The sequence below is a fragment of the Lithobates pipiens genome, unplaced genomic scaffold (assembly GCF_037356315.1).
Source record: "Lithobates pipiens isolate NorthernLeopardFrog02 unplaced genomic scaffold, aLitPip1_a1.2 Scaffold_16, whole genome shotgun sequence".
Taxonomy (NCBI): Eukaryota; Metazoa; Chordata; class Amphibia; order Anura; family Ranidae; genus Lithobates; species Lithobates pipiens.
In genome coordinates this window covers 2,307,884-2,379,618 of record NW_027507748.1, presented here as the reverse complement: position 1 = coordinate 2,379,618, position 71,735 = coordinate 2,307,884, and the positions used below count along the sequence as shown (strand labels likewise).

Genomic DNA, 71,735 nt, shown 5'->3' with positions numbered 1-71,735 from the left:
CTGGCCCAAGGCGACGCAACTGAAGGGACAGGCCCGAGCGAATTTCGGGGCCTACTGATCCAGGGATGGTCCGGTGCTGTCTCATCAGAAGAGAGAGGCCCAGAAACTAAAGAACCCCAGTGGAGGACTCTTTCAGGAGAAGACCGTGTACAAGACTGGTCTCTCTGAAGGAGCCTGGAGGCTTAGTTGAAGGACGCAACCTGGATCAACACTCATACGGTATCGCCGGATCGGCTGAGAGAACCTGGTACCGTATGTCAGTTCTTTAAATTTATCCACATCCCTCAGTAATGCCCAAGTGTATCTCACAAGTCTGTGGCAAAGACTTTACCGACCATCCCACCGGCTGCTAGGCCTAGTGAGAGAGGTCTATCTGGGGGTTGTTGAATCCAGTTGGGAAACAGTTTTATTCTCTGGATTCTCTCAATACTTTCACCTTGCAATCTAAGTGCCTGAACTCCCCCCTAATCCTCTACCTTTCATTGACAGACTTTGTGTTTTTTTCTGAATAAATAACCCAAAAGAGGATTCAGTGTCAGTTTCCACATTCTTTGGGCCATTTACCACGGGAACCCCAAGACGGAGAAGCAAGCAGGTGAGGTAACGGTAAGCCCAAATCAAACCAGCAGCTCCTTCGGGGGTCAGTGCTACATAATATAACCTGAAGTACATTGGGTGTTCCTTGGTTTTGGGTTCATTTACAGCAAATTTTGGTCTCAGTACCAGTCTAGCTGGGTTGCATTGTGTTCTTGTGTTCTGCTTGACCATAGGTGGCGCTGTCATCGCTGGCAAGTGTTGGAACGCAGTTCAACTGGGCGCATTGAGTGCCAATTCTCTCTTGGGAACCAGCCCAGTGGGAGTGTCATTCTTGCTGAGCATTCTGGGAGAGGGTACTTAAGGTGCTGACATCACGTTCTTCGGGGGGTTCCGGTCCAGAAGTGCTTTCTGTCTGTTTGGTCCTGGTCCTCCTGGCCAGCCCCCGGGGCTCTCATGGCCTGGGGTGAGGATCCACCTAATTCCGGGTCTCGGGGCTGGCTGGCCCGAGGCAAAGTAACTGGAAGGAGGATTCGGAGGTGGTCCGGTGCCGCCTCGGTTTGTGGAGAGGCCCAGCAACTGTAGAGACTCTTTGGGAGAAGGCCATGCAAAAGGTTGGCTTCTCAGAAGGAGCCTGGAGGCTTAGTTGAAGGACACCAAGCGGATCTGATCTCGTATGGTATTTCCGGACCGGCTGCGAGATACTGGTACCGTACGAGGCTTCTCTAAGTTGTCTACATCCTTCAGTTTCAAGAGTTCTACAACAAGCTTTGCTTGAGCACACTATGGGCTGCTAGGCCTGCTGAGAGAAGGACTATCAGATGGGGGTGAGAGGAGGACTATCCGATGGGGGTGAGGGGAGGACTATCCGATGGGGGTGAGAGGAGGACTATCCGATGGGGGTGAGAGGAGGACTATCCGATGGGGGTGAGAGAAGGACTATCCGATGGGGGTGAGGGGAGGACTATCCGATGGGGGTGAGGGGAGGACTATCCGATGGGGGTGAGAGGAGGACTATCCGATGGGGGTGAGAGGAGGACTATCCGATGGGGGTGAGGGGAGGACTATCCGATGGGGGTGAGAGGAGGACTATCCGATGGGGGTGAGAGGAGGACTATCCGATGGGGGTGAGAGGAGGACTATCTGGTGGGGGTGAGAGGAGGACTATCCGATGGGGGTGAGAGGAGGACTATCCGGTGGGGGTGAGAGGAGGACTATCCGATGGGGGTGAGAGGAGGACTATCCGATGGGGGTGAAGGGAGGACTATCCGATGGGGGTGAGAGGAGGACTATCCGATGGGGGTGAGAGGAGGACTATCCGATGGGGGTGAGAGGAGGACTATCCGATGGGGGTGAGAGGAGGACTATCCGATGGAGGTGAGAGGAGGACTATCCGATGGGGGTGAGAGGAGGACTATCCGATGGGGGTGAGAGGAGGACTATCCGATGGAGGTGAGAGGAGGACTATCCGATGGAGGTGAGAGGAGGACTATCCGATGGAGGTGAGAGGAGGACGATCCGATGGGGGTGAGAGAAGGACTATCCGATGGGGGTGAGAGAAGGACGATCCGATGGGGGTGAGGGGAGGACTATCCGATGGGGGTGAGAGGAGGACTATCCGATGGGGGTGAGAGAAGGACTATCCGATGGGGGTGAGAGAAGGACTATCCGATGGGGGTGAGAGAAGGACTATCCGATGGGGGTGAGAGGAGGACTATCCGATGGAGGTGAGAGGAGGACTATCCGATGGGGGTGAGAGGAGGACGATCCGATGGGGGTGAGAGGAGGACGATCCGATGGGGGTGAGAGGAGGACGATCCGATGGGGGTGAGAGGAGGACGATCCGATGGGGGTGAGAGAAGGACCAGGGGCGTAACTATAGGGGGTGCAGCAGTTGCGACCGCAACTGGGCCCTGTAATGCAGGGGGCCCATGCAGCCCCCTCTACATATGGCAGGCAGCAGCATAGACAGCTAGCACACACTATTACATACCCCCTCCATATCCCCCTGGGGACAGGGACCCCTTCTCACGTGAGGACAGGGACCCCCACCTCCCCTGGGGACAGGGACCCCTTCTCACCTGGGGGCAGTAACTTCATCTGCCCTGGAGAAAAGGACCTCATCTCTTCTGGGGACGGGGACCCAATTCTGCCTAGGCACAGTCCCCCAATGGGGCACCTAAAAATGTAAAAAAATAAATAAATAAAAACTGCTGATACCAGTGGTGGAACTACAAGGCTCATAAAGGTCATACCTGTGACCACGCCCTGGAGTTCCACCGCCGGACTCGGAGGGAAGGGCCCTGGCTGGGGTTCAGGGGGCCCTTCATGGTTTCTTGCATCGGGGCCCTGAAGGTTCTAGTTACGCCACTGAGAAGGACTATCCGATGGGGGTGAGAGGAGGACTATCGGATGGAGGTGAGAGGAGGACTATCCGATGGGGGTGAGAGGAGGACTATCGGATGGAGGTGAGAGGAGGACTATCCGATGGGGGTGAGAGGAGGACTATCCGATGGGGGTGAGAGGAGGACTATCCGATGGGGGTGAGAGGAGGACTATCCGATGGGGGTGAGAGGAGGACTATCCGATGGGGGTGAGAGGAGGACTATCCGATGGGGGCGAGAGGAGGACTATCCGATGGGGGCGAGAGGAGGACTATCCGATGGGGGCGAGAGGAGGACGATCCGATGGGGGCGAGAGGAGGACTATCCGATGGGGGCGAGAGGAGGACTATCCGATGGGGGCGAGAGGAGGACTATCCGATGGGGGCGAGAGGAGGACTATCCGGTGGGGGTGAGAGGAGGACTATCCGGTGGGGGTGAGAGGAGGACTATCCGATGGGGGCGAGAGGAGGACTATCCGATGGGGGCGAGAGGAGGACTATCCGATGGGGGCGAGAGGAGGACTATCCGATGGGGGTGAGAGAAGGACTATCCGATGGGGGTGAGAGAAGGACTATCCGATGGGGGTGGGAGGAGGACTATCCGATGGGGGTGAGAGAAGGACTATCCGATGGGGGTGAGAGAAGGACGATCCGATGGGGGTGAGAGGAGGACTATCCGATGGGGGTGAGAGGAGGACTATCCGATGGGGGTGAGAGGAGGACTATCCGATGGGGGTGAGAGGAGGACTATCCGATGGGGGTGAGAGGAGGACTATCCGATGGGGGTGAGAGGAGGACTATCCGATGGGGGTGAGAGGAGGACTATCCGATGGGGGTGAGAGGAGGACTATCCGATGGGGGTGAGAGGAGGACGATCCGATGGGGGTGAGAGGGGGGGCAGGGCACCTCCACATGGAGAACGTTGGATCTAGGGGGGGGTTCGGGGCCAGCTTCCAGTCCACCAGACTATTACTATTAGAAGTAGATGGACTTGTGTCTTCCAGTGACCAGACGATGTAACAAGTCAAACTGGAAAAACATTTTTTTTCCTTTTAATTTACATTAAAAAAAATAAATGAATTTTGCAAAACACAGAGAAATGAAAGCTTTGTCTTTTCTCTAAAACATCCCTCGAAAAAGTGGGGGGGGGGGGGGTGCGGGAGATGAAGGGGTTAAAGGTGATCCAGTGACAACCGATGGAGACTGAACATGCAAATTTCGGGGGATTGCCTGGATGGTGTGAGAAGATCTCCGGGAACGGGTCACAAGCCCCTCGGTGCCGGTATTGGGGTTCCTCTAATTCCAGCACCAAAATATTCGGGAACAGAGCTGTCTGCTAAATGTTCACCATCCCCCCCTCCCCCCAACTCAGTATGTGGGACCCCCTGTCAATACGGTGCCACCCCCCCCCCCCCCCGAGACCCCCCTGTCAATACGGTGACCCCCCCCCCCCCGAGACCCCCCTGTCAATACGGTGCCACCCCCCCCCCCCCCCGAGACCCCCCTGTCAATACGGTGCCACCCCCCCCCCCCCCCAGAGACCCTCCTGCTAGGTCTGAGTCACCAGGTTCCTCATTTCTGCCCCCGGCGGAGGGGTTACTATAGGTCACAGAAGATCTCCAGGTTCCGGGTCGGTGATGTAGAAGTGTGGGGGGGGTGACTCAGCGCAGAAATGCCGCCCTCTGGGGGGGTCATCCTCCTCATGTAATTCTTATAATTATATATATTATATAAATCATCACAACCGGAGATTCCTCCACATCAGAGAATTTCCAGCATGCGGGATGATGATCTCCTTTATATTCCGGCTCTATACAGGAAGTTTGTCATTTCTACTATTTCAATCAATGAAATGGAATGTAATTGGTTGGTTTGTGGCGTCTTCTTTTCTCTCTTCTTTCCACTTCCTTATTTTTCAAATTTTTTGCTCATTATTAAGGCGCAACCACATCATACAGGGGAGACCCCGGATTATTTACCCCTTCAAATGGTTCACCCTTCTTTTCTTTTTACTTCTGATATCAGGGCACTTCCTGTGCCTAGGCACTCCTCATATCAGTGCACTTCCTGTGCCTAGGCACTCCTCATATCAGTGCACTTCCTGTGCCTAGGCACTCCTCATATCAGTGCACTTCCTGTGCCTAGGCACTCCTCATATCAGTGCACTTCCTGTGCCTAGGCACTCCTCATATCAGTGCGCTTCCTGTACCTAGGCACTCCTCATATCAGTGCGCTTCCTGTACCTAGGCACTCCTGATATCACTGCGCTTCCTGTACCTAGGCACTCCTCATATCACTGCGCTTCCTGTACCTAGGCACTCCTCATATCAGTGCACTTCCTGTGCCTAGGCGCTCCTGTTCTGTAGCCTCATAGCTGTATATCTGCAGTAAGAGATCATCTAAAACACTGCTACCCTTGACTGCCAGGTTCAACCCCCACCATCCAAGTGGGCATAGAGTTAGAATAAAAATACTCAGAGGGAAGAGAGGCCGTGCCCCGAAGCGCGGTGAGCGAAGCGAGGGGCCCTGTTACAAAGTGCTGTTTTACATCATCTATGTCCACTTGCATGGTGGGACTTGATCCTGGACTGGGCAGAAGGTACTATTAAGTGCACAGACGCCGTTCATCTTCGGAGACTTTCGGCATCTCCTTTGTTTTGTTGAGATTTGTTGATGTCACTGCCGTGCTGATCACAGTTCTCTTTGCTGGAAGGGAAGTCGTACCTGAGGACCTGTAATGCATGGATCTCCCTGCTTCCAAGGCTGGTAATATCCAGAGATGTGAAGTGAGATGTGGTGGTGTCACTGCTGTGCTGATCACCGTTCTCTTTGCTGGAGGGGAAGCCGTACCTGAGGACCTGTAATGTATGGATCTCCCTGCTTCCAAGGCTGGTAATATCCAGAGATGTGAAGTGAGATGTGGTGGTGTCACTGCTGTGCTGATCACCGTTCTCTTTGCTGGAGGGGAAGCCGTACCTGAGGACCTGTAATGCATGGATCTCCCTGCTTCCAAGGCTGGTAATATCCAGAGATGTGGAGTGAGATGTGGTGATGTCACTGCTGTGCTGATCACCGTTCTCTTTGCTGGAAGGGAAGCCATACCTGAGGACTTGTAATGCATGGATCTCCCTGCTTCCAAGGCTGGTAATATCCAGAGATGTGAAGTGAGATGTGGTGGTGTCACTGCTGTGCTGATTAGGGATGAGCCGAACACCCCCCGGTTCGGTTCGCACCAGAACTTGCGAACGACCCCCGCGTTCGGTACGAACGTTAGAACCCCATTGAAGTCTATGGGACTCGAACGTTTGAATTGGAAAGTGCTAATTTTAACGGCTAATATGTAAGATAGTGTCCTAAAAAGGGTTTGGGGACCTGCCTCCTGCCTCAGGGGACATGGGTCACTGCAAAAAAAAGTTTTAAAAACTACCGTTTTGGCGGGAGCACTGATTTTAATGACGATTAAAGTGAAAAAAAAAAAGTGAAATATTCCTTTAAATATGGTGCCTGGGGGGTGTCTGTAGTATGCCTGTGAAGTGCCACGTGTTTCCCGTGTTTAGAACAGTCCCTGCACAAAATGACATTAAACGGAAATAACGTCATTTAAAACTGCTTGCGGTTTTAATGTTATATCTGGTTCCTGCAATATGGATGAAAATCATTGAGAAACATGGCATGGGTAGCCCTCCCTGCCCATTACCAGCCTATTTGGGTCTTGTACAGATATTAAGGGGAACCCTGTACCCATATTAAAAAAAGGAAATGCGTGTGGCCCCCAGGCCCTATATACTCAGAACAGCAGTATACAGGCGGTGCAAACAAGACAGGGACTGTGTAGGTTTGTTGTGTTAAGTAGAATCTGTTTGTAATTTTCAACTGGTACATTTTTAAAGTGTAGCTCCAGTCAAAAAAACTATTTTTAAGCTTTTTGGAAAACATAGGGAAGGGTTATCACCCCTGTATAATTTGTTTTGTCGTCCATCTTTTTTCATCTCACTTGCTGTTGTCTCCTTGCGTTTGCAAGTAGGAGACGTTTGTAAGTTGGATGTTTGAAAGTAGGGGCCTGCCCTATATGCTCTGCAGAAATGGCGGAACAAGGTGTTGCTGTTGCCACAACATTGTAAGCCCTGAAAGTGACTCTTGGTGGGCGCTGGAGCGCCCTGCTGTGAACGATTATATCAAGAATTGTAATTACATGCCATTGTTGAACAGTGGTAGAAAAATTTACCTTTGGTGGTTGTGGTGCTGGTGCCACAACACTATAAGTCATCACAGTTACTCTGGGTGGGCGCAGGAACGGGCCCTGCTGTGAAATATTATATCAAGAATTGTAATTACATGTCCCTGTTAAACAGGGGCAGAAAAATTGGGCCTTAGGCACTGGTGCTGGTGCCACCACACTGCAACCTCTGCCATACACTCTTGTTTTTTTGCAGGAATTAGCCCTGCTGCAAAGCATTGCATCAAAAATTGTACTTAAACGCCCCTGTTAAACAGGGGCAGAAAAATTGGGCTGATGGCATCACCCAGAACCAAAAATGTTCTTCCAACATATCAGCAGAGGAGGAAGAGGATAGACAATCAACATAACAGGACAGTCACTCAGAATCAGCATAGGCAGTCTTGAAGGGATGTGGTATTTCAAAAAAAATTATTCGGTTACATCAGCTTCAGGTGCTTGGTAGCTGTGGGTGATCCAAGACTGATTCATCTTGATAAAGGTCAGTCGATCAACTGATTCGGTGGACAGGCGCACCCTGTGATCGGTAACGAAGCCACCAGCAGCACTGAAGGTGCGTTCCGAAAGAACGCTGGATGCAGGACAGGCCAGTAGCTCAATTGCATACTGTGCAAGCTCTGGCCAGTGATCCATCCTCAAGACCCAGTAAGCCAGAGGATTTTCAGTGGGAAAGGTGTCCAAGTCTGACCTTGCCCCTAGGTATTCCTGCACCATGTAAATCAGACGCTGGCGATGGGTGCTGGAACCGATCATACCTTGGGGCTGCGGACTAAAAAATTGTCTGAAAGCATCAGTCAGACGGCCACCTTCTCCACCGCTCCTTCTGACTGATGCCTCAGCAACACCTTGTCCAGGACCAGGAGTTTGTAACCTCCCAGTCTCTGGGAACGCGTTGCACAGGCCTTTCTGCAAGGCCTCCCGGAGATGTCTCATCCTCTGCTCCCTCTGCGATGGCAAGATAAGGTCGGCAACCTTACCCTTGTACCGTGGATCAAGGAGAGTGGCCAGCCAGTAATGGTCCCTCTCCTTGATCCGAAGAATACGAGGATCCTTCCGCAGGCTTTGCAGGATCAGGGAGGCCATGCAGCGTAGGTTAGCTGAGGCATTCGGTCCGGAGTCCTCTGAGTCACTAAGGACAACATGATCCGCAGCTACCTCCTCCCAGCCACGTACAAGTCCACGTGTTTCTTGGGACTGTAAATCATCCCTATAAGACTGCTGCTGCTGCTGCTGCTGCTGATGCTGAGTGCCAGCCTCCACCTCCATGCTGACACAATCATCCTCCTCCTCCTCTTCCTCCTCCTCACCCTCTTCCTGTGTGATGGGTGGCACAGCAGGAACACTGTCTGGATAAAGGGGGCCTTGAGAGGCAAGGAAGTCCTCCTCTTCCTGCCTCTGTTCTGCCTCAAGTGCCCTGTCCATTATTCCACGCAGCGTATGCTCCAAGAGGTGGACAAGAGGTACAGTGTCACTGATGCATGCACTGTCACTGCTCACCATCCTTGTGGCCTCCTCAAACGGTGACAGGACAGTGCATGCATCCCTGATCATGCCCCACTGGCGTGGTGAGAAAAAAACGAGCTCCCCTGACCCTGTCCTGGTGCCGTAGTCGCACAGGTACTCATTGATGGCCCTCTGCTGCGTGTGCAGCCGCTGCAGCATGGCCAACGTTGAGTTCCACCTGGTGGGCATGTCACATATAAGGCGGTTCTTGGGCAGGTTCAACTCCTTTTGGAGCTCAGCCAGCCGAGCACAGGCATTAAATGATCGGCGGAAATGCACACAGACTTTCCTGGCCTGCTTCAGGACATCCTGTAAGCCGGGGTACCTGCCCAAGAACCTCTGCACCACCAGGTTAAGGACGTGAGCTACACAGGGCACATGGGTCAGTTGTCCCTGTCGGAGGGCGGAGAGGAGGTTGGTGCCATTGTCACAAACCACCATTCCTGGCTTAAGCTGGCATGGAGTCAACCACCTCTCGGCCTGCCCCTGCAGAGCTGACAAAACATCCGCCCCAGTGTGGCTCCTGTCCCCCAAACAAACCAGCGCAAGCACGGCATGGCATCGTTTTGCCTGCATACTTGCGTAGCCCCTGCAACGCCTACGGAGCACCGCTGGTTCTGAGGACAGAGTACTGGAAGAGGCCATGGAGGAAGAAGAAGAGGAGGGGGTGGAGGAGAGAGATGTGTCACAACCAATAGTAGCATTTTGGAGGCGTGGTGGCGGAACAACCTCCAATACTACTGCACCTTGTCCTGCATCCTTCCCAGCAGCCAGAAGAGTGACCCAATAGGCCGTGAAAGACAGGTAACGTCCCTGTCCATGCCTGCTGGACCATGAGTCAGCGGTAATATGCACCTTACCGCTGACCGCCCTGTCCAGCAAAGCAAGGACATTGCCTGCCACATGCCGGTAGAGAGCCGGAATCGCCTTCCGTGAGAAAAAGTGGCGTTTGGGGACCTGCCACTGAGGAACCGCACATTGTACAAACTCACGGAAGGGGGCCGAGTCTACCAACTGAAAAGGCAGCAGTTGAAGTGCTAGCAATTTAGCCAAGCTAGCATTCAACCGCTGGGCATATGGATGGCTGGGAGTGAACTTCTTTCGCCGGTCCAGCAGCTGGGGCAGGGACATTTGTCTGCTATAATCGGATGTGGATGTACCGCTAGCAGAGTTCCCGGAAGCACTTGGCTGTGACACACCTAATTCTACACCTTCATTCCTCTCAGAGCAGGTTTCAGAGAGGACTGAAGGTCTAGTGGGGTTGGAGATGCCAGATGAGGAGGAGCAAGGAGAGGTCCGCTTTGTTCTTTGGTGCGCTTGCCAACGAGCTGCATGGCAGGTCAACATGTCTGGTCAAGCATGTGGTGCCCAAGCGGCTGATGTTTTGGCCATCTGAGATATGCTTGAGACATATGTTGCAAATAGCAGTGGTGCGATCTGATGCGCTCTGCGCAGGCGGAGCTCTGCGGTGTGATTCAGTCGGTGTGCTGCCCCTAAGCTGGCCCCCGGAGGGCATCCTGCCTCGTTGGACATGTGCCTCCTCCTCCTCCTCCTCCTCCTCCTCCCTCCTTCCAGGCACCCACGTGGAGTCAGTGCCCTCATCATCCCCTCCCTCTTCATCGCTGTAGCAAACCTGGCAGTATGCTGCAGCTTGTGGAACATGACTGCCAGATTGCTGTGCTTCTTGAGCATCCTCTCTCTCTGCGCTCACGCTACTGCCTTCCTCTAGCTGAGTGTCATCATCAGAGCCCACCAAACACTGGGCATCCTCCTGGAGCATGTACCCAACACTGTGCTCAAAGAGTTCAGGAGACTCCTCAGGAGGACGTGGTGGGTCTAGGGAAGGAGTCACTGATGATGACATTGAGAGGAGGGAAGACGATGCGTTGGCAGCTGCTTTGCTACTACCCTGAGACTGGGTGAGAGAGGATGAGGAGGATGAAGAGGGCTTGGTCATCCACTCTACCAAGTCATTGGCATGTTGCGGTTCAACATGTCCAGCTGCAGAAAATAAGGACAAGCATGTCCCATGGCCACGTGCTGATGACAATGCACCGCGTCCACGACCAGCACTGTTGTCTCTAGACACAGAGCCTGCTTGCCCTCTTTTATCGGCTCGCGCCTGTCTGCCTCTCCTTGCTGGCCTTCCAGACATGGTAATGGCCTGAAGGGAGTTGGGTAAAACAGTAGTTGGGTAGTTTATATTGTGCTGGAGGCACACAACACCCACTAACTCCTGCAGATGCCTTTATTATAGAACAGCAGAGTTAAAGGGGTATATACAGATGTATACTGTGCTGTGCTGGAAGCACACACAACTTCCAATAACTCCTGCAGATGCCAATCGGGCCCAAATAGAGAAGAGCTATGTAGGTGGATATAGCGGTATGTACTGGGTACAGAGCACGCAGACAGCACGCACATCTCCTAACACTACTGACTGCAAGCTCTATTATTAAAGCTAGATCACTAGCTATATAGGTGAGGTGAATATAGTGGTGTATACTGCGGTCAGGGCACAGACAGTAACCACTACACAACAGCAAGATAGAAAATCAGCCAAAAACGATTGGTGTGTAACTGTGTTGAAGGTACACAGAACACCCACTGCTTCAGATGCCAACACACTACACGAGGCCGCCTGAAAGGCAGCTTTATATAGTGTGGGGCGTGCACTACACAGTCTGAGCTATGATTGGCCACAGGCAGGATGCCTGTAGCCAACCATTGCTCTCCTCGCTACTGGCGCTGCGATTGGCCAAGCATGCGGGGTCACAGTGCATGCTTGGCCAATCGTGAAACAGCAATGCATTGCGCCATCGCAGTGCATTGTGGGCCACACGAATTTTGCCGCGAACGGCCCAAACGTTCGGAATTCGGCGAACGCACGAACGACCGATGTTCGAGTCGAACACGAAGCTCATCCCTAGTGCTGATCACCGTTCTCTTTGCTGGAGGGGAAGCCGTACCTGAGGACCTGTAATGCATGGATCTCCCTGCTTCTCCTCCCTCCATTCTGTGGATCTGTGTTCCCCTCACCAGAGATGAACGGAAGGTTCCTGGGTTTGGATTGAGCCAGTTTCAGAAAAGCGTTACCAAATTTCAGGTGCTGCATCCAATCTGGCAAAGCACCCCACCCCCCATGTTAATGAGGACAAGAGCCTCCTCTCCACATCCCTGGCCCAGTGGTTGTGGTGGTCTACGGGCAGGGGGTCCCTCTGGCAAGGTATCACCCCCATGTAGAATGCATGGGGCCCTGTATGGTTCAGAGGGGAGGGGCGCACATTGGTAACCCCGTCCCTTCCTTTCCTGGCCAACTAGGCTGCATTCCATCACTATTGGGTGGGGGGTTCTGTTTGAACCTGTCAGCTGTTCATCTTGTTGAAGGTCCCACCCAGGACCTTCTGTCACTACCATGTCCCTTCTGTTATCAGTGGAGCACCCGAGTTGCACGGGGGGGGGGGGGGGTATAGATTTGGCCAAATTAAATTATGATCCCCAGAGAACTGCCCTCCCCCACATCTCGGTCTGTATAACAATTTGTTATATGGAGGAGGAGTGCCCCCTGCTGGAGACTGGCTGGAAATAAGTCCCGGGCAGGGAGGTGGCAGTAAGAACAATGCATGAGGAGAGAGGGGCAGTACAGAGGGGACACAGAGAGAGGAGAGAGGCAGTACAGGGGGGACTCTGAGAGAGGAGAGGGGCAGTACAGGGGGGACCCAGAGAGAGGAGAGGGGCAGTACAGGGGGGACCCAGAGAGAGGAGAGAGGGGCAGTACAGGGGGATTCTGAGAGGGGCAGTACAGGGGGGACCCAGAGAGAGGTGAGGGGCAGTACAGGGGGGATCCAGAGAGAGGGGCAGTACAGGGGGGACTCTGAGAGAGGAGAGAGGGGCAGTACAGGGGGGACTCTGACAGAGGAGAGAGGGGCAGTACAGGGCGGACCCAGAGAGAGGAGAGGGGCAGTACAGGGGGGACCCAGAGAGAGGAGAGGGGCAGTACAGGGGGGATTCAGAGAGAGGAGAGAGGGGCAGTACAGGGGGGACTCTGAGAGAGGAGAGGGGCAGTACAGGGGGGACCCAGAGAGAGGAGACAGACGGGCTGGTTGTGGAGGACAGACGGGCTGATTGTGAAGGACAGACAGGCTGGTTGTGGAGGACAGACGGGCTGATTGTGGAGGACAGACGGGCTGGTTGTGGAGGACAGACGGGCGGATTGTGGAGGACAGACGGGCTGATTGTGGAGGACAGACGGGCGGATTGTGGAGGACAGACGGGCTGGTTGTGGAGGACAGACGGGCTGGTTGTGGAGGACAGACGGGCGGATTGTGGAGGACAGACGGGCTGATTGTGGAGGACAGACGGGCGGATTGTGGAGGACAGACGGGCTGGTTGTGGAGGACAGACGGGCTGGTTGTGGAGGACAGACGGGCGGATTGTGGAGGACAGACGGGTGGAGGACAGACGGGCGGATTGTGGAGGACAGACGGGCTGGTTGTGGAGGACAGACGGGCTGGTTGTGGAGGACAGACGGGCTGGTTGTGGAGGACAGACGGGCGGATTGTGGAGGACAGACGGGCTGATTGTGGAGGACAGACGGGCGGATTGTGGAGGACAGACGGGCGGATTGTGGAGGACAGACGGGCTGATTGTGGAGGACAGACGGGCTGATTGTGGAGGACAGACGGGCTGATTGTGGAGGACAGACGGGCTGATTGTGGAGGACAGACGGGTTGATTGTGGAGGACAGACGGGCTGATTGTGGAGGACAGACGGGCTGATTGTGGAGGACAGACGGGCGGATTGTGGAGGACTGACGGGTTGATTGTGGAGGACAGACGGGCTGATTGTGGAGGACAGACGGGCTGATTGTGGAGGACAGACGGGCGGATTGTGGAGGACAGACGGGCTGATTGTGGAGGACAGACGGGCTGATTGTGGAGGACAGACGGGCGGATTGTGGAGGACAGACGGGCGGATTGTGGAGGACAGACGGGCTGATTGTGGAGGACAGACGGGCTGATTGTGGAGGACAGACGGGCGGATTGTGGAGGACAGACGGGCGGATTGTGGAGGACAGACGGGCTGGTTGTGGAGGACAGACGGGCGGATTGTGGAGGACAGACGGGCTGATTGTGGAGGACAGACGGGTTGATTGTGGAGGACAGACGGGCGGATTGTGGAGGACTGACGGGTTGATTGTGGAGGACAGACGGGCTGATTGTGGAGGACAGACGGGCTGATTGTGGAGGACAGACGGGCGGATTGTGGAGGACAGACAGGCTGATTGTGGAGGACAGACGGGCTGATTGTGGAGGACAGACGGGCGGATTGTGGAGGACAGACGGGCGGATTGTGGAGGACAGACGGGCGGATTGTGGAGGACAGACGGGTTGATTGTGGAGGACAGACGGGCTGATTGTGGAGGACAGACGGGCTGATTGTGGAGGACAGACGGGCGGATTGTGGAGGACAGACGGGCGGATTGTGGAGGACAGACGGGCGGATTGTGGAGGACAGACGGGCTGGTTGTGGAGGACAGACGGGCTGGTTGTGGAGGACAGACAGGCTGATTGTGGAGGACAGACGGGTTGATTGTGGAGGACAGACGGGCTGATTGTGGAGGACAGACGGGCGGATTGTGGAGGACAGACGGGCTGATTGTGGAGGACAGACGGGCTGATTGTGGAGGACAGACGGGCTGATTGTGGAGGACAGACGGGCTGATTGTGGAGGACAGACGGGTTGATTGTGGAGGACAGACGGGCTGATTGTGGAGGACAGACGGGCTGATTGTGGAGGACAGACGGGCTGATTGTGGAGGACAGACGGGCTGATTGTGGAGGACAGACAGGCTGATTGTAGAGGACAGACAGGCTTCTACCTCTGACCACTGACAGGTTCTCCAGCCGGCAGAACCGTCACTTTTGATTGGACTGCAAACTGCAGTCCCAACCCTGCACTGCCCTCTTACTTCTGGATAGGCCGTCACACAGCCTGGCTGCCAATGCCCCCCGGGATAAGCCCAATCTCTGGCCTTGCAGCCCGGGGCAGACGACACACGTTCACCCAGACGGCAGCCCGGGTTGCACAGATCACCTGACCTCTCCCAAACATATAGGTTCTCCCAGCAGGCCAATGGATTCAAGAAAACCCCTGCTCATTGGCCGAGATACCCCATATACCCATAACCTGACCTTGGGTTGCCCTCCTCATATCTAGTGCCACCAAGTGCCCGGCCACCTAGTGGTAGAAGAGAAAAGTGCAACGAGGTCAAACTTAGGGAGAAAGTAAATAGATATACCGCGCTGTCTAGATGTTAGCAGCACAATAAGTGTAAATGGACGAACGTATTTGTGGAGAAAGTGCAGCGCTAACTAAATAATCCACATCAAACCGGAAGTTAATATGTGAATAGATAAGTGACAAGAAATAAACATATAAACATATATAATGACATATATTCACTGCTAATGATATATAGTCCACAATAACCAAAAGGGGCCCTGAATGGGTCTATGAATTCAATAGAATAAACAGCAATGATAAATAGTAAATAGTCCAGATAGTGAAATCCAATAAGAGGTGAAATAGCGATCGTGAAAAATGTTGAGTGAATATCCAAATGCAGAGTGTGTGACAAGGGCGATCCACCACCGGAAGCATGAGCCTCTTACCAGAAAGGGTGGACCCACACAGGTATACACCCGGTGAGTCAAACAGGCTTTAATGGTGACCCAAGGGACCCGGGCTCACCGGATGGATGAAATCTCCGGACAATCGCTCTCATAGACGTTGGATGTAACAGGTTAATGATACATGGGCCCAACCAGGAGAACATGGAAGAACCAAAGAGGGGCACATAGCGTAATTCCGTAAGGAATATTTATTAAAAATATAAGAGTTACACTTACATACTCCAAAAAAAAAGATAAGCGCTTCAAACAAACCAACGGTAATAAAGGGAATCAGCTCGAGCAACCAACGCGTTTCGCCTCAACAAGCATCATCTGGGGTGCTGATCCATGCCTATTACCGTCTATATATAGAGATGAGGGCCCCCCCCCCCGTAATGAAGCTCAATTGGGACATTTCCGGAATTCACTTCCGGTTTTCGGGCAAGATGGCGCCGCCGCCGCCGCCAAAGCGTGCGTCTCAAGCCTCACTTTGGATAGCAGGAAGTGAAACCAAATATTTCACAGGTCACTTCCTGCCATAACCACAATATGTGTATCAAGCCTCGGTCTGAAATGATAACACAGGAAGAGATCAGATCGGCCCACAGAGCGATCTTAAATAAACTGAATTAGAGAGAGAGAGAGGGATAGCTTTGGAGATATGGACCTATAATCAATAAAATCAATATAATCAATAAAATTTATAAAAATGGTGAGATTGCACCCAAGAGACACCATAAGCAGTAGCGGGATATCAGCCTTGATTAATAACTCTACATTTAAGCCAAAAGGGGATTATGTCTGTAACTGGTATATCCAATAAGTTTCTAAGCACAAGACACCCCTGGTAAGAGCCCCCCAACCCCCCCATGAACCATTGGGGTCTCCGTTATGATATTTTCTATAGTGCCTAGGCACATTATTCTTAATATCCCCTCCCTTGATTCTAGCGACATGAGCACTTACCCTTACGGAAAAGGGGCGGATGGTACGTCCCACATATTGTTTTCCGCAAGGGCAGGTGATCGTATAGACAATATGTGTAGTGGTGCAAGTACAAAAGACTTTAATAGGATGTACCTTATTAGTAACATTCGACCTAAATTCCAAACTTTTACGTCTCCCACGTATGTTCTGTTTGCAAACCTCACACTTCTTACAGGGGAAATAACCCACCAGATTGTGAAAAAAATGAAGGACGGGTGGGGGGGATTAATAGTGTTAGGGGCAATTTTCCGTACAGGGAAAGGCCCCAGCAAGGCGCCACTTCTGCACATGCAGGATATGGTAACAGTCCTTGAACAATTTCTAATAGGGATGAGCTTCGAGCTCGAGACGAACGTAAGTTCGACTCGAACATCAGCTGTTTGATCATTCGTTGAAGGTCGAACATTATGGGCCGTTCGCGTAAAATTCGAGCGGCGCATCACGCCCCATAATGCACGGCGTCATCGGAGTGGTTTGCTGGCTGATGATTGGCTAAGCATGCACTATGACCCGCATGCTTTGGCCAATCACAGCGCAAACAGAGCCATAATTGGCCAAAGGCCTTTGGCCAATTATGGCTCAGGGGGTTAAGTACACGCTCCACACTATATAAGGCCACCTGCACGTCGCCCCTGTGTAGTGTGTTGCTGGCGTTATAGAGAGATAGAGAGAGAGTGTCATTTCATTTACTTTGAGCTTCTCGTTGCAGAACGTTCCTGTTGTTCCGTTCCTAATATACTACAGGCAGGCAGTTCATTCAGTTAGCTGCATTATATTCAGCATTGTATCCTGTGCAGCTAGATCTCGCAGCAGACCGTTCATGTTGTTCTGTTCCTAATATACTTCAGGCAGGCAGTTGATTTGATTAGCTGCATTATATTCAGTACTGTATCCTGTGCAGCTAGATCTCACTGCAGACCATTACTGGTGTTCTCTTCCTAATATACTACAGGCAGGCAGTTGATTCAGTTAGCTGCAGTATATATTAAGTACTGGATCCTGTGCAGCCAGATCTCACTGCAGACCGTACCTGATGTTCTCTTTCTAATATACTACAGGCAGGCAGTTGATTCAGTTAGCTGCAGTATATTCAGTACAGTATCCTGTGCAGCTAGATCTCGCTGCAGATCGTTCCTGTTGTTCTGTTCCTAATATACTACAGCCAGGCAGTTGATTCCGTTAGCTGCATTATATTCAGTACTGTATCCTGTGCAGCTAGATCTCACTGCAGACCATTCCTGTTGTTCTCTTCCTAATATACTACAGGCAGGCAGTTGATTCAGTTAGCTGCAGTATATTCAGTACTGGATCCTGTGCAGCTAGATCTCGCTGCAGACCATTCCTGTTGTTCTGTTCCTAATATACTACAGGCAGGCAGTTGATTCAGTTAGCTGCAGTATATATTGAGTACTGGATCCTGTGCAGCCAGATCTCGCTGCAGACCGTTCCTGTTGTTCTGTTGATAATATACTACAGGCAGGCAGTTCATTCAGTTAGCTGCAGTATATTCAGTACTGGATCCTGTGCAGCTAGATCTCGCTGCAGACCATTCCTGTTGTTCTGTTCCTAATATACTACAGGCAGGCAGTTGATTCAGTTAGCTGCAGTATATATTGAGTACTGGATCCTGTGCAGCCAGATCTCGCTGCAGACCGTTCCTGTTGTTCTGTTGATAATATACTACAGGCAGGCAGTTCATTCAGTTAGCTGCAGTATATTCAGTACTGGATCCTGTGCAGCTAGATCTCGCTGCAGACCATTCCTGTTGTTCTGTTCCTAATATACTACAGGCAGGCAGTTGATTCAGTTAGCTGCAGTATATATTGAGTACTGGATCCTGTGCAGCTAGATCTCACTGCAGACCGTTCCTGTTGTTCCGTTCCTAACATACTACAGGCAGGCAGTTGATTCAGTTAGCTGTAGTATATTCCGAATCAGTATATATATATATATATACATGCCAGCTTTGTGCAGCTACATCTCACTGCAGGCCATTTCTGGTGTACCTATTCAAATACATTACATATAAATCAAATACAGTATATCTGGAAGGCCAACAAGGAGAGGCAGACGCTCACAGGCCACTAAAAGAGGGCAAGCGGGCTCTGTGTCTACAGCCAACAGTGCTGGTCATGGACACGGTGCATCCTCAGCACGTGGCCGTGGGGCACGCTTGTCCTTTTTTTTGGCAGCTGGCCATGTTGAGCCGCAACATGCAGAAGACTTGGTAGAGTGGATGACCAAGCCCTCCTCATCCTCCTCATCCTCTCTCACCCAGGCTCAGGGTACTTTGGCTGGCAAAGCAGCTGCCAACGCGGCCTCTTCCCTCGGCTCAGTGGCCTCGGTCACCCCTTCCCTAGCCCCACCATCATGCCCTGAGGGGTCCCCCGAACTCTTCGACCACAGTGTTGGGTACATGCTGCAGGAGGCTGCGCAGCGTTTTGAAGGCTCCGATGATGATACCCAGCTTGGGGAAGGCAGTAACGTGAGCCCAGAGAGAGGGGTGCACAAGAAGGACAACAAACTGGCAGTCATGTTCCCCCAGCTAGTCTGCTGGTACTGAAAAATAACCTCCCCAAAAAAATGTTTTTTGATCAATACCACCACAGCGCCAAAACAAGCAATAAAGTACAACAAAATATCAGTGAAAAACAGCAGCTACTTTCCTGAAACAATATACAAGCAGAATACATTATACCTAAAAAATGTGTACTGCAAATAATAATTAGGAAATAATTTAAGCAGCGCTTAATACCATTAATAAGTGATCTAGACAGAAACCAACACTAAACCTATAACAGCCGGTGATGACGTGCTATATAAATAAAGTCCATTGATAAAGTGCAAGAAAACAACAGAAGTGAATCTTCATCCAATCCTTCAATCTTCCACCCCACCGACGTGTCTGTGATTCCTCCCCCAGTGAAAACGCACTCACCAGATGATGTCTCCTCCCACTCTCGTGTTTGGCAAAGGAGCAGGTAAACCCCACCTGGGTAAGTACCACGATTACTTCCAACCACCCATATCCATATGTGAAAAATAAACAAAATAAAATGCTCCACATAGCGTCATACTGTAAAACCGGTTTATTCAAATATTCCACATCCACACTTCAATGTTTACACTCACGTGTTTTAAAACTTGGTGTCAGCAAAACAAAACCTCTCACAGCAAACTGTGTACAAACAACTTGTGGTGGTGCACTACGGTCGCGGCGGATCCAAAGTGTGCCTCAATTCTCACCCACTCCGTGATCACCATTCGTTGGGAAGATCTACGAGTCCCGAGCAGCCTAACTTCCACTCCAACCAGTTACGACCTGCTCCGACCGTTTCCGAACCACTCCGAGCGGTGCCGTTCAATATCAATGAAATCAATGTCCCTGTGGTCACCCTCCAGCATGTTTCGTCATACCGACTTCTTCCTAGGGATTGGTCACACGGACACCAACTCTCCCTTATATGCATTTCCTCCCGGAAGTCATGGTTAGCTCGGGAGTCACACCTCTTCTTCTTCCTCCAGGGTCTCTTCCTCTATAGAGTTGTCCTCAGAACCAGCGGTGCTCCGTAGGCGTTCAAGGGGCTACACAAGCACTTGGGCAAAAAGATGCCATGCCGTGCTTGAGCTGGTGTACTTAGGGGACAGGAGCCACACTGGGGCAGAGATCCTGTCAGCTCTGAAGGGGCAGGCTGAAAGATGGTTGACGCCACATCAGCTTCAGGCAGGAATGGTGGTTTGCAACAATGGCACCAACCTCCTCTCCACCCTCCGACAGGGACACTTCCCCCATGTTCCCTGTTTGGCTCACATCCTTAATTTGGTGGTGCAGCAGTTCTTGTGCAGGTACCCGGGCTTACAGGATCTCCTGGGGCAGGCCAGGAAAGTCTGTGTGCATTTCCATCGGTCATATTATGCCAGTGCTCGGCTGGCTGAGCTCCAAAAGGAATACAACCTGCCCAAGAACTGTGACATGCCCACCAGATGGAACTCAACGTTGGCCATGCTGCAGTGGCTACACACAGCAGAGGGCCATCAATGAGTACCTGTGCGACTACGGTACCAGGACAGGGTCAGGGGAGCTCGGTTTTTTCTCACCACGCCAGTGAGCCATGATCAGGGATGCATGCACTGTCCTGTCACCGTTTGAGGAGGCCACAAGGATGGTGAGCAGTGACAGTGCATGCATCAGTGACACTGTACCTCTTGTCCACCTCTTGGAGCATACGCTGTGTGGAATAATGGACAGGGCACTTGAGGCAGAACAGAGGCAGGAAGAGGAGGACTTCCTTACCTCTCAAGACCCCTTTATCCAGACAGTATTCCTGCAAGCCCACCGATCACACAGGAAGAGGATGAGGAGGAGGAGGAGGATGATTGTGTCAGCATGGAGGTGGAGGCTGGCACTCAGCATCAGCAGCAGTCTTCAAGGGATCGTTTACAGTCCCCAGAAACCCATGGACTTGTGCGTGGCTGGGAGGATGTGGCTGCAGGATCAGGTCGTCCTTAGTGACTCAGAGGACTCCGGACGGAATGCTTCAGCAAACCTACGCTGCATGGCCTCCCTGATCCTGCAAAGCCTGCGAAAGGATCCTCGGATTTGTGGTATCAAGGAGAGGGATCAGTACTGGCTGGCAACCCTCCTTGATCCATGTTACAAGAGTAAGGTTGTGGAACTTATCCAGACATCGTAGAGGGAGCAGAGGATGAGATATCTTCGGGGAGGCCTTGCAGAAAGGTCTGTGCAACGCGTTCCCAGAGCCTGGGAGGTTACAAATTCCTAGTCCTGGACAACGTGTTGCTGAGGCATCGGTCAGAAGGAGTGGTGGAGAAGGTGGCCGTCTGACCGATGCGTTTAGATAATTTTTTAGTCCGCAGCCCCAAGGTATGATCAGTTCCAGCACCCATCGCCAGCGTCAGATTTACATGGTGCAGGAATGCCTAGGGGCAAGATCAGACTTGGACACCTTTCCCACTGAAAATCCTCTGGGTTACTGGGTCTTGAGGATGGATCACTGGCCAGAGCTTGCACAGTATGCAATTGAGCTACTGGTCTGTCCTGCATCCAGCGTTCTTTCGGGAACGCACCTTCAGTGCTGCTGGAGGCATTATTACCGATCACAGGGTGCGCCTGTCCACCGACTCGGTTGATCGACTGACCTTCATCAAGATGAATCAGTCTTGGATCACCACCAGCTACCAAGCACCTGAAGCTGATGTAACCGAATAATTTTTTTATGAATGTGAGATCCCTTCAAGACTGCCTATGCTGATGCTGAGTGACTGTCCTCAATGTTCATGTTGATAGCTTGTAAGAACATTTTTGGTTCTGGGCACCACAAGTGGCTAAGGCTCAATTTTTCTGCCCCTGTTTAACAGGGGCATGTAATTACAATTTTTGATCTAATATTTCACAGCAGGGCCCGTTCCTGCACCCACCGTGAGTAACTGTGAGGGCTTACGGTGCTGTGGTACCACCAACACCTAAAGCCCAAATTTCTGCAGAGCATATAGGGCAGGCCCCAACTTCCAAACAGCCAACTTACAAACGACTCCTACTTACAAACGGAAGGAGACAACAAGAAGTGAGAGGAAATCTACCCCTAGGAAGGGAAATTCTCTCCTGTAAGAGTTCCTTGTTTCCCTAAAAACCCCAAATTTTCAAAATCCAAATTGTCATTGGGGCAGAAAGTGAGGTGAAATCTCACAGACAGCACAGACAGCAAAACAAATTATACAGGGGTGATAACCCTTCCCTATGTTTTCCAAAAAGCTTAAAAATAGATTTTTTGGCTGGAGCGACACTTTAAAAATGTACCATTTCAAAATTACAAACAGATTCTATTTAAGAACAAACCTCCAGTCCCTGTCTTTCTTGGGACCGCCTGTATACTGCTGCTGTTCAGAGTATATAGTGCCTGGGGGCCTCACGCATTTCCTTTTTTTAATATGGGTACGGGGTTCCCCTTAATATCTGTACAAGACCCAAATAGGCTGGTAATGGGCAGGGAGGGCTACCCATGCCATTTTTCTCAATGATTTTCATCCATATTGCAGGAACCTGATATAACATTAAAACCGCAAGCAGTTTTAAATGATGTTATTTCCGTTTAATGTGATTTTGTGCAGGGACTGTTCTAAACACGGGAAACACGTGGCACTTCACAGGCATACTACAGACACCCCCCAGGCACCATATTTAAAGGAATATTTCACTTTTATTGTTTCACTTTAATCATTATTAAAATCACTGCTCCCGGAAAAAAAAGGCCATTTTAAAACCTTTTTTTCCATTGACCCATGTCCCCTGGGGCAGGACCCGGGTCCCCAAACCCTTTTTAGGACAATAACTTGCATGTTAGCCTTTAAAAACTCACACTTTTTATTTCTCATGTTCGGGTCCCATAGACTTTAACGGTGTTTGAGAATTCGCGTGAACTTTCGGTCCGTTTCACATGTTCTGGATGCCAACCGAACCGGGGGGGGGGGGGGGGGTGTTCGGGTCATCCCTAGTTTCTAACCCACCGTAACAGCTCCTTTAGCTCCACTACAACTGCCTCTTGTAGTTCCCGGTCTCTCACTGGACCCTCCAATTCACTAACAATGAGTCCTTTGAGCTCCTCCAAGGTTTGCGGTGGTATTTGCCTCAAGCATCACCCCCCCCCCCCCCACCCCACCCCACCCCCGCTTCTCTGCTGGGTCCCTCACTTTACATTCCAGATACTTCTCAAGCTCCAACTGGCGCCCGGCCCGGCCGGTCTGGTCGGCTGTCCGGGCTCCATTCTCCAGCGGCACAGGAGGTTTGGCACCCACAACCGGCTATTGTGCCGACAGCTGTGAATTTGGATTCCGCGCTCATGAGGTTCATCTCGGAGATCCGTTCAGTTTGACCCAATGGCTGATAGAAGAAGTTACCCCCCCTCTCCACCCGGATGTCATCGCTCTTTATATCTACAACGGCCATTTGCTTTTATGATGGACTCTGCAAATCTTTTATCATTGACAGTTGATTTTATTTCTCAAAAGTCCATCAAATAAATTTACTTTTTAATTGGCCCAGTTGTTATGCTTCACCCACAGAGCACCGCTTCACCCACAGAGCGCCGCTTCACCCATAGAGCGCCGCTTCACCCACAGAGCGCCGCTTCACCCACAGAGCGTCGCTTCACCCACAGAGCACCGCTTCACCCACAGAGCGCCGCTTCACCCACAGAGCGCCGCTTCACCCACAGAGCGCCGCTTCACCCACAGAGCGCCGCTTCACCCACAGAGCGTCGCTTCACCCACAGAGCGCCGCTTCACCCACAGAGCGCCGCTTCACCCACAGAGCGCCGCTTCACCCACAGAGCGCCGCTTCACCCAAAGAGCGCCGCTTCACCCACAGAGCGCCGCTTCACCCACAGAGCGCCGCTTCACCCACAGAGCGCCGCTTTACCCATAGAGCGCTGCTTCTTTGTTTTAGGGCCTTACACAGCCTGGCAGCCAAATGCTCCCGGAATGGGCCCAATCTCTGGCCTAGCAGCCACGAGTCCACCCAGATGGCCGTCCAGGTGGCACAGAACCCCCGATCACCTGACCTTTCTAGAACATATAGGTTCTCCCAGCAGGCCAGAGGATTCAAGAAAACCCCTGCCCATTGGCTGAGATACCCCACATACTCATAACCCGACCTTGGATTGCCCTTCTCATATCTAGTACCACCAAGTACCCGGGCCACCTAGTGGTAGAAGAGAAAAAGTGCCACAAGGCCAAACTTAGGGAGAAATCACTAGATCTCTATCAATCACCAGGATAACTACTCCTGGCAAGAACATTTGTGAGGAGCTCCCTGACTAAACCCCAGGGGGCAACAGGCAGTACAGGGGGACACTGAGAGAGGAGAGGGGTGGTACGGGGAGGGGGGGCAGGGAGGAGGAAAGAGGGGTAGTACAGGAGGGACCCTGGAGGAGGAGAGAGGGGTAGTCCAGGGGGGGGACCCTGGAGGGAGAGAGGAGATTACAGGGGGACACTGGAAAAGGAGAGAGGGGTGGTATGGGGCGTCTTGTAGGCGGAGTAGAGATGGGCAGTACAGGGAGGTACTGAAGTGAAATGGGCAATACAGGGGTAGTACAGGAGGGACCCTGGAGGAGGAGAGAGGGGTAGTATAAGGGGACACTGGAGGAGAGAGGGGCAGTACAGAAGAGATCCTGGAAGAGGAGAGAGGGGCAGTACAGCAGAGATCCTGGAGGAGGAGAGAGGGGCATTACAGAAGAGATCCTGGAGGAGGAGAGAGGGGCAGTACAGAAGAGATCCTGGAGGAGGAGAGAGGGGCAGTACAGAAGAGATCCTGGAAGAGGAGAGAGGGGCAGTATAGAAGAGATCCTGGAAGAGGAGAGAGGGGCAGTACAGAAGAGACCCTGGAAGAGGAGAGAGGGGCAGTACAGAAGAGATCCTGGAGGAGGAGAGAGGGGCAGTACAGAAGAGATCCTGGAAGAGGAGAGAGGGGCAGTACAGCAGAGATCCTGGAGGAGGAGAGAGGGGCATTACAGAAGAGATCCTGGAGGAGGAGAGAGGGGCAGTACAGAAGAGATCCTGGAGGAGGAGAGAGGGGCAGTACAGAAGAGATCCTGGAAGAGGAGAGAGGGGCAGTATAGAAGAGATCCTGGAAGAGGAGAGAGGGGCAGTACAGAAGAGACCCTGGAAGAGGAGAGAGGGGCAGTACAGAAGAGATCCTGGAGGAGGAGAGAGGGGCAGTACAGAAGAGACCCTGGAAGAGGAGAGAGGGGCAGTACAGAAGAGATCCTGGAAGAGGAGAGAGGGGCAGTACAGAAGAAATCCTGGAAGAGGAGAGAGGGGCAGTACAGAAGAGACCCTGAAAGAGGAGAGAGGAGCAGTACAGGGGGGACACTAAGTGATGTTGTGGAAATTGTATGAAGATGTATTTAATATGTATGGTCAGAGTGTCTCCCGGTGTTAGTTCTCCTGCCCCCCGCTCTAAAGAGCTGACTGGGGCAGACTGACGCTGGGTGAGATCTGTCTGGTAGTGGAGAACTTCCTGAGGTCGGGGAGAGGTGTTTGGCGGAGTGGGGGGTATGTCTGCTGGTGAAGGGTCCCTGTGTGATGGACAGACTTTGTGACATTATGGGTTTAGCGCTCGTGTCACCCCTGTGTGCCCGATCAACATATTTGGGGTGCCATTGTTGGGGTCGGGGCTTCCTGTCTGTGATTGGTTTGGTTGTCGTTGAATAATAGAGCCAGCGCTCTGCTCGGCAGGGAGTGGCGCTGAGATGAGGATGTAAGCGGGGGTCATGTCTGTTCATGTTGGGGATATGCGGGAGACACGGGTTATTTAAAGATACATTATACCGTCATACTGAAAGGACGCGGGTTATCGCAGGTGAGATTTATTATGTATAGCGAAATCTCCACCACAGCGAGAAGAGAGGAGTAATACAAGAGGGACCCTGGGGGGAGAGAGGACAGTACAGGGGGGGCACTAAGTGAGGAGAGAGGGGTAATACAGGGGGGACCATGGAGGAGAAGAGAGGGGTAATACAGGGGGGACCATGGAGGAGGAGAGAGGGGTAATACAGGGGGGACCATGGAGGAGGAGAGAGGGGTAATACAGGGGGGACCATGGAGGAGGAGAGAGGGGTAATACAGGGGGGACCATGGAGGAGGAGAGAGGGGTAATACAGGGGGGACCATGGAGGAGGAGAGAGGGGTAATACAGGGGGGACCATGGAGGAGGAGAGAGGGGTAATACAGGGGGGACCATGGAGGAGGAGAGAGGGGTAATACAGGGGGGACCATGGAGGAGGAGAGAGGGGTAATACAGGGGGGACAATGGAGGAGGAGAGAAGGGTAATACAGGGGGGACCATGGAGGAGGAGAGAGGGGTAATACAGGGGGGACTATGGAGGAGGAGAGAGGGGTAATACAGGGGGGACCATGGAGGAGGAGAGAGGGGTAATACAGGGGGGACCATGGAGGAGGAGAGAGGGGTAATACAGGGGGGACAATGGAGGAGGAGAGAAGGGTAATACAGGGGGGACCATGGAGGAGGAGAGAGGGGTAATACAGGGGCGACCATGGAGGAGGAGAGAGGGGTAATACAGGGGGGACCATGGAGGAGAAGAGAGGGGTAATACAGGGGGGACCATGGAGGAGGAGAGAGGGGTAATACAGGGGGGACCATGGAGGAGGAGAGAGGGGTAATACAGGGGGGACCATGGAGGAGGAGAGAGGGGTAATACAGGGGGGACCATGGAGGAGAAGAGAGGGGTAATACAGGGGGGACCATGGAGGAGGAGAGAGGGGTAATACAGGGGGGACCATGGAGGAGGAGAGAGGGGTAATACAGGGGGGACCATGGAGGAGGAGAGAGGGGTAATACAGGGGGGACCATGGAGGAGGAGAGAGGGGTAATACAGGGGGGACCATGGAGGAGGAGAGAGGGGTAATACAGGGGGGACAATGGAGGAGGAGAGAAGGGTAATACAGGGGGGACCATGGAGGAGGAGAGAGGGGTAATACAGGGGGGACTATGGAGGAGGAGAGAGGGGTAATACAGGGGGGACCATGGAGGAGGAGAGAGGGGTAATACAGGGGGGACCATGGAGGAGGAGAGAGGGGTAATACAGGGGGGACCATGGAGGAGGAGAGAGGGGTAATACAGGGGCGACCATGGAGGAGGAGAGAGGGGTAATACAGGGGCGACCATGGAGGAGGAGAGAGGGGTAATACAGGGGGGACCATGGAGGAGGAGAGAAGGGTAATACAGGGGGGACCATGGAGGAGAGAGGGGTAATACAGGGGGGACTATGGAGGAGGAGAGAGGGGTAATACAGGGGGGACCATGGAGGAGGAGAGAGGGGTAATACAGGGGGGACACTAAGTGAGGGGAAAGGAATAATACAGGGGGGGGGCCATGGAGGAGGAGAGAGGGGTAATACAGGGGGGACCATGGAGGAGGAGAGAGGGGTAATACAGGGGGGACTATGGAGGAGGAGAGAGGACAGTACAGGGGGGACACTAAGTGAGTAGAGAGGGGTAATACAGGGGGGACGATGGAGGAGGAGAGAGGACAGTACAGGGGGGACACTAAGTGAGGAGAGAGGGGTAATACAGGGGGGACATTAAGTGAGGAGAGAGGGGTAATACAGGAGCAACCATAGAGGGGAGAGAGGAGTAATACAGGAGGGACCCTGGAGGGAGAGAGGAGAGTACAGGGGGACACCAAGTGGGGGAGAGGGGAAGTACAGGGGGACCATGGAGGAGGAGAGAGGGGTAGTACAGGGGGACCATGGAGGAGGAGAAAGGGGTAGTACAGGGGGGACCCTGGAGGGAGAGAGGAGAGTACAGGGGGACACTGGAAGAGGAGAGAGGGGTGGTATAGGGGGTCTTGGAGGCGGAGTAGAGATAGGCAGTACAAGGGGGTACTGAAGTGAAATGGTAAATACAGGGGGTCCCTGAAGGGAGAGAGAGGGCCAGTAAGGGGGGAGGGGGCACTGAAGTTGAGTGCAGTACAGGAGGGACCCTGGAGGGAGAGGAGAGAGGGGGGTACAGGGGGCAGTGGAAGTAGGACACTATGGAGGAAGGGGGTGCACTTTGCACTAGGAGACCCTGAACCAGCACTGGCACATGGTGCCGTAGAACCCGTCCCACCACCATATCTATAGTCTAGTCATTGGGTCATACTGGTTCTGTCCAGGGGAAGGAAGGTTTTCACATGATTTGGACTTCCTTGGAGCCGGACAGTTTCTGGTTGGCTCCCTCTAGGCTCCTATAAAAGACACGAGGACAATCTTATCTGTATTCGGTCCATCGTCCCCTCTGGTGTCCCCACAATCCTCCATCTGACCTCTTTCATCTCCATCTTGTACATTCCATTGATGTTAAGAGGAAGGACGTTGCCCCATCTCTGGCCTCTCTGGAAGATCGGGGACAATCGGCCATTATTGGTGTCGGGGAGGTTGATGTGTCTCGTCCATTGTTGGTCTTCTCTTCGTGAGAATGTCCAGACACCACAAACCAGGCCTTGGGGTGTGAATGGCGTCATCCTCCATGTATCCATCACAGGAAGTCATGTGACCTTCTATGGTGTCCATGTACACAGAATATCACCCCCCATAGAGGATCACAGAGAAGACCCCCACATCCACCCGGCTGGACAGAAAGCTCCATGTCTTACTCCAAGCTTACGGAGAGTCACAACAGAAAGGGTGTGTGGGGTGTAAAGGGTGTGTGGGGTGTAAAGGGTGTGTGGGGTGTAAAGGGTGTGTGGGGTGTAAAGGGTGTATGGGGTGTAAAGGGTGTGTGGGGTGTAAAGGGTGTGTGGGGTGTAAAGGGTGTGTGGGGTGTAAAGGGTGTATGGGGTGTAAAGGGTGTATGGGGTGTAAAGGGTTAGCATGAATGCTAAGGAGGCCAATAAAGCAATCATTGGCCATCATGCTGATCCTCCGGCTTCCACGTTCTCAGTCACAGTGTGTGGATTAGGAGCTCCCCGGCCGTGTCCCCAATCTTCATGTCAGTTCCGGGTCAGTGACCCCAAATCCTTCTAATCAGAGACAGCCAGGCGCTCATCATTTCCAGCCGGGAGACAGCAGAGGCATTTCTCTCTGTAGAGTTTCCCCTTAGATCTTTGGATTGTGTGAAATCCCTTACCAACCACTCATCATCTGCTGCCCCTCTCTGCCAATCCCTCTGCTGCCCCTCTCTGCCAATCCCTCTGCTACCCCTCTCTGCCAATCCCTCTGCTGCCCCTCTCTGACAATCCCTCTGCTACCCCTCTCTGCCAATCCCTCTGCTGCCCCTCTCTGACAATCCCTCCATTGGCCTCCACTCACCCAACACATTCCATTCAAAATACAAAGCTGTCCCCAGCTCTGCCCCCGGCTCCATCCCTGACCTGGTCTCAAAATACCAACCTAATCGTCCTCGTCGTTCCTCCCAAAACCTTCTGCTCTCTCTCATCACCTCCTCCCAATACCCGCCTCCAGGACTTCCCCTGAGCCTCTCCCATCCTCTGCAATTCCCTACCCCCCAATCTGTCAGACTATCTCCAAATCGATCTACTTTCTGGCGATCCCTGAAAACGTTTCTCTTCAGATGTCTATCCTGCCTCCACCTAACTGTTCTTTCATTTTCTTCCCCCACAGTATTTACCCTTTTGTATCACTTGACCCCCCCCCCCCCCTAGAGTGTAAGCTCTCAGGATCAGGGCCCTCTGATCTCTCCTGTAATGTATTGTAACTGTACTGTCTGTCCTCACATTGTAAAGCGCTGCACAAACTGTTGGCACCATATAAATCCTGTATAATAATAAATGCTGGATGGTCGGAGGGTCGGAGGTCTCATCTGGAGGACATCAGCCATGTGCTCTCCTTGGTCCATCACCAACCTACCATTTATAATAATGTCTTCTATGACCCCATATATCAGAAATCGTGTCAGGAGGAGGAAGATTCACTCTGTGGAATGTCCCAGACAGGGCTCTTCAACTATTCTGTGTATGTACTAAGAGAGGAGAGGAGGGGGGAGAGGAGAATGAAGAGGAGAGGAGGGGGAGAGGAGAATGAAGAGGAGAGGATAAGAGGAGAGGAGATGGGAGAGGAGAATGAAGCGGAGAGGATAGGAGTAAAAGAAGGGTGAGGAGAGGAGAATGAAGAGGAGGGGGGAGAGGAGAATGAAGAGGAGAGGAGAATGAAGAGGAGAGGAGAATGAAGAGAAGAGGAGGGGGAGAGAAGGGGGGAGAGAAGGGGGAGAGAAGAATGAAGAGGAGAGGAGGGGGGAGAGGAGAATGAAGAGAGGAGGGGGAGAGAAGAATGAAGAGGAGAGGATAAGAGGAGAGGAGATGGGAGAGGAGAATGAAAAGGAGAGGATAGGAGTAAAGGAAGGGTGAGGAGAGGAGAATGAAGAGGAGAGGGGGAGGGAGGAGAGGAGAATGAGGAGGAGAGGAGGGGGAGATAATGAAGAGGAGAGGAGGGGGAGAGGAGAATGGAGAGGATAAGAGGAGAGGAGAGGAGAATGAAGAGGAGAGGAGAATGAAGGGGAGAGGAGAGGAGGGGGGGAGAGGAGAATGAAGAGGAGAGGAAGGGGAGAGGAGAATGAAGAGGAGAGCATAAGAGGAAAGGAGAGGGGAGGAGAGGAGAATGAAGAGGAGAGGAGAATGAAGGGGAGAGGAGAATGAAGAGGAGAGCATAAGAGGGGAGGAGAGGAGAGAAGAGGAGAAAAGAATGAAGAGTCCAATTGCCAGTGATCTTTTTCCAAGCATTGTAGTACATGACTAGGAGATTTCTCTGGGCGGCCCAACATCCACATATAAATCTTAAATTACTCACCAAAGCAAATCATGTGGAGGGGCGGGGGGGGGGGGGGTTCCAAACTTTAAAAACGACTATTTAGCCTGACATGTGAAGCGTATAATTGATGGGCATTGTCATGTAGACATGAAGGAGTAGGTGAGTCTGGAAGGTGATAGAGGGCCTATCCCGATGAAATCTACACCTTGGATTGCTCTACTGGAAGGTGATAGAGGACCTATCCCGATGAAATCTACACCTTGGATTGCCCTACTGGAAGGTGATAGAGGGCCTATCCTGATAAAATCTACACCTTGGATTGCTCTACTGGAAGGTGATAGAGGACCTATCCCGATGAAATCTACACCTTGGATTGCCCTACTGGAAGGTGATAGAGGGCCTATCCCGATGAAATCTACACCCTGGATTGCCCTACTGGAAGGTGATAGAGGACCTATCCCGATGAAATCTACACCTTGGATTGCCCTACTGGAAGGTGATAGAGGACCTATCCCGATGAAATCTACACCTTGGATTGCCCTACTGGAAGGTGATAGAGGACCTATCCCGATGAAATCTACACCTTGGATTGCCCTACTGGAAGGTGATAGAGGGCCTATCCCGATGAAATCTACACCCTGGATTGCCCTACTGGAAGGTGATAGAGGACCTATCCCGATGAAATCTACACCTTGGATTGCCCTACTGGAAGGTGATAGAGTGGAGGTCAGTGGAGGGATTGGTAGAGAGGGGGGAAGGACACTGAATGGAGGTCAGTGGAGGGATTGGTAGAGAGGGGTGGAGGACACTGAATGGAGGTCAGTGGAGGGATTGGTAGAGAGGGGTGGAGGACACTGAATGGAAGTCAGTGGAGGGATTGGTAGAGAGGGGTGGAGGACACTGAATGGAGGTCAGTGGAGGGATTGGCAGAGAGGGGTGGAGGACACTGAATGGAGGTCAGTGGAGGGATTGGTAGAGAGGGGTGGAGGACACTGAATGGAGGTCAGTGGAGGGATTGGTAGAGAGGGGTGGAGGACACTGAATGGAGGTCAGTGGAGGGATTGGTAGAGAGGGGTGGAGGACACTGAATGGAAGTCAGTGGAGGGATTGGTAGAGAGGGGTGGAGGACACTGAATGGAGGTCAGTGGAGGGATTGGCAGAGAGGGGTGGAGGACACTGAATGGAGGTCAGTGGAGGGATTGGTAGAGAGGGGTGGAGGACACTGAATGGAGGTCAGTGGTGGGATTGGCAGAGAGGGGTGGAGGACACTGAATGGAGGTCAGTGGAGGGATTGGTAGAGAGGGGTGGAGGACATTGAATGGAGGCCAGGGGAGGGATTGGTAGAGAGGGGTGGAGGACACTGAATGGAGATCAGTGGAGGGATTGGTAGAGAGGGGTGGAGGACACTGAATGGAGGCCAGTGGAGGGATTGGTAGAGAGGGGTGGAGGACACTGAGTGGAAGCCAGTGGAGGGATTGGAAGACACTGGGTCAGCGGTTAAAAAGGAGGCATATTCTGAAGATGTTGCGGAGGCTAAGGCGGCATAATTTGGACAGTGATTGGATGTGGGGCAGAAAGGATAGTTCTGAGTCCAGGATTACCCCTAGCACACTGGCATGCAGGTACGGACATTGATAGTTGTGCCATTGATCTTGATAGAAAAGTCACGGGAAGGAGCATGTGGGGGAGGAAATATTATGAGCTCGGTTTTGGATAGGTTGAGTTTGAGGAAGTGGTGTGACATCCAGGCTGATATATTTCTTAGTAAATCAGTGATAGGAGAGGAGACTGAAGGAGTGAGTTGAGGGGTATAGATATAGATTTGGGTGTCATCAGCATAGAAATGTTAGTGAAAGCCATGGGAAGCCATCAACTGACCCAGAGAGGAGGTGTATATCAAGGATAGGAGAGGTCCAAGGACAGAACCTTGGGGACCCCAATGGTAAGAGGAATAGGAGAGGAGGAAGTAGAGTTGTGCATGACACTGAAAGTTTGGTGAGATAGGTAGGATTTGATTCCAAAACAACGGAGAGCACAGCCATGGAGACCAAGGTAATAGAGTTTTTTGAGGAGTAGAGGGCGGTCAACTGTATCAAAGACAGCGAAGAGGTCCAAGAGTAGGAGTACGGAATAGTGTCCGAAGAGGTCCAAGAGTAGGAGTACGGAATAGTGTCCGAAGAGGTCCAAGAGTAGGAGTACGGAATAGTGTCCGAAGAGGTCCAAGAGTAGGAGTACGGAATAGTGTCCGAAGAGGTCCAAGAGTAGGAGTACGGAATAGTGTCCGAAGAGGTCCAAGAGTAGGAGTACGGAATAGTGTCCGAAGAGGTCCAAGAGTAGGAGTACGGAATAGTGTCCGAAGAGGTCCAAGAGTAGGAGTACGGAATAGTGTCCGAAGAGGTCGAAGAGTAGGAGTACGGAATAGTGTCCGAAGAGGTCCAAGAGTAGGAGTACGGAATAGTGTCCGAAGAGGTCGAAGAGTAGGAGTACGGAATAGTGTCCGAAGAGGTCCAAGAGTAGGAGTACGGAATAGTGTCCGAAGAGGTCCAAGAGTAGGAGTACGGAATAGTGTCCGAAGAGGTCGAAGAGTAGGAGTACGGAATAGTGTCCGAAGAGGTCCAAGAGTAGGAGTACGGAATAGTGTCCGAAGAGGTCCAAGAGTAGGAGTACGGAATAGTGTCCGAAGAGGTCCAAGAGTAGGAGTACGGAATAGTGTCCGAAGAGGTCCAAGAGTAGGAGTACGGAATAGTGTCCGAAGAGGTCCAAGAGTAGGAGTACGGAATAGTGTCCGAAGAGGTCCAAGAGTAGGAGTACGGAATAGTGTCCGAAGAGGTCCAAGAGTAGGAGTACGGAATAGTGTCCGAAGAGGTCCAAGAGTAGGAGTACGGAATAGTGTCCGAAGAGGTCCAAGAGTAGGAGTACGGAATAGTGTCCGAAGAGGTCCAAGAGTAGGAGTACGGAATAGTGTCCGAAGAGGTCCAAGAGTAGGAGTACGGAATAGTGTCCGAAGAGGTCCAAGAGTAGGAGTACGGAATAGTGTCCGAAGAGGTCCAAGAGTAGGAGTACGGAATAGTGTCCGAAGAGGTCCAAGAGTAGGAGTACGGAATAGTGTCCGAAGAGGTCCAAGAGTAGGAGTACGGAATAGTGTCCGAAGAGGTCGAAGAGTAGGAGTACGGAATAGTGTCCGAAGAGGTCGAAGAGTAGGAGTACGGAATAGTGTCCGAAGAGGTCCAAGAGTAGGAGTACGGAATAGTGTCCGAAGAGGTCGAAGAGTAGGAGTACGGAATAGTGTCCGAAGAGGTCGAAGAGTAGGAGTACGGAATAGTGTCCGAAGAGGTCCAAGAGTAGGAGTACGGAATAGTGTCCGAAGAGGTCGAAGAGTAGGAGTACGGAATAGTGTCCGAAGAGGTCCAAGAGTAGGAGTACGGAATAGTGTCCGAAGAGGTCCAAGAGTAGGAGTACGGAATAGTGTCCGAAAAGGTCCAAGAGTAGGAGTACGGAATAGTGTCCGAAGAGGTCCAAGAGTAGGAGTACGGAATAGTGTCCGAAGAGGTCCAAGAGTAGGAGTACGGAATAGTGTCCGAAGAGGTCCAAGAGTAGGAGTACGGAATAGTGTCCGAAGAGGTCCAAGAGTAGGAGTACGGAATAGTGTCCGAAGAGGTCCAAGAGTAGGAGTACGGAATAGTGTCCGAAGAGGTCCAAGAGTAGGAGTACGGAATAGTGTCCGAAGAGGTCCAAGAGTAGGAGTACGGAATAGTGTCCGAAGAGGTCCAAGAGTAGGAGTACGGAATAGTGTCCGAAGAGGTCCAAGAGTAGGAGTACGGAATAGTGTCCGAAGAGGTCCAAGAGTAGGAGTACGGAATAGTGTCCGAAGAGGTCCAAGAGTAGGAGTACGGAATAGTGTCCGAAGAGGTCCAAGAGTAGGAGTACGGAATAGTGTCCGAAGAGGTCCAAGAGTAGGAGTACGGAATAGTGTCCGAAGAGGTCCAAGAGTAGGAGTACGGAATAGTGTCCGAAGAGGTCCAAGAGTAGGAGTACGGAATAGTGTCCGAAGAGGTCCAAGAGTAGGAGTACGGAATAGTGTCCGAAGAGGTCCAAGAGTAGGAGTACGGAATAGTGTCCGAAGAGGTCCAAGAGTAGGAGTACGGAATAGTGTCCGAAGAGGTCCAAGAGTAGGAGTACGGAATAGTGTCCGAAGAGGTCCAAGAGTAGGAGTACGGAATAGTGTCCGAAGAGGTCCAAGAGTAGGAGTACGGAATAGTGTCCAAAGAGGTCCAAGAGTAGGAGTACGGAATAGTGTCCGAAGAGGTTCAAGAGTAGGAGTACGGAATAGTGTCCGAAGAGGTCCAAGAGTAGGAGTACGGAATAGTGTCCGAAGAGGTCCAAGAGTAGGAGTACGGAATAGTGTCCGAAGAGGTCCAATAATAAGAGTACAGAGTAGTGGCCGTTGGTTTTAGCTGGAAGTCATTTGTGAGTTTTAGAAGAGCAGTTTCTGTGAAGTGTTGAGGGTGAAATCCAGACTGAAGGGGATGAAGAAGGTTGCTCTCAATGAGGTGGCAGCTCAGCCGGTTGTAGACCAGACATTTAACCACTTACCGAACAGAGCACGCCGATGTACGTCCTATTTTTTTTTGAAGAGGGATATCTCGGTAACGGGAGCAGCTGCTGCCACAACCGAGATATCCATCTCTTCAGGCGGCGGTCGGCTGTATGATAACGGTGGTCTCCGCAGCGGATTTGCCGCGAGATCACCGCTATCGGCGGCGGGAGAGGTGCCACCCCCCTCCCGCACCTTCCGCCGCTTACCGGAGCCGTCGGTAGCGGCGGAGGCGATCGGGTCCTCTTCCTAGCTGGGCATAGAGACAAGTGAGGCTGAGATGGCCCCCCACTCGTCTCTATACCATAGGAGGGCGGAAGCGATGTCAAAATGTCACTTCCGCCCACACCTCTTAAAGGTATATTTTTTTTTAAATGTCATTTTTTATTTTTTTATTTATTTTTTTGTTGCATTTTAGTCCAAATATGAGATGTGAGGACTTTTTGACCCCCCGGATCTCATATATAAGAGGACCTGTCACACTTTTTTCTATTACAAGGGATGTTTACATTCCTTGTAATAGGAATAAAAGTGATCCTTTTTTTTTTTTTTTTAAAAACAGTGTAAAAATAAAATCAATTAAAATAAATAAGAAAAAAAAAGTTTTTTAAAAACACCCCGTCACGACGAGCTTGCGCACAGAAGCGAGCGCATACGTGAGCAGCGCCCGCATATGAAAACGGTGGTCAAACCACACATGTGAGGTATCGCCGCGATCAGTAGAGAGAGAGCAATAATTCTGGCCCTAGACCTCCTCTGTAACGCAAAAAAATGCAACCTGTAGAAGTTTTTAAATGTTGCTTATGGAGATTTTTGAGGCTAAAAGTTTGACGCCATTCCACGAGCGGGGCGCAATTTTGAAGCGTGACATGTTGGCTATCAATTTACTCGGTGTATCATTATCTTTCACAATATAAAAAAAAATTGGGTTAATTTTACTGTTGTCTTATTTTTTTATTCAAAAAAGTGAATTTTTTCCAAAAAAAAGTGCGCTTGTAAGACCGCTGCGCAAATACGGTGTGAAAAAAAGTATTTCAATGACCGCCATTTTATTCTCTAGGGTTTTATAAAAAAAAACAATATTAAATGTTTGGGGGTTCTAAGTAATTTTCTAGCAAAAAAAAAAAACTGTTTTAAACACGTAAACACCAAATCTGAAAAAGAGGCCTGGTCCTTAAGGGTCCGTTCACACAGGGGCAACACGACTTGTAGGCGACTTGAGTGAGGCAACTTGGACACGACTTGAGTTTAGATCACAGCGCGACTTGGGGCGACTTCAACACGACTTGTGATGACTTCAACCTGACTTGGGACGACTTACAAGTCGCCCCAGGCCAGGCGACTTTTGCCATGGCCAATCAGAGAATGAGCTCTGAAGGGGGAACTCCACGCCAAATTTCTGAAAAAAATTTGGCGTGGGTTCCCCCTCCGAGAGCATACCAGGCCCTTAGGTCTGGTATGGATTCCAAGGGGATTCCAAGGGGAAAAAACATGGTGACAGTCCCAGCATCCTCCGGGACTGTGACATCGTAAGGGGGCGGGGTCACCATGTGACATCAACCCATGTGACCAACCCATCTGACATCAACCCATGTGACACCGCCCCATTGTCCCTATATAAGTGGCAGCGCAGCGCGACCCTGGCATTGCGGCCGGAGAGCTCGTCGAGTCAACATCTCCAGGAGAAGAAGAAGAAGAAGAACGGAAGGCGGTGACAGCGGCGACAGCAGCGACAGAAGACCGGGCCACCGCCTGTAAAAGAGCTATAAGAAGGCGCGGTGGCCCGGCAGAAGAACCGAAGAGGGGGACAAGACCCCCGAAGTCGGGAGAAGAGGCCGGCGACGAGGAAGAAAGCCGGGCTCCTCCGCTAGCAAAAGAGCTACAAGAAGATAGCGGAGGAGTCCGGCGAGAAGACCCCCGAAGACGGAAGACCCCCGGAGCTGTGCAATAAAATATTTTAACCCTGTGTTGTGTTTTTTTTGTACTTTTTTTCACAGGTGAATGGGTAGGGGTACATTGTACCCCATACTCATTCACATAGGGTGGGGGGCCGGTATCCGGGGGCCCCCTTATTAAAGGGGGCTCCCGGATTCCGATAAGCCCCCCGCCCGCAGACCACGACAACCAACGGCCAGGGTTGTCGGGAAGAGGCCCTTGTCCTCATCGACATGGGGACAAGGTGCTTTGGGGTGGGGGGGCCGCACGCCTCCCCTCCCCCAAGGCACCCCCCCATGTTGAGGGCACGCGGCCTGGTACGGCTCAGGAGGGGGGGGCGCCCGCTCGTCCCCACCCCCTTTCCTGGCCGGCCGGGTAGTGTGCTCGGATAAGGGTCTGGTGTGGATCTGGGGGGACCCCCACGCCGTTTTTTCGGCGTAGGGGGTTCCCCTTGGAATCCATACCAGACCTAAGGGCCTGGTATGCTCTCGGAGGGGCATTTTTCTGAAAAAAATTTGGCGTGGAGTTCCCCCTTCAGAGCTAATAATTCTGTCAAAGTCGCCTCCGTATAGACAGAAATCTGACTTGGAGGCGACCTCCATTGAAATCAATGGGTACAAGTCGCCTACAAGTCGGATTCAAGTAGTACAGGAACTTCTTTTGAAGTCGGAGGCGACTTCAGTAGCATGTATTAAGACGGCTCTCATTCACTTACATTGATTTTTAAATGTTGTCCGACCTGAGGCGACTTGGGGCGACTTGAAGTCGGATCCCAAGTTGCCCCTGTGTGAACGGACTCTAAGTGGTTAAGGAGTTTGGAGGCAAAAGGAAGTCAGGAGATGGGGCGTAGGTTGTTAAGATTGGTGGGGTCCAGTGAGGCCTTTTTAGAGGGGGACTAGTGCAGGTTTTAGGGAGTTGGGGAAGATGTCAGTAGAGAGGGAGAGATTGAAGATATGAGTTAGAGAATGTAGGATAGAGCCAGAGGAGGGTGACCGTAGTATTAGCGAGGGAGCAGGATCCAGGGGGCAAGTGTTTATCTAGGCCTTAGAAAAACGTTTAGTGACTTCCTCTATATGGGTTAAATAATGGAATATTAATTGTGCAAGTGGACGAGGAGTGTAAGGTGGAGGAGGGGTCTGTACAGAGGAGATCTTATGTTTGAAGTGATTGACCGTCTCCTGGGCAGTGAGCGAGTCGGTGGGTGGAGGACGAAGTCGAGAGTTGAAGGTAGAGAAGAGTTGTCGGGGACGGGATGAGAAGGTATTAATGAGGGTGATGGTGGCAGTACCAGTCCCATTTAGCATCTGTCCCAACTTCCTTTTCTTCACTGGGATACCGACCCCCCCCCCCCCCCCCCCCGAACCAGCCAGGTTGTCTGTGTTTAGATCCCTGACATTGGACACAAGTTTCCTCGAGGGTCCTTCCCACTGACAGAGTTGGATGTGTGACCAGTTTTTGTTTATAAGATTTGGTGAAAAGTTTCCGTCTTCCTGCACCTCATGTGATTGGATGTACAGTTTATCCCGCCGTGTGTCTCTATGCCAACAAGGAGGGGGATCGTCCCCCGGGATATATACTTCTGTCTGTTCTTCAATAAAAGTCTATTCACTGTACATGGACTCTAGGCTTGTGCAATTCGTTTCGTAACGAAACGAAATTCGGCCGAATTTTGCATCTTTCGGGGATTCGGATGCATCCGAATGTCCGAATAAAAAAATAACGAATTACAACGAATACGAAAGAAATATAACGAATGAATTAGACATGATTCGAAATTATTTCAACTGCATTCGAAAATATTTTGTGACCTGACCTTAGGGCCATGTATCTCTGGCTCGTTTTCGGATTTCGTTTAGTTTTCTACCGAATTCGAAAAATCGGCCACATTCGAAATGATTTCAACCGCATTCGAAAATATTTTGTGACCCGACTTTAGGGCCATGTATCTCGGGGTCACTTGGTGCTAGAAACTCCAAATTTGGATATGTTGTAGTGCTAGTACTATTGTGTTTGCATACCAAATTTGGGGTTTCTAGCTATAAGTGACCCCGAGATATGTGGCCCCAAAATCGGATCGCAAAATGTCATTCTCTGCTCTAATAACTAATAACATTTTGTGACCCGATTTTGGGGCCACATATCTCGGGGTCACTTATAGCTAGAAACCCCAAATTTGGTATGCAAACACAATAGTACTAGCACTACAACATATCCAAATTTGGAGTTTCTAGCACCAAGTGACCCCGAGATACATGGCCCTAAATTCGGGTCACAAAATATTTTCCAATGTGGTTGAAATAATGTCGAATCATGTTGAAATCATTTCGAATCCGGTAGAAAACTAAATGAAATCCGAAAACGAATTTAAGGAAGTAAACGGAATTAATGAATTAACGAATTAAAACGAAACGAAACTAAACAAATTTTTTCCTTTTGCACATGTCTAATGGACTCCTGACCGGTACCCGGGTGGGCTGAGGGGTCGGGTATTGTCCTGGCACTGAGGAGGAGAAGCCCATACAGAGGAGATGCCCCTCAGGAGGACGAAGGTCCGTCACAGTGATAAAATAGGTTTGCTTGGCCGTGCGGAGGCAGGGATTGTATGCTTGGAGGGCAGATTTTTATTGGTGGAAGTCTTGCTGGGAATTGGTCTTACGCCACAGACGCTCAGGAGCGAAGCTACGCGTTTTGAGGCTTCTGGTGTCATCTGGTTGTAGGGGGGTCCCGGCCTGATTCTGTGTGTGTAAAGAGGGGGGGGGGTGTATCCAGGGAGGAGGATGGGGATCTGTTGTAGACAGAAGTGGCCGGGTTGGGACAGTGGTCAGAAGTAGAGAAGAGAAGAGTTGAGGTGATGAAGGTTTCTACGGGTGACTGTTAGGTAGTTGGAAGGGAGGTGGTGGAAGACAAGGAGAGTGAAGCTGATTAGTGGTGATCAGAGAGGAGAGGAGGGTTTTTACAGGTAACTGTTAGGAAGTTGGAAGGTGAAGTGTTGGAAAACAAGGAGAGTGAAGCTGATAAGGTGGTGATCAGAGAGGAGAATAGAAGGTGAAGGCAGTCGCCATCACGGTGAGTAGAAGCTCTGTGTCCGTTGTTTCAGGTCAGAGGAGAAGGTTCGGCTCGTTATTCAATGAACGGCCGGAGATTTCAGATCAGCCACTTTCATTCTGCACAGTGAAGGTTCTGGTCGGAAGGTTCTGGTCGGAGTTCTGACTTCTGGGAGGTTTTCTGTTCTCCTCGTCGGTTTCCTGTCATTATTTATGTCTTTCGTCGGTCACATTGGATATTTCTTCTTCTTCTTCTTCTGTCAGGTCAGCAGATTGCAGAACCCACCCACGGGAGGCGGCTGTGACCACAAATGACCAGAGGGAGGCACCAAAGAGCAGCGCAGACACAGGAGGGAGGAAGTGAAAGTGATGCAAAGTTACAATGAGAAGACAGAGATCCCGGACAGGGGCAGCAATGAGTGGCGCGAGCAGGTGAGGATCACCAACTGACACCGACCACTGACACCGACACCGACCACTGACACCGACACCGACCACTGACACCGACACCGACCACTGACACCGACACCGACACTATTTACTGACACGGACACCACAGACGACTCACTGAAGGTTTTTACGGTGACTGTTAGGAAGTTGGAAGGGAGGTGGTGGAAGACAAGGAGAGTGAAGCTGATGAGGTGGTGATCAGAGAGAAGAGAGGAGAAGAGAGGAGAAGAGAGGAGAAGAGAGGAGGGTTTTTACAGGTGAGTTGGAAGGGAGGTGGTGGGAGACAAGGAGAGTGAAGCTGATAAGGTGGTGATCAGAGAGAAGAGAGGAGAAGAGAGGAGAAGAGAGGAGGGTTTTTACAGGCGAGTTGGAAGGGAGGTGGTGGGAGACAAGGAGAGTGAAGCTGATAAGGTGGTGATCAGAGAGAAGAGAGGAGAAGAGAGGAGGGTTTTTACAGGCGAGTTGGAAGGGAGGTGGTGGGAGACAAGGAGAGTGAAGCTGATAAGGTGGTGATCAGAGAGAAGAGAGGAGAAGAGAGGAGAGGAGGGTTTTTACAGGTGAGTTGGAAGGGAGGTGGTGGAAGATAAGGAGAGTGAAGCTGATAAGGTGGTGATCAGAGAGAAGAGAGGAGAAGAGAGGAGAAGAGAGGAGAAAAGAGGAGAAGAGAGGAGGGTTTTTACAGGCGAGTTGGAAGGGAGGTGGTGGGAGACAAGGAGAGTGAAGCTGATAAGGTGGTGATCAGAGAGAAGAGAGGAGAAGAGAGGAGAAGAGAGGAGAGGAGGGTTTTTACAGGTGAGTTGGAAGGGAGGTGGTGGAAGATAAGGAGAGTGAAGCTGATAAGGTGGTGATCAGAGAGAAGAGAGGAGAAGAGAGGAGAAGAGAGGAGAGGAGGGTTTTTACAGGTGAGTTGGAAGGGAGGTGGTGGAAGATAAGGAGAGTGAAGCTGATAAGGTGGTGATCAGAGAGAAGAGAGGAGAAGAGAGGAGAAGAGAGGAGGGTTTTTACAGGCGAGTTGGAAGGGAGGTGGTGGGAGACAAGGAGAGTGAAGCTGATAAGGTGGTGATCAGAGAGAAGAGAGGAGAAGAGAGGAGAAGAGAGGAGGGTTTTTACAGGTGAGTTGGAAGGGAGGTGGTGGGAGACAAGGAGAGTGAAGCTGATGAGGTGGTGATCAGAGAGAAGAGAGGAGAAGAGAGGAGAGGAGGGTTTTTACAGGTGAGTTGGAAGGGAGGTGGTGGAAGATAAGGAGAGTGAAGCTGATAAGGTGGTGATCAGAGAGAAGAGAGGAGAAGAGAGGAGAGGAGGGTTTTTACAGGTGAGTTGGAAGGGAGGTGGTGGAAGATAAGGAGAGTGAAGCTGATAAGGTGGTGATCAGAGAGAAGAGAGGAGAAGAGAGGAGAAGAGAGGAGAAGAGAGGAGAAGAGAGGAGAAGAGAGGAGAAGAGAGGAGGGTTTTTACAGGTGAGTTGGAAGGGAGGTGGTGGGAGACAAGGAGAGTGAAGCTGATAAGGTGGTGATCAGAGAGAAGAGAGGAGAAGAGAGGAGAAGAGAGGAGGGTTTTTACAGGTGAGTTGGAAGGGAGGTGGTGGGAGACAAGGAGAGTGAAGCTGATGAGGTGGTGATCAGAGAGAAGAGAGGAGAAGAGAGGAGAGGAGGGTTTTTACAGGTGAGTTGGAAGGGAGGTGGTGGAAGATAAGGAGAGTGAAGCTGATAAGGTGGTGATCAGAGAGAAGAGAGGAGAAGAGAGGAGAAGAGAGGAGAGGAGGGTTTTTACAGGTGAGTTGGAAGGGAGGTGGTGGGAGACAAGAAGAGTGAAGCTGATAAGGTGGTGATCAGAGAGAAGAGAGGAGAAGAGAGGAGAAGAGAGGAGAGGAGGGTTTTTACAGGTGAGTTGGAAGGGAGGTGGTGGGAGACAAGGAGAGTGAAGCTGATAAGGTGGTGATCAGAGAGGAGAAGGTTTGGTGAAGAGGTTGTGCGGAGTGCAGAGGTTGGAGAATAGAAGGTGAAGGCAGTCGCCATCACAGTGAGTAGAAGCTCTGTGTCCGTTGTTTCAGGTCAGAGGAGAAGGTCCGGCTCGCTATTCAATGAACGGCCGGAGATTTCAGATCAGTCCGGAGCTCCACTTTAATTCTGCACAGTGATGGTTCCGGTTGGAGTTCTGTGGTGTCAGGACATGGGGGACTCACTGACACCACGGGGGACTCACTGACACCACGGGGGACTCACTGACACCACGGGGGACTCACTGACACCACGGGGGACTCACTGACACCACGGGGGACACACTGACACCACGGGGGACTCACTGACACCACGGGGGACTCACTGACACCACGGGGGACTCACTGACACCACGGGGGACTCACTGACACCACGGGGGACTCACTGACACCACGGGGGACACACTGACACCACGGGGGACTCACTGACACCACGGGGGACTCACTGACACCACGGGGGACTCACTGACACCACGGGGGACACACTGACACCACGGGGGACTCACTGACACCACGGAGGACACACTGACACCACGGGGGACTCACTGACACCACGGGGGACTCACTGACACCACGGGGGACTCACTGACACCACGGAGGACTCACTGACACCACGGGGGACTCACTGACACCACGGGGGACTCACTGACACCACGGAGGACACACTGACACCACGGGGGACTCACTGACACCACGGAGGACTCACTGACACCACGGGGGACTCACTGACACCACGGGGGACACACTGACACCACGGGGGACTCACTGACACCACGGAGGACACACTGACACCACGGGGGACTCACTGACACCACGGAGGACACACTGACACCACGGAGGACTCACTGACACCACGGAGGACACACTGACACCACGGTGGACTCACTGACACCACGGGGGACTCACTGACACCACGGAGGACACACTGACACCACGGGGGACTCACTGACACCACGGGGGACTCACTGACACCACGGGGGACTCACTGACACCACGGAGGACACACTGACACCACGGTGGACTCACTGACACCACGGGGGACTCACTGACACCACGGAGGACACACTGACACCACGGGGGACTCACTGACACCACGGGGGACTCACTGACACCACGGGGGACTCACTGACACCACGGGGGACTCACTGACACCACGGAGGACACACTGACACCACGGGGGACTCACTGACACCACGGAGGACTCACTGACACCACGGGGGACTCACTGACACCACGGGGGACTCACTGACACCACGGGGGACTCACTGACACCACGGAGGACTCACTGACACCACGGGGGACTCACTGACACCACGGGGGACTCACTGACACCACGGAGGACACACTGACACCACGGAGGACACACTGACACCACGGGGGACTCACTGACACCACGGAGGACACACTGACACCACGGAGGACTCACTGACACCACGGAGGACACACTGACACCACGGTGGACTCACTGACACCACGGGGGACTCACTGACACCACGGAGGACACACTGACACCACGGGGGACTCACTGACACCACGGTGGACTCACTGACACCACGGGGGACTCACTGACACCACGGGGGACTCACTGACACCACGGAGGACTCACTGACACCACGGGGGACTCACTGACACCACGGGGGACTCACTGACACCACGGAGGACACACTGACACCACGGAGGACACACTGACACCACGGGGGACTCACTGACACCACGGAGGACACACTGACACCACGGAGGACTCACTGACACCACGGAGGACACACTGACACCACGGTGGACTCACTGACACCACGGGGGACTCACTGACACCACGGAGGACACACTGACACCACGGGGGACTCACTGACACCACGGGGGACACACTGACACCACGGAGGACACACTGACACCACGGAGGACTCACTGACACCACGGTGGACTCACTGACACCACGGGGGACTCACTGACACCACGGGGGACTCACTGACACCACGGGGGACTCACTGACACCACGGAGGACTCACTGACACCACGGGGGACTCACTGACACCACGGAGGACTCACTGACACCACGGGGGACTCACTGACACCACGGAGGACTCACTGACACCACGGTGGACTCACTGACACCACGGGGGACTCACTGACACCACGGAGGACTCACTGACACCACGGGGGACTCACTGACACCACGGAGGACTCACTGACACCACGGGGGACTCACTGACACCACGGGGGACTCACTGACACCACGGGGGACTCACTGACACCACGGGGGACACACTGACACCACGGGGGACTCACTGACACCACGGGGGACTCACTGACACCACGGGGGACTCACTGACACCACGGGGGACTCACTGACACCACGGAGGACTCACTGACACCACGGGGGACTCACTGACACCACGGGGGACTCACTGACACCACGGGGGACACACTGACACCACCCCTGTCACTGGGGGACTCACTGACACCACGGAGGACTCACTGACACCACGGGGGACTCACTGACACCACGGGGGACTCACTGACACCACGGGGGACACACTGACACCACCCCTGTCACTGGGGGACTCACTGACACCACGGGGGACTCACTGACACCACGGGGGACTCACTGACACCACGGGGGACTCACTGACACCACGGGGGACTCACTGACACCACGGAGGACTCACTGACACCACGGGGGACACACTGACACCACGGGGGACTCACTGACACCACGGGGGACTCACTGACACCACGGGGGACACACTGACACCACCCCTGTCACTGCAGACTGTACACAGATCACACATGGCTGACTGTATACATTACACGCCGTATACACATGACTGACTGCACACACCCTTCTCTGTATACACAGTCCCGGGGGGAGGGGGAGGGGGAGGGGAGGGGGATGTGTAGAATTGTGTGATGATTGTGGTGATATTGGATGATGATTGGATTGGTGTTATTCGTCTGATCTGGGAATTCAATTTTCTCGGAGGTTTTCTGGTCTGTGTGGACATCGAACGTTTCCCCTCCCCCCCCAGAAGAATCGCTGTGCGGTTATCAGACATTCGTTCCCAGTGACCCCCCCAGGCAGTGAGAACCGCAAATACCTCGCCCATCCCCCTGAGATTATAGAAGGGTTCAGGGACTTTCTCCTGCACTTTCTGTAGATTCAACAAACATGACGATCGATCACAAGGCCACGGCAACTGTGAGAACCCGACCACCGAAACCACGGAAGACACAACAGTGCGGGGGAGGGGAGGGATTGGCCGGGGACAAGGACAGCCAGCCGGGGAAAACTCGGGGAATTCCACCTAATCTCCGTATACAGGACTTCCCACCGATCGAGGAACAATCCCCCGCCTGTCCTCACCACAAGAGCTTACACTCTAATCCACCACCTGTCCTCACCACAAGAGCTTACACTCTAATCCACCGCCTGTCCTCTCCACAAGAGCTTACACTCTAATCCACCGCCTGTCCTCTCCACAAGAGCTTACACTCTAATCCACCGCCTGTCCTCTCCACAAGAGCTTACACTCTAATCCACCGCCTGTCCTCTCCACAAGAGCTTACACTCTAATCCACCACCTGTCCTCACCACAAGAGCTTACACTCTAATCCACCACCTGTCCTCACCACAAGAGCTTACACTCTAATCCACCGCCTGTCCTCTCCACAAGAGCTTACACTCTAATCCACCACCTGTCCTCACCACAAGAGCTTACACTCTAATCCACCACCTGTCCTCACCACAAGAGCTTACACTCTAATCCCCCGCCTGTCCTCACCACAAGAGCTTACACTCTAATCCACCACCTGTCCTCACCACAAGAGCTTACACTCTAATCCACCACCTGTCCTCACCACAAGAGCTTACACTCTAATCCACCGCCTGTCCTCTCCACAAGAGCTTACACTCTAATCCACCACCTGTCCTCACCACAAGAGTTTACACTCTAATCCCCCGCCTGTCCTCACCACAAGAGCTTACACTCTAATCCACCGCCTGTCCTCACCACAAGAGTTTACACTCTAATCCCCCGCCTGTCCTCACCACAAGAGCTTACACTCTAATCCACCACCTGTCCTCACCACAAGAGCTTACACTCTAATCCCCCGCCTGTCCTCACCACAAGAGCTTACACTCTAATCCACCACCTGTCCTCACCACAAGAGCTTACACTCTAATCCACCACCTGTCCTCACCACAAGAGCTTACACTCTAATCCACCGCCTGTCCTCTCCACAAGAGCTTACACTCTAATCCACCACCTGTCCTCACCACAAGAGCTTACACTCTAATCCACCACCTGTCCTCACCACAAGAGCTTACACTCTAATCCACCGCCTGTCCTCACCACAAGAGCTTACACTCTAATCCACCGCCTGTCCTCACCACAAGAGCTTACACTCTAATCCACCACCTGTCCTCACCACAAGAGCTTACACTCTAATCCACCACCTGTCCTCACCACAAGAGCTTACACTCTAATCCCCCGCCTGTCCTCACCACAAGAGCTTACACTCTAATCCACCACCTGTCCTCACCACAAGAGCTTACACTCTAATCCACCACCTGTCCTCACCACAAGAGCTTACACTCTAATCCACCGCCTGTCCTCTCCACAAGAGCTTACACTCTAATCCACCACCTGTCCTCACCACAAGAGTTTACACTCTAATCCCCCGCCTGTCCTCACCACAAGAGCTTACACTCTAATCCACCGCCTGTCCTCACCACAAGAGTTTACACTCTAATCCCCCGCCTGTCCTCACCACAAGAGCTTACACTCTAATCCACCACCTGTCCTCACCACAAGAGCTTACACTCTAATCCCCCGCCTGTCCTCACCACAAGAGCTTACACTCTAATCCACCACCTGTCCTCACCACAAGAGCTTACACTCTAATCCACCACCTGTCCTCACCACAAGAGCTTACACTCTAATCCACCGCCTGTCCTCTCCACAAGAGCTTACACTCTAATCCACCACCTGTCCTCACCACAAGAGTTTACACTCTAATCCCCCGCCTGTCCTCACCACAAGAGCTTACACTCTAATCCACCGCCTGTCCTCACCACAAGAGTTTACACTCTAATCCCCCGCCTGTCCTCACCACAAGAGCTTACACTCTAATCCACCGCCTGTCCTCTCCACAAGAGTTTACACTCTAATCCCCCGCCTGTCCTCTCCACAGGAACTTACACTCTAATCCCCCGCCTGTCCTCACCACAAGAGCTTACACTCTAATCCACCACCTGTCCTCACCACAAGAGCTTACACTCTAATCCACCACCTGTCCTCACCACAAGAGCTTACACTCTAATCCACCGCCTGTCCTCACCACAAGAGCTTACACTCTAATCCACCGCCTGTCCTCTCCACAAGAGCTTACACTCTAATCCACCACCTGTCCTCACCACAAGAGCTTACACTCTAATCCACCACCTGTCCTCACCACAAGAGCTTACACTCTAATCCACCGCCTGTCCTCACCACAAGAGCTTACACTCTAATCCACCACCTGTCCTCACCACAAGAGCTTACACTCTAATCCACCGCCTGTCCTCTCCACAAGAGCTTACACTCTAATCCACCGCCTGTCCTCTCCACAAGAGCTTACACTCTAATCCCCCACCTGTCCCCCTCCACTCACCACAAGAGCTTACACTCTAATCCCCCGCCTGTCCCCTCCACTCACCACAAGAGCTTACACTCTAATCCCCCACCTGTCCCCCTCCACTCACCACAAGAGCTTACACTCTAATCCCCCGCCTGTCCCCTCCACTCACCACAAGAGCTTACACTCTAATCCCCCACCTGTCCCCCTCCACTCACCACAAGAGCTTACACTCTAATCCCCCGCCTGTCCCCTCCACTCACCACAAGAGCTTACACTCTAATCCACCACCTGTCCCCTCCACAGGAGCTTACACTCTAATCCCCTGCCTGTCCCCTCCACTCACCACAAGAGCTTACACTCTAATCCTCCACCTGTCCTCTCCACTCACCACAAGAGCTTACACTCTAATCCACCACCTGTCCCCTCCACAGGAGCTTACACTCTAATCCCCTGCCTGTCCCCTCCACTCACCACAAGAGCTTACACTCTAATCCTCCACCTGTCCTCTCCACTCACCACAAGAGCTTACACTCTAATCCCCTGCCTGTCCCCTCCACTCACCACAAGAGCTTACACTCTAATCCACCGCCTGTCCTCACCACAAGAGCTTACACTCTAATCCCCCGCCTGTCCTCTCCACAAGAGCTTACACTCTAATCCCCCGCCTGTCCTCACCACAAGAGCTTACACTCTAATCCACCACCTGTCCTCACCACAAGAGCTTACACTCTAATCCACCACCTGTCCTCACCACAAGAGCTTACACTCTAATCCACCGCCTGTCCTCTCCACAAGAGCTTACACTCTAATCCACCGCCTGTCCTCTCCACAAGAGCTTACACTCTAATCCACCACCTGTCCTCTCCACTCACCACAAGAGCTTACACTCTAATCCCCCACCTGTCCCCTCCACAAGAGCTTACACTCTAATCCCCCGCCTGTCCCCTCCACTCACCACAAGAGCTTACACTCTAATCCCCCACCTGTCCCCCTCCACTCACCACAAGAGCTTACACTCTAATCCCCCGCCTGTCCCCTCCACTCACCACAAGAGCTTACACTCTAATCCCCCACCTGTCCCCCTCCACTCACCACAAGAGCTTACACTCTAATCCACCACCTGTCCCCTCCACAGGAGCTTACACTCTAATCCCCTGCCTGTCCTCTCCACAGGAGCTTACACTCTAATCCACCGCCTGTCCCCTCCACTCACCACAAGAGCTTACACTCTAATCCACCGCCTGTCCTCACCACAAGAGCTTACACTCTAATCCCCCGCCTGTCCTCACCACAAGAGCTTACACTCTAATCCCCTGCCTGTCCCCTCCACTCACCACAAGAGCTTACACTCTAATCCACCGCCTGTCCTCACCACAAGAGCTTACACTCTAATCCCCCGCCTGTCCTCTCCACAAGAGCTTACACTCTAATCCCCCGCCTGTCCCCTCCACTCACCACAAGAGTTTACACTCTAATCCACCGCCTGTCCTCACCACAAGAGCTTACACTCTAATCCACCGCCTGTCCTCTCCACAAGAGCTTACACTCTAATCCCCCCCCTGTCCTCTCCACTCACCACAAGAGCTTACACTCTAATCCCCCACCTGTCCTCACCACAAGAGCTTACACTCTAATCCACCACCTATCCTCTCCACTCACCACAAGAGCTTACACTCTAATCCACCACCTGTCCTCTCCACTCACCACAAGAGCTTACACTCTAATCCACCACCTGTCCTCTCCACTCACCACAAGAGCTTACACTCTAATCCACCACCTGTCCCCTCCACACACCACAAGAGCTTACACTCTAATCCACCGCCTATCCTCTCCACTCACCACAAGAGCTTACACTCTAATCCACCACCTGTCCTCTCCACTCACCACAAGAGTTTACACTCTAATCCACCGCCTGTCCTCTCCACTCACCACAAGAGCTTACACTCTAATCCACCGCCTGTCCTCTCCACTCACCACAAGAGCTTACACTCTAATCCACCGCCTGTCCTCTCCACAAGAGCTTACACTCTAATCCACCGCCTGTCCCCTCCACTCACCACAAGAGCTTACACTCTAATCCACCGCCTGTCCTCTCCACTCACCACAAGAGCTTACACTCTAATCCTCCACCTGTCCTCTCCACTCACCACAAGAGCTTACACTCTAATCCACCGCCTGTCCCCTCCACACACCACAAGAGCTTACACTCTAATCCACCGCCTGTCCTCACCACAAGAGCTTACACTCTAATCCCCCGCCTGTCCTCACCACAAGAGCTTACACTCTAATCCTCCGCCTGTCCCCTCCACTCACCACAAGAGCTTACACTCTAATCCACCACCTGTCCTCTCCACTCACCACAAGAGCTTACACTCTAATCCACCACCTGTCCTCTCCACTCACCACAAGAGCTTACACTCTAATCCACCACCTGTCCCCTCCACACACCACAAGAGCTTACACTCTAATCCACCGCCTGTCCTCACCACAAGAGCTTACACTCTAATCCCCCGCCTGTCCTCACCACAAGAGCTTACACTCTAATCCTCCGCCTGTCCCCTCCACTCACCACAAGAGCTTACACTCTAATCCACCACCTGTCCTCTCCACTCACCACAAGAGCTTACACTCTAATCCACCACCTGTCCTCTCCACTCACCACAAGAGTTTACACTCTAATCCACCGCCTGTCCTCTCCACTCACCACAAGAGCTTACACTCTAATCCACCGCCTGTCCCCTCCACTCACCACAAGAGCTTACACTCTAATCCACCGCCTGTCCTCTCCACAGGAGCTTACACTCTAATCCACCGCCTGTCCCCTCCACTCACCACAAGAGTTTACACTCTAATCCACCGCCTGTCCTCTCCACTCACCACAAGAGCTTACACTCTAATCCTCCACCTGTCCCCTCCACTCACCACAAGAGCTTACACTCTAATCCACCGCCTGTCCCCTCCACACACCACAAGAGCTTACACTCTAATCCACCACCTGTCCCCTCCACTCACCACAAGAGCTTACACTCTAATCCACCGCCTGTCCCCTCCACTCACCACAAGAGCTTACACTCTAATCCACCGCCTGTCCCCTCCACTCACCACAAGAGCTTACACTCTAATCCACCACCTGTCCTCTCCACAAACCACAAGAGCTTACACTCTAATCCACCGCCTGTCCCCTCCACTCACCACAAGAGCTTACACTCTAATCCACCGCCTGTCCCCTCCACTCACCACAAGAGCTTACACTCTAATCCACCGCCTGTCCTCTCCACAGGAGCTTACACTCTAATCCACCGCCTGTCCTCTCCACAGGAGCTTACACTCTAATCCACCGCCTGTCCCCTCCACTCACCACAAGAGCTTACACTCTAATCCACCGCCTGTCCTCTCCACTCACCACAAGAGCTTACACTCTAATCCTCCACCTGTCCTCTCCACTCACCACAAGAGCTTACACTCTAATCCACCGCCTGTCCCCTCCACTCACCACAAGAGCTTACACTCTAATCCCCCGCCTGTCCCCTCCACTCACCACAAGAGCTTACACTCTAATCCTCCACCTGTCCTCTCCACTCACCACAAGAGCTTACACTCTAATCCCCCGCCTGTCCCCTCCACTCACCACAAGAGCTTACACTCTAATCCTCCACCTGTCCTCTCCACTCACCACAAGAGCTTACACTCTAATCCACCGCCTGTCCTCTCCACTCACCACAAGAGCTTACACTCTAATCCACCGCCTGTCCTCTCCACTCACCACAAGAGCTTACACTCTAATCCACCGCCTGTCCTCTCCACTCACCACAAGAGCTTACACTCTAATCCACCACCTGTCCTCACCACAAGAGCTTACACTCTAATCCCCCGCCTGTCCTCTCCACACACCACAAGAGCTTACACTCTAATCCACCACCTGTCCTCTCCACTCACCACAAGAGCTTACACTCTAATCCCCCGCCTGTCCCCTCCACTCACCACAAGAGCTTACACTCTAATCCTCCACCTGTCCCCTCCACTCACCACAAGAGCTTACACTCTAATCCACCGCCTGTCCTCTCCACTCACCACAAGAGCTTACACTCTAATCCACCGCCTGTCCTCTCCACTCACCACAAGAGCTTACACTCTAATCCACCACCTGTCCTCTCCACTCACCACAAGAGCTTACACTCTAATCCACCACCTGTCCTCTCCACTCACCACAAGAGCTTACACTCTAATCCACCACCTGTCCTCTCCACTCACCACAAGAGCTTACACTCTAATCCACCACCTGTCCTCTCCACTCACCAAAAGAGCTTACACTCTAATCCTCCACCTGTCCTCTCCACTCACCACAAGAGCTTACACTCTAATCCACCGCCTGTCCTCTCCACTCACCACAAGAGCTTACACTCTAATCCACCGCCTGTCCTCTCCACTCACCACAAGAGCTTACACTCTAATCCACCGCCTGGGATATACAGCACACCCCTCCCGGGTACACAGCACCCATCCCCCTCCCAGCCGAGATCCTCTTTCTGTTCAAATTCCCACCCCAATTAAATCACTCCTTCTAGCACAATTGCTCTACCCCTCAAATTTCCCCTCCGAGTACACATCCTCTCCTAGTACAAGTCCCCCCTCCCAGTACAAGCCCCCCCCCTCCCAGTACAAAGCCCCCCTCCCAGTACAAGCCCCCCTCCCAGTACAAATCCCCCCTCCCAGTACAAGTCACCCCTCCCTGTACAAATCCCCCCTCCCAGTACAAGTCACCCCTCCCAGTACAAATCCCCCCTCCCAGTACAAATCCCCCCTCCCAGTACAAGTCACCCCTCCCAGTACAAATCCCCCCTCCCAGTACAAATCCCCCCTCCCAGTACAAGTCCCCCTCCCAGTACAAATCCCCCCTCCCAGTACAAATCCCCCCTCCCAGTATGAGAAATAGGGAAAAAGGGAGAAGCACCCACAATGTCACATCTGTATATATCAAGGGAAACAAAAAGGATACCAAATAGGTACCAACAGGTCGGAGTTTTAAGGCATGAAAACAAATGAGAAAGTAGCGAAAAAAAATAGTTTCCTAATGAAGAATACAAAGTATCATAACTGTGTTCAATATAGATAAAAAATCATATAAAATGATACATTTTGTACATTGAGCCCTTGTGTGTCGCGTCTACGCGTTTCGCAGCAAAGGCTTCCTCAGGACGCGGAAAAAGGTTCAGAGATGTAACAGGAAAGAGCAGAATAAATCTCACTGACTGAAATGAGATATAGTACAATTACAACACACACACACATATATATATATATGCATTGTATGTTACATGTAAAAAGCATGTGCTCAACTATCCAGAAAACCAAAAAATTGGTGAAAAATACCTTCAAATGGGCCCCGCCCCCCAGTCTGAGCATATGGGGAATCACACAGCACATGGCGCGTTCTGATGAATAATAGAGAGAGAGGGAAACGCGTTGGTAAATATTGTCTAACGTGTTGTTTTTATTTTTTATATATATAAAATACACGGACCGGCATTCAAACTACCCACCAATAAAATAGTTAGTATTTGCCCATATCCGGGGCAAAAAAAAGTCTCATTCCACATTGTGGCATCAACAGGAAGAGCCCATGAAGGGCGGATCCCCATCCAATTGGAGCTTCGGAGATTCAGTAACCGGTTCCCGACCAGCGCACGCCAATGTACATCGGCAGAATGGCACGGGCAGGCAAATTGGCTTACAGGTACGTTCATCTGTATTTGCCGCCCTGCCATCGCGTGCGCGCCGCCGGTCGGGACCCCCGTGAGTCCGGTCGGGGACAGGGACCTCATTGTCCAGTGGTGAGATGATTGGAGCTTTGTGACCTGGGGCATTATCCTGCTGGGAGGAGCCATCAGAAGATGGGGGACAACCCATCCCCCACACCATTACACCCCCAACACCAGCCTGAACCGGTGATATCCCACAACCAAATTCTGGCCCCACCATCTGAATGTCGGAGGTGAAATCCAGACTCATCAGACCAGGCAATGTTTCTCCAATCTTCTATTGTCCAATGTTGGTGATCCTGTGCTGATTGTAGCCTCAGTTTCCTGTTCTTAGCTGACAGGAGTGGCATCCGGTGTGGTCTTCTGCTGCTGTAGCCCATCTGCTTAAAGGTTGGATGTGCTGTGCTTTCAGAGATGGTATTCTGCATACCTCGGGTGTAACAAGTGGTTATGGGAGTTACTGTTGTCTTTCTATCATCTGGAACCAGTCTGCCTATTCTCCCAAAAATAGTCAGACCGGCCCGTCTGCCACCAACAACCATGCCACCTTCAAAGTCACAGAGATCCCCTTTCTTCCCCATTCTGAGGCTCGGTTTGAACTTCAGCAAGTCGTCTTCACCACATCTAGATGCCTAAATGCATTGAGGTGCTGCCATGTGATTGGCTGATGTACCTAATAAAGTGGCCAGTATGTGTACATTCTGTGTAAATTTTCAATAAAGAGATCCAGTTTGCACCTAAGCTAGTGTCGCCTAGTTCTTGGGTGCAAAATTCAGCTATAATACCCTGTGATAGTGAGAGACCCTGGTCCTGGTGAAAATGAGTGTAAAATGGACACAGGACTCTCAGAGAGGCAGTTTGAGAAGTTCCAGCAGAGGATTGGTGAGCAGAGAAAACGATGCTTTAAGTCTTGTCTGGATTAAGGCTGGAAAGTTGAAGACTTCAAGGAACATTGGGAGGGATGGAGTCTTCAGTCACGTGTCCGGGTTTTCCAGAAGTTCTGCAGGTTGTGTGTGTCCAGGTGCAGATCTGAGCATAGCTCAGGGGAGTTGGTGTGGGAGCAGTTAGGATGTATGATGTGGGAGTAGTTGGGAGGTATGGAGTTGGTGTGGGAGTAGTTGGGAGGTATGGCGTTGGTGTGGGAGCAGTTGGGGGTATGGTGTTGGTGTGGGAGCAGTTGGGAGGTATGGCGTTGGTGTGGGAGCAGTTGGGAGGTATGGCGTTGGTGTGGGAGCAGTTGGGAGGTATGGCGTTGGTGTGGGAGCAGTTGGGAGGTATGGTGTGGGAGTAGTTGGGAGGTATGGTGTTGGTGTGGGAGCAGTTGGGGGTATGGCGTTGGTGTGGGAGCAGTTGGGGGTATGGCGTTGGTGTGGGAGCAGTTGGGAGGTATGGCGTTGGTGTGGGAGCAGTTGGGTGGTATGGCGTTGGTGTGGGAGTAGTTGGGAGGTATGGTGTGGGAGTAGTTGGGAGGTATGGTGTGGGAGTAGTTGGGAGGTATGGAGTTGGTGTGGGAGCAGTTGGGGGTATGGTGTTGGTGTGGGAGTAGTTGGGAGGTATGGAGTTGGTGTGGGAGTAGTTGGGAGGTATGGCGTTGGTGTGGGAGCAGTTGGGAGGTATGGTGTTGGTGTGGGAGCAGTTGGGATGTATGGTGTTGGTGTGGGAGTAGTTGGGAGGTATGGCGTTGGTGTGGGAGCAGTTGGGGGTATGGTGTTGGTGTGGGAGCAGTTGGGAGGTATGGTGTTGGTGTGGGAGCAGTTGGGAGGTATGGCGTTGGTGTGGGAGCAGTTGGGAGGTATGGTGTTGGTGTGGGAGCAGTTGGGAGGTATGGTGTTGGTGTGGGAGCAGTTGGGAGGTATGGTGTTGGTGTGGGAGTAGTTGGGAGGTATGGCGTTGGTGTGGGAGCAGTTGGGGGTATGGTGTTGGTGTTTGAGCAGTTGGGAGGTATGGCGTTGGTGTGGGAGCAGTTGGGAGGTATGGCGTTGGTGTGGGAGCAGTTGGGAGGTATGGCGTTGGTGTGGGAGCAGTTGGGAGGTATGGCGTTGGTGTGGGAGCAGTTGGGAGGTATGGTGTGGGAGTAGTTGGGAGGTATGGTGTTGGTGTGGGAGCAGTTGGGGGTATGGCGTTGGTGTGGGAGCAGTTGGGGGTATGGCGTTGGTGTGGGAGCAGTTGGGAGGTATGGCGTTGGTGTGGGAGCAGTTGGGTGGTATGGCGTTGGTGTGGGAGTAGTTGGGAGGTATGGTGTGGGAGTAGTTGGGAGGTATGGAGTTGGTGTGGGAGCAGTTGGGGGTATGGTGTTGGTGTGGGAGCAGTTGGGGGTATGGTGTTGGTGTGGGAGCAGTTGGGAGGTATGGTGTTGGTGTGGGAGCAGTTGGGAGGTATGGCGTTGGTGTGGGAGCAGTTGGGAGGTATGGCGTTGGTGTGGGAGCAGTTGGGAGGTATGGCGTTGGTGTGGGAGCAGTTGGGAGGTATGGCGTTGGTGTGGGAGCAGTTGGGAGGTATGGCGTTGGTGTGGGAGCAGTTGGGAGGTATGGCGTTGGTGTGGGAGCAGTTGGGAGGTATGGCGTTGGTGTGGGAGCAGTTGGGAGGTATGGCGTTGGTGTGGGAGCAGTTGGGAGGTATGGTGTTGGTGTGGGAGCAGTTGGGAGGTATGGTGTGGGAGTAGTTGGGAGGTATGGAGTTGGTGTGGGAGCAGTTGGGGGTATGGTGTTGGTGTGGGAGCAGTCGGGAGGTACGGTGTTGGTGTGGGAGCAGTTGGGAGGTATGGTGTTGGTGTGGGAGCAGTTGGGTGGTATGGCGTTGGTGTGGGAGCAGTTGGGAGGTATGGCGTTGGTGTGGGAGCAGTTGGGAGGTATGGCGTTGGTGTGGGAGCAGTTGGAAGGTATGGCGTTGGTGTGGGAGCAGTTGGGAGGTATGGTGTGGGAGTAGTTGGGAGGTATGGAGTTGGTGTGGGAGCAGTTGGGGGTATGGTGTTGGTGTGGGAGCAGTTGGGAGGTATGGTGTTGGTGTGGGAGCAGTTGGGAGGTATGGCGTTGGTGTGGGAGCAGTTGGGAGGTATGGCGTTGGTGTGGGAGCAGTTGGGAGGTATGGAGTTGGTGTGGGAGCAGTTGGGAGGTATGGTGTTGGTGTGGGAGCAGTTGGGAGGTATGGAGTTGGTGTGGGAGCAGTTGGGAGGTATGGAGTTGGTGTGGGAGCAGTTGGGAGGTATGGTGTTGGTGTGGGAGCAGTCGGGAGGTATGGTGTTGGTGTGGGAGCAGTTGGGAGGTATGGAGTTGGTGTGGGAGCAGTTGGGAGGTATGGTGTTGGTGTGGGAGCAGTTGGGAGGTATGGAGTTGGTGTGGGAGCAGTTGGGAGGTATGGTGTTGGTGTGGGAGCAGTTGGGAGGTATGGTGTTGGTGTGGGAGCAGTTGGGAGGTATGGTGTTGGTGTGGGAGTAGTTGGGAGGTATGGAGTTGGTGTGGGAGCAGTTGGGAGGTATGGTGTTGGTGTGGGAGCAGTTGGGAGGTATGGAGTTGGTGTGGGAGCAGTTGGGAGGTATGGTGTTGGTGTGGGAGCAGTTGGGAGGTATGGAGTTGGTGTGGGAGCAGTTGGGAGGTATGGTGTTGGTGTGGGAGCAGTTGGGAGGTATGGTGTTGGTGTGGGAGCAGTCGGGAGGTATGGTGTTGGTGTGGGAGCAGTTGGGAGGTACGGTGTTGGTGTGGGAGCAGTTGGGAGGTATGGTGTTGGTGTGGGAGCAGTTGGGAGGTATGGTGTTGGTGTGGGAGCAGTTGGGAGGTATGGTGTTGGTGTGGGAGCAGTCGGGAGGTATGGTGTTGGTGTGGGAGCAGTTGGGAGGTATGGCGTTGGTGTGGGAGCAGTTGGGAGGTATGGAGTTGGTGTGGGAGCAGTTGGGAGGTATGGTGTTGGTGTGGGAGCAGTTGGGAGGTATGGTGTTGGTGAGGGAGCAGTTGGGAGGTATGGTGTTGGTGTGGGAGCAGTTGGGAGGTATGGCGTTGGTGTGGGAGCAGTTGGGGGGTATGGCGTTGATGTGGGAGGAGTTGGGAGGTATGGTGTTGGCGTGGGAGCAGTTGGGAGGTATGGTGTTGGTGTGGGAGCAGTCGGGAGGTATGGTGTTGGTGTGGGAGCAGTTGGGGGGCATGGTGTTGGTGTGGGAGCAGTTGGGAGGTATGGTGTTGGTGTGGGAGCAGTTGGGAGGTATGGTGTTGGTGAGGGAGCAGTTGGGAGGTATGGTGTTGGTGTGGGAGCAGTTGGGAGGTATGGCGTTGGTGTGGGAGCAGTTGGGGGGTATGGCGTTGGTGTGGGAGGAGTTGGGAGGTATGGTGTTGGTGTGGGAGCAGTTGGGGGGTATGGCGTTGGTGTGGGAGCAGTTGGGAGGTATGGCGTTGGTGTGGGAGCAGTTGGGAGGTATGGCGTTGATGTGGGAGGAGTTGGGAGGTATGGCGTTGATGTGGGAGGAGTTGGGAGGTATGGTGTTGGTGTGGGAGCAGTTGGGGGGTATGGCGTTGGTGTGGGAGCAGTTGGGAGGTATGGCGTTGATGTGGGAGGAGTTGGGAGGTATGGTGTTGGTGTGGGAGCAGTTGGGGGGTATGGCGTTGGTGTGGGAGCAGTTGGGAGGTATGGTGTTGGTGTGGGAGCAGTTGGGGGGTATGGTATTGGTGTGGGAGCAGTTGGGGGGTATGGTGTTGGTGTGGGAGCAGTTGGGAGGTACGGTGTTGGTGTGGGAGCAGTCGGGAGGTATGGTGTTGGTGTGGGAGCAGTTGGGGGGCATGGTGTTGGTGTGGGAGCAGTTGGGAGGTATGGTGTTGGTGTGGGAGCAGTTGGGGGGTAGGGTGTTGGTGTTGGAGCAGTTGCTGCAGCCAGGAGGGAGGTGTGCTACCATTTAAGAACCCAGGCATTATCCTTGGGACGGCAATCTATGTGGGAGAGGTTCCAGGTCAGTGGACTGAGAGAGTTGGGCCAGCTGAGAGAGTTGGGGAGACCATAGCTGAGACAACTGGAAGAGAGAGTCCTGGGGACTGTGAGTCCTGGAGGAGTGTGAAAGCCTGGAGTGTCAGGAGAGCCCCTCCCTAGAGGCCAGGAGTGGGTACTGCACAGCTTTGTACTGTGACCAAGGCTGAGTGAGCCTTGAGAGGAAGGTGGCTTGGCATTTTTGTTTGTGTTGTAATTTTTGGGAGAAGAACCCCTGTGTGGGTACCCCGTGCATGTATGAACTTTCATCTTTGTTACTTCCAATAAAAGTGGGCTACCACACCCTTAAACTGAAGTTTCTGTTGGCTGTGAACTCACTGAAGATGCATCTACCACTGAGCTAGATACCCCCCAATATCATAACCTGTTTCTTGGGCCCAGACTGGAGGAAGCTATATCTTGACAGAGGCACCCAAGCTGGGTGCTAGACAGTTCCTTCACACCTGTGGCTGCTTCTTGGCAAGTATGGCTTGGAGGGGGGCTTTATCGATTGGCTGAAAACCTTGTACAGAGGGGCTTCATGCTTGTGAATGGTTGGATCAGATGGCCCTTTCGGATTGGCTCAGATGTGCTTCAGGGGTGTCCTCTAAGCCCTCTGCTTTACACGTTCGCAATTGATGCCTTCATCCCGAGGTTAGAGAGCAGACCTTTTGTGCAGAGTGCCTTTGGACATTCCTAGTGAGCCTCCTCTGAGAGTCGTGGCCTATGCTGATGATGTGTCAGTTTTCATCTGTGGGACAGAGGAGGCTGAGGAGTTGGTCTCAGTTGATGGAGAAGTATGCTGAGGCATCTGGCTCAAAGATAAATCAGGAGAAGAGTGAGGTTTTCTGGATGGGAGAGGAGGGTGAAGGCTTTGAGCTACTGGATGCCTACTCAGGACTCTGGCAGGATATTCAAATTTGAGGCTTCAAATTTGGTCCCGACGATTACGGCCTTGCAAATTGGGAAAGCAGGCTACAAGATACCATTGCCAAGGTTGCCAGCTGGACGGATTAGAACTCTCTTACAACGAAAAGATTGACCTGATTAAATCTTATCTGATCCCGGTATTTCTATGTCAGCTTTGTCTTTGTTTTGCCAGTGTCTCTCAATGCGAAGATCTACAACTGTTTCTTCCAGCTGTTATGGAGGAACAAACCGAACCTCATTAAGAGGTCTGTAACCTACCTTCCCAGGCAGAGAGGTAGCCTAGGTATGGTCAACTCAGTGGTATTGTTTTCTCTGATGTTTTTGAATCACAATTTTATTAATATGCGGGCAGGGGAACCACCTGGGTGGGTTGGTATTTTCCAGTCCTGGTTTAGGCCTTTTCTGCAGAGCTGGGAGAATGATGGGCCAGTGAAACCCCTGAGAGTCGAATACGCTAAGCTCCCGACTTACCTTGCCCCCTGCCTGAAAATGCTTCCGCAGTGGCGAGTGACGGTGGAGGAAATGAAGTCTCTTCCTAGGAAGGCCCTGGAGAGGAGGGTTGTTGAATCTGCCTTTAGCGAGCCACTGGCCTTGAGGGATTGCCCAGGCCCTGTTATGAGAGAGGGTCTGCTCTGTGGAGAACTGTGGTTGTGCGAAGTGTGGTGGTGTAGAGGAGACGATGGGCCATTTCTTGCTTCAGTGCCCCTCAAGTTTAGAAGTCTATAAGCGGGTGGGTGGGGTTCTGGGCATCCCTTTTCTTCCCCACTTGAGTTACGCAGAGTGGTCATATGGGGCTTTTCAGACTCCCCTGGACTTTGATTTTAAGAATTTTTTTTTCTAGTTAGCTTAGTAGTCCGTTTCATCTCATGGAATGCACGGTGTCAGGTTTCCATTTAGTAAAAAAATCCTTCCTGTCGAGGTGGTGGCGGATGACATTCTGGGTGAGGTTGGGAAGATTCGGGGTCTTGAGGAGGACAGGTGGCGGCCGGGGGCCTGGACAAAGGTGTGGAAGGAATGTCAGGTTCCTGTTTGTCAGTCTCTGGGTGTACGGCTTTCTTTCTGTCCTTTCACATCCCCTAGATTTTTATATAAGATTGTATTTGTGAAAAAAGGCCGCATGCATGGGTTACATGTGTCATGGTTTCTTAGCCTGAGAGTGTTTTAGGTGGAGGTTATGGCTTTGTTCAGGTTGGTATATTTCGTTTTTCTTTATGTTTTTGCTATGCTGATATAAGCTAATTTTTGTTTATATTTTTTTATTTATTTTGTATATATGTAAATATGTTTTTATTAGGTATGTAAGATTTTTAATAAACAAAAATGTACTCTCTAATGTCCCCTCCCCCACAGTCACACACTATTATTATTATTATACATTTTTATAGCTCTGTCATATACCGCAGTGCTGTACAGAGATCACTGAGCCAAACACATCAGTCTCTGTACCGGAGGAGATTACATAGTGGTGAACGCTATGGTCAGACACATTTGTTGGGCCTCTTATCTCCTGAACAGACCGATGGGTGGCTATGGTCAGACACATTTGTTGGGCCTCTTATCTCCTGAACAGACTGATGGGTGGCTATGGTCAGACACATTTGTTGGGCCTCTTATCTCCTGAACAGACTGATGGGTGGCTATGGTCAGACACATTTGTTGGGCCTCTTATCTCCTGAACAGACCGATGGGTGACTATGGTCAGACACATTTGTTGGGCCTCTTATCTCCTGGACAGACCGATGGTTGGCTATGGTCAGACACGTTTGTTGGGCCTCTTATCTCCTGAACAGACCGATGGGTGGCTATGGTCAGACACATTTGTTGGGCCTCTTATCTCCTGGACAGACCGATGGGTGGCTATGGTCAGACACATTTGTTGGGCCTCTTATCTCCTGAACAGACCGATGGGTGGCTATGGTCAGGGACACATTTGTTGGGCCTCTTATCTCCTGAACAGACTGATGGGTGGCTATGGTCAGACACATTTGTTGGGCCTCTTATCTCCTGAACAGACCGATGGGTGGCTATGGTCAGACACATTTGTTGGGCCTCTTATCTCCTGAACAGACCGATGGGTGGCTATGGTCAGACACATTTGTTGGGCCTCTTATCTCCTGGACAGACCGATGGGTGGCTATGGTCAGACACATTTGTTGGGCCTCTTATCTCCTGGACAGACCGATGGGTGGCTATGGTCAGACACATTTGTTGGGCCTCTTATCTCCTGAACAGACCGATGGGTGGCTATGGTCAGACACATTTGTTGGGCCTCTTATCTCCTGGACAGACCGATGGGTGGCTATGGTCAGACACATTTGTTGGGCCTCTTAGCCACCCATCGGTCTGTTCAGGAGATAAGAGGCCCAACAAATGTGTCTGACCATAGCCACCCATCGGTCTGTTCAGGAGATATGGTCAGACACATTTGTTGGGCCTCTTATCTCTTGAACAGACCGATGGGTGTCACTTAGCCTGATGGGACACAGAATTCTCAGAAGGGAGAGGATTTGGGATTATTCCAAGTTAGGAGTAGGAAAGTCCCGGGAATTGCCGGCACACCAGGTTCAGGCTCCTTCACACCATGTCGGAGGAAGATACAAAAGAACCTTTGACCGGATATTTGTCACGGAGTCTCACTCTTTGGGTTTAGATGGACATCTCCTTTAATCCCCCTTATGGTGGGGGTTGGCGTAGCGGGGTCTTTGTGGTGAGGTGGGTTGTTCTGTGTTTTTGGGCAGAGGAAGGGTTGGGTTGGAAGAGTTATATACAGGGCGATGGGAATCACCGGTCACGTCACCTCCTATATATTTCTGAACGACCTGGATCACGCGTGACCACACACCGACCAATCGGATATGATGACAAATCTGACATTGCCTCTCTCTATCACAGGTGGATGCTTCTCGGAGTCTGTTGTCTGATAGGTAAGAAAAAGAGGACCTGTCTACATAGATATTGGCTCTGTATGAGGATTACAGGGTAGGTGTGGAGGTTATCGGTAGGGTTAGTGTTAGGATTACAAGGAGGGTTGGTGTTGGGGTTACAGAGGGATCAGTTTTAAGATTTCAGTGAGAGTTAGTGTTGGGGGTTACAAGGAGGGATAGTGTTGTAGTTGGGGGGGGGGGGGTGACTGTTGGGGTTACGGAAAGGGTTTGTATAATGTTACAAGGGGGGAGGGGTTATTGTTAGGGTTACAGGGTTGGTTAGTGTTGGGGATGTTACAGGGAGGGTCAGTGTTGGAGTTTTGGGAGGGTTAGTATTGGGGTTATAGAAAGGTTTGTTGTGATCTTACAGGGAGGGGTAGTGTTAGGGCTATGGAGCTGGTCAGTGTTAGGATTACAGGGAGAATTAGTGTTAGTGTTACAGGCAGGGTTGATTTTTGGGCTTACAGGGAGGGTCAGTGTTATTGTTACAGGATTAGTTAGTGTTAGGTTTACAAGCAGGGTCAGTGTTGAGGATGCAGGAAGGGTCCACTGGGAGGGTTGGGTTGTAGAGAGGGTTAGTGTTGGGGTTATGGGGAGGGTTCATCATAGTATTACTGGAAGGGGTAATATTAGTGTTGGGGTTATGGGGAGGGTTCATCATAGTATTACTGGAAGGGTTAATATTAATGTTGGGGTTATGGGGAGGGTTCATTATAGTATTACTGGAAGGGTTAATATTAATGTTGGGGTTATGGGGAGGGTTCATCATAGTATTACTGGAAGGGTTAATATTAATGTTGGGGTTATGGGGAGGGTTCATCATAGTATTACTGGAAGGGTTAATATTAATGTTGGGGTTATGGGGAGGGTTCATCATAGTATTACTGGAAGGGGTAATATTAGTGTATATTAGAGCTGACACCCCCCCCCCCCCCCATGAGTGGTGCTGTAATGATGAAGAACCAGGAGAGTTGAGGAAGCTCAGATCCACGGAGGAAATGAAGCAGGGAGATTCTTGCACTGGGGGTCCTCGGGTATGGCTTTCTCTCCAGCAATGAGAACAGTAATAAGCACAGCAGTGACATCACCACATCTGGTGGGGCTAGCAGTTGGAAGCAGCAAGAGGAAGGGGAGGAGAGATATTTTTGCCAGTAATTTGCACTATATGAGATCATTTTAATTTCACATTTTTGGTCTGATAAACATGTTTTTATCTGTCTTCTTTAGTAGTTTGGGGCTCTGGTGAGGCTCTGGAGGCAAGATTGAGAGGCTCGGTGACCTTACCTTGTGAGCTGCAGCAGCTGACGTGCCCCATACAGCACCTCCTGGTATACTGGCAGCGGAAATTGGATGGTAAAGATATACTGGTGGCTGGAGTAACTAATGAGAGCTCAAATACAAATGAACAGCATGGGGCATATCGAGGGCGAGCATCTCTAAATCTCACCAATCTGAGTAATGGGGATTTCACTCTTCACCTGTCACGCTTGTTGTCGAATGACAGTGGAATATACGACTGTTTTGTATTTTGTGGGGAAACAATCACTGTGGAACTGCTGAGGAACAGCACAGAGCTGCACGTGACAGGTAAGACACAACTAAGGCGCACATGTGGGGCAGCTGCCGCACCCATTACAGCTCCTAATCTACAATGTCATATTGGCTGCCACCTCTAACAAGGTTTCTGTGCCCACAGCAAACTACAGTATGCCAGTCATCACAAGTGCCCCACCAAGCGAGAGGAGCCCAGAGCTGAAACTCACTTGTACCACGCAAGGGGGGGCTCCGCAGCCAGACATCAGGTGGATAAACACCAGTGATGGGACACCAATACATGAGCGCCACATTCACAATTACATCGATCGGGACAAAGACTTTATTAATGTGACCAGTACAGTCACCATAAATGTCACCTCCGCCACCAACTTCTCCTGTGTCATCCTCACTGCAAGCGGGAACCTCTCCGGTGAGTTACCTAATGCGCTGTACACTGGAGGGAGCAACATTGACATATATGGAGGAGTTACATGGAGTAGTGGGCTGTGTAGGCCTAGAATAAGGATTTGGAGAGTAAAAGGAGGTGTTGTACAAGTAAGGGGAGGAGCTAGGGGAGTAATAGGAGGGGTTTAGGGTATAATGGCAATGGTTTGGGTAGTAATAAGAGGTGTTATGGGGTAAAGAGAGGAAGTTTTAGGAGGGAAGGGTTTTTAGAGTAATTTATATTATTATTTATGAAACAGAAATATATGACTAAATGGGATGAGTAAAATGGTTTATTATATGTATTTGTTGTGTATTATTATTATACACCATTTTTTTAAAAAGCACCAACAGTTTACGCAGTGCTTTACAATGTAGAGGGGAGACAACACAATTACAGTACAATACGGAAGGGACAGGAGGGCCCGGCTCGTAGAGCTTACATTCTAAAGGGAGGGGGTGGTGGTACAAAGGGTAGTAGCTGCGGGGGATAATTTAATGATGGTGGCTCTGGCACAGTTCTTAGGTGGGCGGGGGATAAGCTTCCCTGAATAAATGAGTTTTCAGGGATCTCCTAAGGGTGGACAGGTTAGGGGCTGATTGGACATACTGGGGCAGGAAGTTCCAGGCGATGGGAGAGGCTCTGAAGAAGTATTTACAGGCTTATTTGCGGTCCCCATATATTTGTCTAGTTTATATAGACTGTATGGTTTACATTCACATGTTTCCCAAGATGGAGTATACTTCAGTATTGATATACTGACCCACTGAAATATTTCCATGACTGGGGCATGTCTGGAATATTTATATATTGGGATACTCCTTCATATATGGGTGCATTTCTCTGGTGGTGCAATTCTCTCTTTGGGTGTTTCTGTGGTGGGGTATTTCTCTGGTGGGGTCTTTCTCTGGCTGGGTATGCCTCCGGCTTAGTATTTCTCCAGTGGGGTCTTTCCCAGGTTGGAAAATTCTCCTTCTGGGTATTTCTGCAGTGAAATTTTTCTCCAGTGGGATATGTCTCTGGTAGGATTTTTCTCTAGAGGAGTATTTCTCTGGTTGGGGATGTCTCCAGAGGGGTCTTTCTCCAGTTGGGCCTTTCTTCAGTGGAGTATTTCTCCAGTGGGATACTGGTTGGGGATGTCTCCAATTCGGTCTTTCTCTAATTTGGTTTTCCGCCAGTGAAGTATTTCTCCAGTGGGGTATTCTCTGGTTGGGTATTTCTCTAGTGGGGTCTTTCACTGGTGGGATATTTCTCCAGTGAGGTCTTTCTTTGGTTGTGTATTTCGTTGGTGGGGTATTTCTCTGGTTGGAAATTTCTATGGTTGGGTATTTCTGTAGTGGAATTGTTCTCTAGTGGGGTGTGTCTCTGGTTAAGTAATTGTATAGTGGGGTATTTCTCTAGTTGGTAGTTCTGCTGTTAGGTATTTCTCTATTGGGGTATTTCTCCAGTTGGGTATTTTTGTAGTTATGTATTTCTCTATTGGGTTGTTTATCCACTATTATTTTTCCAGTGGGGTGTTTTTCCAGTTGGGTATTTCTCTGGAGGGGTGCTTCTCCAGTTGGGTGTTTCTCTATTGCAGTGATTCTCAACCAGGGTTCCTCCAGAGGTTGCTAGGGGTTCCTCCAGAGGTTGCTAGGGGTTCATTCAGCATTGGGCCATTTCTGCCTCTTGGATAAGTTCCCACTCACACCATTGATCTTTTTAGTTATCTGTAAGGAGGTAATTCTTCCCAATGACCGCAAGTGGAAGGACCATTCTTCCCACTGACCATCACACAAATGTATCATGAGTTGTAGACTTCTAATTTTTAGTAGGGGTTCCTCCGAGACTGGAGAACTTTTTCAAGGGTTCCTCTGTACTGAAAAGGTTGAGAAAGGCTGGTCTATTGGGATGTTTCTCCAGTTGTGTATTTCTCCAGTGCTGTGTTTTTTTTAGTGGAGTATTTTTCCAGTGGTGTCTTTCTCCAGTTGGGTTCTTTCTCCAGTTGGGTTCTTTCTCCAGTTGGGTTCTTTCTCCAGTTGGGTTCTTTCTCCAGTTGGGTTCTTTCTCCAGTTGGGTTCTTTCTCCAGTTGGGTTCTTTCTCCAGTTGGGTTCTTTCTCCAGTTGGGTCTTTCTCCAGTTGGGTCTTTCTCCAGTTGGGTCTTTCTCTGATGGGTTCTTTGTTTAGTTGGGTCTTTCTCCAGTTGGGTCTTTCTCCAGTTGGGTCTTTCTCCAGTTGGGTCTTTCTCCAGTTGGGTTCTTTCTCCAGTTGGGTTCTTTCTCCAGTTGGGTTCTTTCTCCAGTTGGGTTCTTTCTCCAGTTGGGTTCTTTCTCCAGTTGGGTTCTTTCTCCAGTTGGGTTCTTTCTCCAGTTGGGTTCTTTCTCCAGTTGGGTTCTTTCTCCAGTTGGGTTCTTTCTCCAGTTGGGTTCTTTCTCCAGTTGGGTTCTTTCTCCAGTTGGGTTCTTTCTCCAGTTGGGTTCTTTCTCCAGTTGGGTTCTTTCTCCAGTTGGGTTCTTTCTCCAGTTGGGTCTTTCTCCAGTTGGGTCTTTCTCCAGTTGGGTCTTTCTCTGATGGGTTCTTTGTTTAGTTGGGTCTTTCTCCAGTTGGGTCTTTCTCCAGTTGGGTCTTTCTCCAGTTGGGTCTTTCTCCAGTTGGGTCTTTCTCCAGTTGGGTCTTTCTCCAGTTGGGTCTTTCTCCAGTTGGGTCTTTCTCCAGTTGGGTCTTTCTCCAGTTGGGTCTTTCTCCAGTTGGGTCTTTCTCCAGTTGGGTCTTTCTCCAGTTGGGTCTTTGTCTGATGGGTTCTTTGTCTGATGGGTTCTTTGTTTAGTTGGGTCTTTCTCCAGTTGGGTCTTTCTCTGATGGGTTCTTTGTTTAGTTGGGTCTTTCTCCAGTTGGGTCTTTCTCTGATGGGTTCTTTGTTTAGTTGGGTCTTTCTCCAGTTGGGTCTTTCTCTGATGGGTTCTTTGTTTAGTTGGGTCTTTCTCCAGTTGGGTCTTTCTCTGATGGGTTCTTTGTTTAGTTGGGTCTTTCTCCAGTTGGGTCTTTCTCTGATGGGTTCTTTGTTTAGTTGGGTCTTTCTCCAGTTGGGTCTTTCTCTGATGGGTTCTTTGTTTAGTTGGGTCTTTCTCCAGTTGGGTCTTTCTCTGATGGGTTCTTTGTTTAGTTGGGTCTTTCTCCAGTTGGGTCTTTCTCTGATGGGTTCTTTGTTTAGTTGGGTCTTTCTCCAGTTGGGTCTTTCTCCAGTTGGGTCTTTCTCCAGTTGGGTCTTTCTCCAGTTGGGTCTTTCTCCAGTTGGGTCTTTCTCCAGTTGGGTCTTTCCCTGATGGGTTCTTTGTTTAGTTGGGTCTTTCTCCAGTTGGGTCTTTCTCCAGTTGGGTCTTTCTCCAGTTGGGTCTTTCTCCAGTTGGGTCTTTCTCCAGTTGGGTCTTTCTCCAGTTGGGTCTTTCTCCAGTTGGGTCTTTCCCTGATGGGTTCTTTGTTTAGTTGGGTCTTTCTCCAGTTGGGTCTTTCTCCAGTTGGGTCTTTCTCCAGTTGGGTCTTTCTCCAGTTGGGTCTTTCTCCAGTTGGGTCTTTCTCCAGTTGGGTCTTTCTCCAGTTGGGTCTTTCTCTGGTGTGGTGTTTCTCTGGTGGGATGCTTCTCTAGCTGAAATATGGTTACTCTAGTGACATCTTTTTTCTCAGCAGATGTGCTGGAAGTGACAGCCAAGAACAATGAGACTTTGAAACAATATGGCGTGGCCCCTGCTGTGCGGAACTCCATTATCATGCTGGTGGTTCTTCTCATTATCGCTATACTGGTTGGAATCATGGTGCTAAAGAAACCATTCTCCTTCCCCACAGGTAAGATAATGAGTGATAATCTACTGAATTTCAGTAGCTGGAGATGGTAACCCTGGCACTGTTCAGGCCAATACAATGGCCACCATGGAGCATATTCTATGAGACTTGAACATGGAAACATTCAGTAATAAAACATTTGACCAAAATATTCCCAGTTTTGAGCTCTCCCGTACTACATAGAACAGAATCTGGAGAGCATCCCCCTCCTGCCTGCAGGTTTCCATTAAATATAAATAGTTGTAGAGTGTCTGATGTATCCACAAAGCGTATATCCGGCTCCAACCATAGAAGCAGACATGTGGGCTTGTCCCGATTATTGTCTTCTAGACCCAGAACAGTCAACACAATTGACTGATATAAGCAGGGACAAAGCTGCCCAGGGCAGTGCTGGTAGCGGGTGGTTCTGTTATTCTCTGATTGCTCTCAATGGTCACCAAAAGCTCCATCTCTGTGAACAACCCATTTGAGCCCTTATGACTGTCAGCATTGGAGGATCTATAGATGTTATATAGGATGAATATGGCTGGAATTTATGGCCTGCTGTAATAACGGAGCCTGTTTTTATTCTTCGTGGCCAGAAAGTTGGCCCACGATGGGTCTTGTAGTATTATTATTATTATTATTATTTATTATTATATCTCCAAGGGGGAAGGGGTATTGGTAGACCAGGTCCTTCCATTGAGCCCATAGAAAAAATATTCCAGAGATCTTGTTAATCTTGACTCGTATCTCCTTCCAGGTTGTTGGCGAGGAGAGTACCAACAAGGAAAAGCAGGTGAGAGTTTAAGATTATTTTTTATAAAGTATCCATAATTTATTGTTCTTATTGTCTCTGTGGTCATACAAGCAGCACGGGTGATCATTAGTCCCTTCTGGTCTGAGGTGGTTCTCATGAGTGGTATGGACAGAACCAGCATGAGCTCCTTGGTGTGGACCTTCATGCCATTCCCATTTCCTAGTCAGTCTAATGAGGGGAAGGGAGATGGGGGGGGGGGTCCATATTCTGTTGTAGACAAATAGAAGAGCCTCACCAGCTGTTTTGTATATTGGGGTTCCTCCAAAAAGAAGCTGATTACTTTTATTTAAGTTGTCACCCCTCCCATACATTATGGATTCCCACCATACATAGCGTCATGCAGCTGCACTATACACTGTGCTACTATGATGTCACTAACGAGTATACTCACATCTATAAACATGTGGAGTAATATAACTTCTTCTCTCTTTCATGTAGATAGTGACTGAGCGGATATGACGTGAGCTGCAATCCACAAGAAACAATATCCGTCTCCAAAAACATAGGGGGTCCTGGATGGCCGGGAACTGGATGGCCATCAGCTGGGAACACCGATATGAATAAGGTCTTCAGCCCCCCAATCTGTCTGACCCAGTTCATTCCATTGGTTTGGAAAGCTTGGCTACTGTGCAAAAACTGTGTGACCCGCCTTGCAAAATTTTAGTGAGAAATTTGAAGACCGAATGGAGGGACATCATGTGTCCCAGGTCATCAAGAGATCCAGAGATCAACCACTCCCAGGACTCTATCATTATAGAGAAGATCCAGACTGATCCCGAGTCCTTCTAGTCATAGAGGAGATCCAGAGATCCACCACTCCCAGGACTCTATCATTATAGAGAAGATCCAGACTGATCCCGAGTCCTTCTAGTCATAGAGAAGATCCAGAGATAGACCAGTCCCAGGACTCTATCATTATAGAGAAGATCCAGACTGATCCTGAGACCTTCTAGTCATAGAGGAGATCCAGAGATCCACCACTCCCAGGACTCTGTCATTATAGAGAAGATCCAGACTGATCCCTTCTAGTCATAGAGAAGATCCAGAGATAGACCAGTCCCAGGACTCTATCATTATAGAGAAGATCCAGACTGATCCTGAGACCTTCTAGTCATAGAGGAGATCCAGAGATCCACCACTCCCAGGACTCTGTCATTATAGAGAAGATCCAGACTGATCCCTTCTAGTCATAGAGAAGATCCAGACTGATCCCTTCTAGTCATAGAGGAGATCCACCACTCCCAGGACTCTCATTATAGAGAAGATCCAGACTGATCCCAAGTCCTTCTAGTCACAGAGGAGATCCAGACATAGACTTGTCCCAGGTCATGATTGCTATGGGGAGGTCCAGAGATAGGCCGGTCTCATGCCAGGATCATTATAGAGGAGATCAAGAGATGGACTTAAAATGTATTCATGAAATACAATATCAATAAATAACAATTCTCACATGAAAAAAAAAAAAAGAAAGCTGTTAACCCATGAGGACTCTCTCATTATAGAGAATATCCAGAGATAAACTGATCCTAAGTCATTATCATCATAGAAGAGATCCAGAGATGGACTTGTCCCAGGTGATGATTGCTATGGAGGAGATCCAGTGAAAGAGTGATCCCAGGTCATGATCCATAAAGAGCAGATCCAGAGTCACTATTCTTGTACAAGAGATTCGGAGATGGATTGATCCCAAGCCATGATCGTTAAGGAGGAGATATAAAGATAGACCAATTGCAGATCATGATTCTTAAAGAGAAGATCTTGAGATAGACCACTTCCAAGCCATGATCGTTAAAGACGAGTTCCAGAGAAAAAAACAGGACCAGGTCACTATTGTTGTACAGGAGATCCAGAGATGGACCAATCCCAAGTCATGATTGTTGTACAGGAGATCCAGAGATGGACCAATCCCAAGTCATGATTGTTGTACAGGAGATCCAGAGATGGACCAATCCCAAGTCATGATTGTTGTACAGGAGATCCAGAGATGGACCAATCCCAAGTCATGATTGTTGTACAGGATATCTAGAGATGGACCAATCCCAAGTCATGATTGTTGTACAGGAGATCCAGAGATGGACCAATCCCAAGTCATCATTGTTGTACAGGAGATCTAAAGATGGACCAATCCCAAGTCATCATTGTTGTACAGGAGATCCAGAGATGGACCAATCCCAAGTCATGATTGTTGTACAGCAGATCCAGAGATGGACCAATCCCAAGTCATGATTGTTGTACAGCAGATCCAGAGATGGACCAATCCCAAGTCATCATTGTTGTACAGGAGATCCAGAGATGGACCAATCCCAAGTCATGATTGTTGTACAGCAGATCCAGAGATGGACCAAT

The 71,735-nt window shown here is 51.4% G+C and overlaps 1 protein-coding gene across 2 annotated transcripts; it reads left to right on the top strand.

Annotated features, from left to right (window-relative positions):
• Positions 1-40,433: 40,433 nt before the first annotated feature.
• On the top strand, positions 40,434-71,452 carry ICOSLG (inducible T cell costimulator ligand). 2 transcript variants are annotated; one of them, XM_077479472.1, is made up of 7 exons: positions 40,434-40,605; positions 62,761-62,792; positions 64,020-64,379; positions 64,489-64,758; positions 68,438-68,593; positions 69,333-69,368; positions 69,828-71,452. In XM_077479472.1, exons 1-7 carry the CDS (start codon positions 40,556-40,558, stop codon positions 69,836-69,838), a joined length of 915 nt encoding a protein of 304 aa, XP_077335598.1. In that variant the 5' UTR covers positions 40,434-40,555; the 3' UTR covers positions 69,839-71,452. The 2 variants fall into 2 exon arrangements, with proteins under 2 accessions (XP_077335598.1, XP_077335597.1); XM_077479471.1 differs by lacking the exon at positions 40,434-40,605 and having other exon boundaries at positions 62,315-62,792.
• The last annotated feature ends 283 nt before the right edge of the window (positions 71,453-71,735 follow it).

What these genes read in the sequence shown, in the direction of transcription:
- ICOSLG (XM_077479471.1), top strand. Translation starts at nt 62,519, where the DNA reads ATGGACATCTCCTTTAATCCCCCTTATGGTGGGGGTTGGCGTAGCGGG. An exon ending in CACAGAGCTGCACGTGACAG is followed by an intron (nt 64,380 to 64,488) that starts GTAAGACACAAC and finishes CTGTGCCCACAG; the next exon opens with CAAACTACAGTATGCCAGTC. An exon ending in TGCAAGCGGGAACCTCTCCG is followed by an intron (nt 64,759 to 68,437) that starts GTGAGTTACCTA and finishes TTTTCTCAGCAG; the next exon opens with ATGTGCTGGAAGTGACAGCC.